The sequence below is a fragment of the Myotis yumanensis genome, unplaced genomic scaffold, assembly GCF_028538775.1.
Source record: "Myotis yumanensis isolate MYYU_CA2020_CCGP unplaced genomic scaffold, mMyoYum1.0.hap1 SCAF_7, whole genome shotgun sequence".
NCBI lineage: Eukaryota > Metazoa > Chordata > Mammalia > Chiroptera > Vespertilionidae > Myotis > Myotis yumanensis.
Window position 1 is genome coordinate 23594905 of NW_027223758.1, and position 72089 is coordinate 23666993.

General features: G+C 39.9%; 1 protein-coding gene across 2 annotated transcripts; it reads right to left on the reverse strand.

Moving 5' to 3' along the window:
- Window positions 1-18589: 18589 nt before the first annotated feature.
- On the reverse strand, window positions 18590-55820 carry BTBD3 (BTB domain containing 3). Of its 2 annotated transcripts, XM_070419903.1 has the most exons (5): window positions 55700-55820; window positions 27151-27445; window positions 26568-26658; window positions 25883-26001; window positions 18590-22587 (listed from the first exon to the last, which is right to left on the reverse strand). In XM_070419903.1, exons 2-5 carry the CDS (start codon window positions 27291-27293, stop codon window positions 21555-21557), a joined length of 1386 nt encoding a protein of 461 aa, XP_070276004.1. In that variant the 5' UTR covers window positions 27294-27445; window positions 55700-55820; the 3' UTR covers window positions 18590-21554. The 2 variants fall into 2 exon arrangements, with proteins under 2 accessions (XP_070276004.1, XP_070276003.1); XM_070419902.1 differs by lacking the exon at window positions 55700-55820 and having other exon boundaries at window positions 27151-27988.
- Between the last annotated feature and the right edge of the window lie 16269 nt (window positions 55821-72089).

Genomic DNA, 72089 nt, shown 5'->3' on the forward strand with positions numbered 1-72089 from the left:
CCCATCACAGCAGAGTGAAGATGACACCCTGTGTCTTCAGAGTTGTATCACACAACTTTACTGCTACTGTTGATATTAATGCTGTATTGTAAATGTCTTGCATCTTAAGTTCAACTCAATAAAAAGTAATTCTTCTGACTTTTTACTTAAACTTGCTGAGATCTGTAAATAAATGAAGGTGATGAGTGATTGTGAGTTAATTAACAAAGAAAACTGTCTTAGGAAGTCCTTATGTGACTCGCTTCATGCTTCACAGCCATTCAGTAGCACACCTAGGTTTAGAAGCAATATATCTGGTTCTTTTCACTGGAATTTGAAACTATTAATATATATTTGGCCAAGGGTGACTACATTAAGCTTTATATATCCATTCATTGTTTGAATGGCGAATAGAGTGGAGACTCCACATTTCGGAAAGATATGTTCTAAGGTCCTTTGTGAGTCTAAAAATTTGCAAATACTACTAAAGCTATAATTTACAATCTGGGTTAAAGGGGTATGAGTTCAATGCCCCCTATAAATTTTTGTTGGAATCATGAAGGATTGGGTATAGTTTAAGAAAAACATATTCAACATACCAGTAGTAGTTTTAATATAAGCCATAGAATACAAAGATCAACAAATCTTCACTGGTGGGAATAAAGAGAAAATAAATTGAGAGAGAATTTCAGAAGACATAATTTAAAAAAAAAAAAAGCTTAAGTAACTGTCTACTGAAACATGTAATTTTTTCCATAAGAGATTGAAATTATAACTGAAAAATTTAAATGACCCTTTCAGACTCTTGAATATTCTATAAATATAAGATCAGAGTCACAGATGTGAATTTCTGTTGAAGAAGGTATTTCACTCTTTAATTCATATGAAACTTTGACTTTCTTCTAAAAAAGTATCTTACCAATCTTTGCATTATTTTCACTTTCAGAGAATTTCTTGGGGGAGGGGCAATATAATTTAGGCATCTTTTGTTTCAAAGAGAAAATTCCAATCACAAGGCAGGGATGATATCAGAATATACTGGCATAAGTATCTGTAAGTCCGGGGGAAGTCCTGGCATGATTGCATAATTAGGATATCCACATGATCATGAGGGCTGTGGCATATTTCTTCTGTGATCTTGTGATCCTGTTTTCCCTTGTAGGTTGTCCTTGTCTTCAGGCTGGCTTCCCCCATGAAGGCTGCCAGCAGCCCCGAGGATTTCCATCTACTTCCTTGTTCATATCCAAAAGTGAGACAGACATAGAGAGTCCATCTTGATCTTGGCATTTCACTCTGACTCTAGTAGACTAATTATAAAAATGGCCCTGATTCTCCACCTGTCCCCCAAACCATGCCCTTTGCAATGTGTGCTTGTAGTTCCTCTCATTATGCAGTGGAGTCTATGTCCCTTGGATTTTGGTGGGGCTAATGACTTATATTTGCCAACTGAACCTGGTGGAAGTGACAAGGTGCTAGTTCTGAGCCAAGGCCTCAAGAGAACCACACATTTTAATTCTCACTTGATATCCTATCACCACGGTAAAGTAAGAACAAGCCTTGGCTCCCTTCATAGGCAATGAGAGACCACAGGGAGCAGGGACAAGCAACGTCAGTTGAGCCCAACCTAGACCAACTGCAGCCAACCAACTTCCATACACATGAGAGAGTCCAGCTTTTGTAGCAGAATCACTTCCTGACCTGCAGCTGACCATGGACACACAGGTAAGCCCATCTGAGATCAGAAGAACCACACAGCTGACTTGTAGAGCTATAACAAATACTTATTGTTTAAAGCAACCCAGTTTTGGCATGGTTCATTACACAGCAATAGCTAAATGATCTTCTAAGGTTGTCTTGATTGTCTTGTTCAAAGGCACTGATCATCCCTAAGCCAATCACTAAGGTTGTATCTAATCCAATTCACCTGGAACGGTAACAGCGAATTAGAAGTGGAAATCTAAAGGAGCATCAAGGATTATTAGGAAGGCAATAGGAGACAGGTAGGGAGTGGGAATGGATGCAACTCTTTGGTGCAAACAACCTATCTACTACCATGACTGCAAAAGAGGTCCCAGGTGGGCGATGATGAAATGAGATGATGAGGTGGCCCCACGGGGTGGAGTGACTCTTACCCAGAAATCAGCACCACAGCACATTCAGATTAAATGTCCTGTCTCAACAAAATTACAAGTCACTAACCACCCTGAAGTTTCTTAAAACCACAACATCAAATCCACCAATGTTGATTTTTAAGTACTAATGGTTTTTCAGACTCCACATAAAAAATGTTACGAGATCAAGCCTGAAGCCTTTGAAGCTCAGAAAGCCTTGAAAGGAGAGACCTGACTGCTCTAAGTAGGGCACGTTTTCCCATACATATCCAGTGTAAACTTGCAAGGCCTGTAACTCACAGTGTTTAATCCAGGTGCCTCTGTAACAAGGCATTCCTCCGCAATACATGTCAGTGTGATGAAACCATGTTGTAGCGGTGGTTGCAGTTAAGTTATAACACCATCACATTTTTATTAAATATGCTTTTTAACTTTTTTGTTCTAAGTTTTTTTGAAATGCAACTGGAAAGGGATTAAAATCGTCCATAAAATAAAAATTTAAAAGTGAAATCACATGTAATATAAGCATGCTAACCCAACAAGTGTCAATGCTGCAAAGGAATCATCCTGCATAAAATCAGTAATGGCATTTGGACTTCAAAGGGTAAAAGGTTACCATTAAGGGAAGGGGCATAGTGTTCTTCTTCCAATTGGGGGAAGAGATAATCTTGGGGTTTCTGCCTGCAGACACTCTGCATTCTCATTTTTGAATCTCTCTGCTGCTTTGGGGAGAAAAAGAGCTAAGGAATGTGTGTGCTTGGAGAAGTGATCTGAAGTCCTAAGAAAATAATTTAATGGCATTTTTAAAAATAGTATTTGTAAGCAGTCAGGCTTTCCTTACTAGACAGTATATCAAAGCTTAGGGGAAGCCTCTGGCAACTGATGAAAGAGGGTAACTGAGGGTGTGAGAAATGGCCAAATAGATTTCAGAGGATTTAACAAGAAAAATTCTGTGTGCATTTAAGGAATCCCTCATTAAAACTTAAGGGAAATTGGATTAGATTAAGCTGGTGGGAAACAGGGGCATGTGAATATGAGGTTTGCATCCTGAACATTTTTCTGTAACTTGACATATTTAAAGCAGCCTCAGTAGATTGTTGTGGTACATTAACTGTATTAATAACCCCAATTTGTCATAAATGCCCATATCCATGCCCCTGAGTATTCCCCTCCCAGGAGATTCTGTGCTTTGACATGTGATTCTCTTTCACCAATATGGCAGCAGCAAATTTACACAAGTCGTGGCTTGAAAGTGCTTGTGTAAGTTTTCTCTATCTCTCTTGGATTCCTGTCACCCTCATGGTTACAAGCCCTAGCTAGCCTGCTGGCATCACTTAAAGCAGAGTGAGTCCTCATTCTAGTGGAGTTGGAACCATGAGAATTCTGAATCTAGAGAATCTGTGAGAAGGCACATTTTTAAAATCTCTAAAGGATCTTTTGTCTGACCTCATTTCTGGTGCCAAAATCTGTATTATCTCTTGCTACATAAAAATTACGCTAAAATGTAGCCGCTTAAAAGCAATTATTATTATATTTATTATTCCATGCAGTTTTTGTGGGTCAGAAATCTGGGTGCTGCTTAACAGGGTGGTTCTGGTTTGGGGTCTCTAATGAGGTTGCAGTTAAGATGTGGACTGAGGCTGCAGTCAGCTGAAGGTTTGACTGGAGGATTGGCTTCCAATAGGGCTCACTCACAAGGCTGGTATCAGGACACAATTCCTCATCATGTGGCCTCTCCATAGGAAGGCTGGAGTGCCCTCACCACATGGCCGCTGGCTTCCCCTAGAGTGGGTATCCGAAAAGGTAGCTCAGAAGCTGTGATGTCTTGTATGACCTGAGCACTAAAAATCACACCTTTGTTTGTGTGATATCCTATTGGTTTCACAGATGAGCTCATGCAATGTGCATAGAATCCCACAGACATGGGGATCACTGTAGGCCATTTTGGAGGCTGACTACCACAAATGATTTTACAGATTTAGATCTCTAAGTTAGTGCTCAACGGACTGTATGTTTTATTCCAGATCAGTCTCTGTGTTACCTGAAGGTCTTCTTGGCTTCACCAGCTTGCAACTCTAAGGGAATACCACTTCAAAAGTTTGCCCTGGTTGGGCAGTTCAGTTGGTTAGAACATTATCCTAATACACTAAGGCTGTGGGTTTGATCCCTAGTCAGGGTACATTCAAGAAGCAATCAACAAATGCATAAATAAGTGGAACAACAAATCTCTTCTCTCTCTCTCTCTCTCTCTCTCTCTCTCTCTCTCTCTCTCTCTCCAATTAAAATGTTTGCCCTAAAGTCCACAAACTCATTGGCTACCACAGCCAGCCAACTAGGAGGATCTCAGTCCATCCCTTCCTTATATCTCTCTAGCTGTACCAGAGTAGGCAGAGGCTAGCCTTCTTTGTCTTATGTTTAATTTTTTCTAATCTCTGCTTCTGTCACCTGCAGTTGCCTCTCTCACCTTATTGATCCATTCAGCCTTTTCTGCGCAGACCTGTCCTGGGCACCTGCTGTTGCTGTTGCTGCCACTGCCACCTGCTCCTCCACCCCCAGATGCTTCCAGATGCCCTCGTGCTAAACAAGCTTCCAGTGGGTCATGTTCTCAGAGGCACCAGCCACACCTTGAGCTCTGGTGCTCACCTCTCTGGCTGAATGAAAGGAACTCTCTTTCTCTTCACATGTCTGCATGCTTGAGTGCTTGCATGGCCCCCTAGTGAAATATATTTCCCCTTCTAGCCTACATCTCCCTCATAAGCATGGTGCAGAGGAACCTACACTGGTTGGAGCTTTTACCCTAAACCTAACACTTCTGCTCCCCTCTTGCAGCCCAGTTGCAGAGAATGACCAGTAATTTTTTTTTTCTTATGGTAATTTTCCTTTCCCTTCTTGCCCCCAGTGACATTTTTGTAATCTGGCTTCAAATGTCCCACCCTTCAAATTTGTCTGTGGTATCCCCATATATCCAAAACTTGATTTTGATTCATAAATTCTTACTCCATTTCTAGTGAGAATAAGATAGATCTATTTGACAGGTAGGTCTTAATAATACTGAAAATCTTTGTTGGAATATATATATATATATATATATATATATATATTCTTAAGTGACCATTACGACCAGTCGACCAGTTGCTATGATGTGCACTGACCACCAGGGGGCAGACACTCAACTCAGGAGCTGCCCCCTGGTGGTCAGTGTGCTCCCACAGCTAACCTCCCATGGTCCCTCTTCCCTGAACTAGAAGTGATGGCCCCAATCACCCCAATCGCCAGCCAGGGCAAGGGACCCTCCAATGCACAAATTAGTGCACTGGGCCTCTAATATTTTTTTATAAACCTAATGGCTTAAAGCAATTGCATTGGGGTGATTTGTTACATAACAATAGCTAACTGATAGATCTTCTAAGAGTGAATTTACATTTTTATTTTTTATTTCATTATCTTTTTAGCATTAAATTATTTCATGTATATGGGATTTGTAGCTTACAGGCTTATTTTAAATGGAAGATTCTCTCCCAAAGCATACTAACTTCATTTTGTGTGTAACCCTTATTTAATATTTTTATAGTTGCCTTCACCTGGACCTCCACTCCCACAATTCAGAAATAGATCTCAGATGGTGGTACAAATTGAGTGGGGCTTGGCTCAGCTCTTGGTCTCAAGCTGTGTCTGTTCCATCCACTTCACAGGGCCTACACATTCCAGGAGCTATAATGAGAAACAGTAGTAGGATGGGTCTTTTCCACCTTCTTTATGAGTTTGGGAAACCACTCCCAGCCTATGACTTCAGTCAGAGGGCTCTGCAGAACAACTCTCTCATGGAGCACTTATATCTTTCCATGACCTACTGCTTGTTTTGAGACCCTAAGACAGCTGTCACACTCACCGTGTGTGTGTGTGTGTGTGTGTGTGTGTGTGTGTGTGTGTGTGTGGTATGTTTTGTTCCATTTCCTTTTCCTGGACATGATTATTCTGTATTTAATCCTAGGTTTGCCTTTTCAATTTTTCACTTCTAATATATAACATTTATTACTCTGTTTAGAGAATTGGAGGAGGAGATTGAAATATCAAAGTGTTCACTCACAGCACCACCCTGACCCAAAATTCTGATTTATGTTTTTGCAATATCTCCCTGGCTGTGTCTGAAAAAAAAAAAAATGGACTAGATTTGAATGCAAAGAAATGTGTTGGAGGCTACATCAGGCAAGAGGCAATGGTGGTTATGACTAGCATTCGGGTAGTAGAGTTGAGAAATGGACAGATTAGAGAATATTTTCAATGTCAAAACAGCAGGATTTGCTAATGGGTTAGATATGGGAAGCAATGGGAAGAGCAGCCAGGATGACTCTGCCTTAAACATTTATATTGGAAGTTGTGACTTTTACTGAGATTGAGAAGATGAGCAAGTTTTTTGTTTGTTTGTTTGTTCGTTGGTTTGTTTTTTGTTGGGAGGGGTGATGGTAATCAAAACTTTCATTTTGGAAGTCGACATTGTGAGATGCCCACTTAGAGATCCAAGTGGATTCGTGAAAAGTCAGCTGAATAGACAAACTTGGAACTCAGGTCTGAACGGGAGGCATAAATGTAGAAGTCAATATACATCTTGCCCAAACATAGTGAATAATAATCATTTCACCCTGTTCACAGACTCTGTAGATCACTATTAGAAAAGGCTCAGTGAGCACCAACCCTCTCTGATTCCTGATGCCTGGGGCCTCAGTTGGAGGTGATGTAAACAATGGGGGCTGGAACAGGTGAGCCTGGAGAAACCATTTCCATTCCCAAGCCTGGTGCCTGGGCTAAAGGACTGACTCAACTGGGAATGTTGACCAGAACACCAACCAATGGCCTCAGGGTAGTCTCTTTCTTACATGACCATGTAGGGCTTCAGGGGTGAGCATTTCCAGTAACCAAATTCCTGACCTTTGATGACCTAGCCTTAGGAAGTCACACAGCATCACTTCCACTGGGCTCCGTGCACCACCCAAGTCCAAAGGAGTGGACACTGACCCTACCTTGGTTTAGATGGAGTACCAAAGAATTTAGGAACATGCTTAAAACTGCCACATCTTTCTCATCATCAGTCTCCCCACTTGAAAATAAGCTTTGCGACATAGGGATTTTTATCTCCTGTTCTACCACTCCTGTATTCCTAGTACCTAGAAATGTGGATATTTGCTGAATGAATGAATGAATGAATGAGGCATATAAAACCATGGAACCAAATGAGATCACTGAGGACAAACGCACTAAAAGAAAGATAACAGGGCTCAATACTGAGCCCTGGGGCACACTCCAAGCTTTTAGAGCCTAATTGAAGAGAAGGTGACAAAGTTCTTTCCCATGGATGCCCTTAAGCCCTTGTATATCAGTTAAGGAGACATGCCCACCTAGAACCCATGCTTCAATCTCTGCATGCGGTGCTTGGGATCCTGGAATTCTCTGTCCTCATGTCCTAAAGCCCACTTCCTCATGAGGAAAGGCCATGCCACCAAGGGTGGCCAAGCCCAAAGGTAACTCTTAGGTGTTGCATTGGGATGGACAGAGTTGAATGTATGGACTGAAGAGACATACAATCATGGGTTTTAAGAGAAAGTGTATGAGCTATGGGCAGGGGCCCAGGAGCCAGGCACTACCTCTCCTCAGCCACCACATTCCCTGGTGAAGAGCTCAGAGGGGCCAAGAATTTGATATTTGAACCTGGCCTTCCAAGTTGCTACGAAGTCATATTTGTAAAAGTAGAATGTTAGAATATATTTTGTTGAGCAGTTTGTTAGCTTGACTTATCTCGTTTACTATTTACACATATAGTACACAGGTAGCGATTAGTACGATTGCTCTGGGTCCTGTAACTGTTAGGGTCAGGCATGGCTAAATGTCTGGTATGGAGTGGACAGTGGTGCTGCTTCCAGAAGCCAGAATATCTGATTCAACTCCAGTTCGCATAAACCCTCACTGCACTTGCAATTAAAATTTGCTAAAATTAGATTATGTGGCCACCAGGGGAACTGTAAGAATGCCCTAATGAAATCATGATCTGAACATCCAGGCTTCTCCCATATATAATTAACAAAGATCAAGAATTTAGAATGCTTTTCCCATTTAATTAGGAACTTTATGAAGTAGGAGTCTTCATTTAAGCAGCTAAGCAAAAATGTCAATCCCTGCATTTAGGAGGATGCATAATTTAAGCTTTAAAACCCAGAAGTCTAGCATTTGTGAAAACCTTAGTTTCTATTACATGATGCCAGAGGTGGGCTGATCCCAGAGAACTCTTTGTCCACATGTGTGTCTAAAACAGACCATTTTTATTTTCAAACATGTTTCCAGCTGTGAGTTATTGGAATGGGTCCTGCTTGCATTGCAAATTAAATTTAGGGGAAAATTGGTCTCTGCCTAGAAACTACATGACATGTATAAGCTCTTTGATCCAATTCCTACCACAATTTAAAATAATTTTTATTATGGAAATTTTCAAACATACACAATCATAGGTTATACAATGAGACTCATGTATCCATCATCCAGTTCAACAATTATCAACATTCCCTTCAGTTGTGTGTTTGGCGGTAATTCTACAATAGTCTCAAATCAAAACCACTTCCTGACTAAAGGCAATGGGTTTCTTCTTGGTTTGGGCTTGCTTTTATTTTCTTTATTGATCCTGCTACCTGAATGAAAGTCATTCTTCTTCTTTGTGTCATCCGGAAGGATGGGGACCTGCTGATAAATGAATGCCTTCATCCCAGTCAGGAGTTTTCACAGCATTCATGTTTGGCCACTCTTCTCCCCGATTATTGTGCAAATGTTTCCATTGTTACCCAGAAAGGGAAATACTTCTGGGATGAAATTGGAAAGATGACATCAATTTAACACTGCCTTTTGGGGTTAGCACTAAATGACAGGACAGCGGGAAGCAGTTAAAAAGCTTCCTCTGACAAGAGAAACTAAGTGATTCTGAGAGCTGCTCCCAGGCAGGCATGGTATTGACAAGAGACCTACTCTGATAATGACCTGGGAAAGACTGCATTCTGGCCGCACACGGCAATTTGTTTTTCTAACCAGGACGTCTTAGTGGGAGTTTGGGAAGACTGCAATGCCCCTGTGTAAATGGAAGTCACATGGCAAATCCTGACAAAGGGGTTATTTTATTTAGGCTTAAGACACCCCTTGCCTTGTCTTTTCTTGTCTCTGGGTCAGGGATCAGGAATCTGCTCACATTCACCAATTTGTTCCCACCCATCTTCATCACTGTGACAACATGGCATCCACAGACTCGTCTACATGCTTCGTCCCTCCCTATTCTCGCACCTGTTGTGAAGTGGTCTAGTTGTGAGGTGAAGGCAGTTCTGCAAGAGAAAAGCTTCCTCACTTTTAACATCTTTGCTGATGAATGTGGAGAAGGGGTGGTATAGGAAATGGATGGATCGCCCAAGTCCAAGGGCTATCACTGGAGGCCACTGAGCAGCAGTAGGATGACTCTACTGAGGCAGGAAGTGTGGAAAAGGAGCAAGTCATGCATGCAAGCCAAAAGGACCTCTGGCTCTCCATGTGAGGTTGACCTCACCTAGCCTGAGGCATGGGCAAAGCAGCAGAGTAAATGTGTTGACAGCATCCTCTGGACTCCAAGTATGTTTGAGGCCACCATGAGCAAGACTTGTTTTTTTCCTGGCAAAGGGCAGAGCTCGTTTATCTTTTCAGCTGCAACAAAGCCTAAGGGCAATACTTTCTGGAAAAGACTCTAGGTCCTAGAGCAGGGGTGGGCAACCCCTGGCACGCGTGCCAAACATGGCACTCCAGTAACTTTTCCTGGCACGCAAAACCCTCTCTTATAATCTTCCATTTACAATATTTTTCTTCATATCGACTTTTTTATTTTTCAGATAAATTCAGTGTAGGTGCATCTTAGATAAATAAATAATTTTACATAACATGTATACATTAAAAAATAAATGTATTTTTCATCATCATATACTGTGTTCTTGTCGCTCGAATGAATTTTATTATTTCTTCAAGGTTCTTCACATTCATACACCTTAAGAGATATCAAGTAGGTGTAACATGTTCTCAAAAAATTTGGGTTGGCACGCAGAAGAATTTTGAGTCAGAGATTTTGCTAGTTTTGGCACGCACTCACAAAAAGGTTGCCCACCCCTGTCCTAGAATCTAGGATGCCCTGGTTTCCTACCTTACTCCTCAAACCTGAATGGCTAGTGGGTCTGGTCTGTACTCTGGGCTCTATTCCGAGGCCCAGAACCTGAAAAGCTCCAGACCTGAGAAGGTCATTCATGAGGCTCGAGTAAAAGGCTTAGCAAACCTACAAAGGCTCTTACAGAGTACAGATGGCAGATCAGGGAGGTCTAACAGCCACTTTCCCTACCCCAGTGGCTTGTCACTATTGAACATCACTTCCTCACTCAAAGTTCCTTCTTCCAAAGACTTTGCATCTCAGAGGTAATGGTGAGGCAGCCTCTGTCTCTCTCCCCTCTCCTTTCCTTCCCTGATTTATTTTGTCTGAACTATGCTATTTCTAGTCACCTTCACACTCAGTTCTGAAGCTATCTTGAGTTGGAGTTGGAGGCCAAGGTGAGTTGCATATTTGGAAAACGGGTTTTATCAATCTAATAACTGAACATGAAAACATGGGTGTTTCTTTGCAAATACAGGAAAGAACTCAGTTCATTTCCTTCCTGACTTCTGAACTCTGCCTAAGTAAGTGTCACATTAAAGAATGGCAATGAAACCCACCAAGAACATCTAAACCCCAAATAAAGTTTTCTTACACATATAGTCAGAATGTACCCTGGAGTCTTGTTAGAGATGGATGTCGTTCCTGGGCTTGGCTATGCTCTCCTGGGGAGCTGTCTGTACAGGGAGGTGAGAGGAAAGGGAATGAGGAGCTTTCACAGCCTGTACCTGGGAAAGCTCTGGCCTGGGAGATGCTCTCGTTCAGCCCTGGGTTCTGGTTGGGGTGGATGACAGAGCCAACACCTGGGATGCCACCATGTCTCATGGCTCCCATGCACACTGAATGTTACCTCCAACCAAACTACACCTACAATCATGGAATGTTATTTTATTGTTGACAGTATTACAGCTGTCCCCAATTTTGGCCCCCTCCAAGCAGCCCCTCCCCAGGCCTTTACCGCACTGTTGTCTGAGCCCATGGGCTATGCATCTATGCACATGTCCTTTGGTTCATCTTTTCCTTTCCCCTGGAATTTTTTTAAAGGAGTAACCACACTAATTGGTAAACAAGGACATATTTACAGTATATCACAACTGTTTTATTTTCAGTATTTAAGGAAAATAAATGTTGGAAGTGTGAGCAAATGAAGTGGCTGGGGCTGCTTTTTTCTTGATTCCCGATAAACCTACTGGCAAGTAAGTGTGAACTTTGGGGAAGGAGTGGAGTGATTAAGCGTCTCTTTCAGCAGTCAGGATTCTGAAACAGTAAACAAGATTGATTCCTCAGAAAGGAATGCAGGATCAGGACACTCCCGCAGTTAAAACTTTCTATACTGTGGGCGAAAAGCAGGACCAAGAGCACCGCCATATTTCCCCAAAGACCAGGGAGTTCAGAGCTGCTGCACCAACGCATGTGTGAGGTCACAGAGCCGTGTTGGAAAGGTCACATAAGAAACCTTGTGTTTCTGCTGAGGCCTCGATGGTACGGGCACAAAATACAGTCCCTGTCAAACAGACCTTAGGAGTACTGGTCCCAGGTCAGGGATTCCTGAAGAGCTGAGGAAATGGGAGAGAAGCTCCCAGTAGACAAGCTGCATGAGGTTTTCGGCTTACCTGACACCCCATCATTTCTCCCTGCTTTGGCCAACCCTCTTTCTTCACTGTCCCCTAGTCCATGGTGTTGGCTGAGCTGTTATATCAAAGTCCATCTCCCTCTTCCCTTCATGACACTCTGAGAGCCAACACTTAGTCTCTCCCTACCTTTCTGTACCTGGAAGAAGCTCATGGGCCATCTAAGGCAGTGGTTCTCAACCTTCTGGCCCTTTAAATACAGTTCTTCATGTTGTGACTCAACCGTAAAATTATTTTCCTTGCTACTTCTTAACTGTAATGTTGCTACTGTTATGAATCGTAATGTAAATATCTGATATGCAGGATGGTCTTAGGCGACCCCTGTGAAAGGGTCATTTGACCGCCAAAGGGGTCATGACCCACAGGTTGAGAACCGCTGAGGGCTTCCTAAGGGTGTTGCCTTTAATGATGATGCAGAAACACAGAAGGGGGAGGCTGCTTCCTACCCACTTCCAGCATCTTTCCCTGCCGCACTAGGGCCTGCTTTTCGGAGTGACACTGTATAAGCATGCTCTGTGAGAATGGGAGCCATGTAAATGACAAATGTAATAGAAGTGAAGGCTCCAGGTTGAGGAGCTGGAGCCGGGGGGTGAGATGTGGTCTGATGAGGAGATACAGCTGTGCCTAGGGGGTTGGAGCCAATAAGAAACACTTGTTAGCCGAACAAACTAGTTATATAGGAAGGGGACCTGCTAGAAGGATATGTGGGCAGTTTATCCTGCATGAGAGAGATTCCTCCTCCTCTCCCCTATAAAAATCTTCAGTGAAATCTTCATGTTCACTGATGCCTTTGGGAGCAAGTAGATCCTCTGTGGGTAACTTTAAGTGGCACTGAATGCAGGGTCCAGGTTCAGAAGGAACACAGTGTCTACTGGAGGCACCTCCAACTCTCAGGTGAAATGCTGTGGCTTCCTGATGCCAAAAATAACGCCAATGCCACACCTCTCTTTGCCATGTGACTTTGCAGCGCTTCTCAGTAAATGGGCCCAGTTTCATTCCTCACCCCTTGCATCTGGGTGGCTTATGACTTGTTTTGGCCAATCGACTACAGCATAAGTGAGGGCGTGCAAGTTCTGAGCCCAAACCCCAAGAAGTCTTGCACATTTCCTCCTGTGACAGGTGATTTTCTTGTGCCTTGACCATCACCATGAAACCATGCCTAATCTAGGATGAGAGACAATCAGAGCAAAGTCACCCAACCCCCACATGTGAGTGAGCCTGGTCAGGTCCACAAGGCTGGCAAGACAAGCTCCAGCTGTTCCTAGATGTGGGAGCTTAAATGTATTGCTGGGTGCTACTGAGGTTTTATGTTTGTTACATGGTATTTGGGCAACCAAGGGCTGTCACAAATGTATTTCATTCTGGGGGTCAGGTCTGAGGTAAGAAGAAAGAACAGGGAGTGGGGACTATGAATAGGCTGGGCAGGAGGCTCCATCAAGACAGTGGCAGAAATTTCAGCCAGCGTTTGGAGGCTAAAAGAGGAGTCCCTGAAGGTCTATTGGACATGGTCAGCGCATATCTGAAGGAAGTAGAAGGGTTAGAGACAGGGCTCAGAATCAGTCCCAAACATGGGCAGGCACTGAGACCAGCTGATAGTGATTGGGACTTAAACATAGTCAAGCAGACTAAAGTTGGGAAGAGGACACTGCTGTAAGGACTGCATATATGGGCTATTGAGGTGCAGATGGAGGACCTGGGTGCAGGGAGACTGACAAGGGCGAAATCCACAAGCAGAGGTCACATCAATAAGTTAGGGAGTCAAGGCTGGGTCTTCAGACACCCCTGGTTTATTTCATCCACTAATGCGGACTGTGGTTTTGTCCAGGGCTCATGGGTTCAGGGCACAAGCCCCAGACTGATAGCTGAGAGTGTGGAGCACCAGGGCCCACAACCAGGTGCTGAAGCTAGGTGTTCCCGTGGTGTGAGTAAAGGCTCCAAGAGGTTTGCCTACATCAGCGGTTCTCAACCTTTCATGTGCATCAGAATCCCCAGGTACCCACTCTGGGCTTCATATAAAAGTGACTTCCCCTCAGTGAGGTTCTCTGGGGGGTGAGGCTCCTGAAAGCTTAGTTTGCAAAACAGAGCATCCAGAACAAGGGACCAGAAATGAACTTCCAAGAAACCAGGGCCTTTGTCAAATGAGGCCCCAACGCTGGCTCAGGACAAAGTGAGCCTGCAGATAAAGGACATTTGTGGGGAGGGCAGCAGAAGGGAGGTGAAGTGCCACCAAGAGTGGGGACACACGGACTCAGAGTCACCAGTACCTCTGGCATACCTGTCTGCTTAGATAGAAACAACTGTCCATTTAATATTCACATCACTCCTAATAAGGTGCAAACCTGCTTTTCAGCCACAGACTGATTTTAATCCCAAACTATTTTGAGAAGGGTTTATATACAAAATTGTCTAAGACTCGGGCCAAGAAAAGGGAGCCTATTCAACGCTGGCAGAACTAGAGCTCGTAAAGGGGTCATTCTTTTACCTGCAAAATAGACTCTTCTTAGAAATGTCTTCAAAAGGTTTCTCAAAAACTCGTTATGTGCTCTCACAGTCAGCTTTTACAGAGCAATTTTCTGAGAAAAATCTAGGTAATATCCTAGCACAGAAGGCATCTGATATCCAGAATCCATCTACTTCATGTCTCTTATTAACATGACAGCACTGAAATACTTCTTAGGAATTCGGTTAAAATATAGGAATTCCCCAACAACACAGCTCTTTGTAGTTTTATATACTCCCTAGCTATTGACCATAGCGATTTAAAGGGACAGCAACAAAGCTACTCTTTTTAATTTCGTGCATTGACAATTTGTTAAAAGTGTGTGCGAGCTAAGAGTAAACTGGTTTTCATAAGGGCATATATGAGGAAAGTGCATGGTGGCCTTTTATATCATTTCACTTAACACTTACATGGCACTTTCTGTTTGCCAGGTACTGTTATAAGTGCTTTAGAAATGCTGATTTATTGAATTGTCAGAATAAGCCTTTGAGAAAGACACAACTACTACTATTGTCTCTCTTGAGAGAACAGGCTCAGAGAGATTAAGTAACTTGCCCAACATCACACACAGCTAGAGCTGACCTTCAAATCCACACTTCTCACTCCAATCTGTTATTAACCAGTCTGCTATGTCAACGCTCTTGTTTTTCCTTCTTCCTAAAAGAATCTTAAAATCAAGGCTGGGTACTTAGAAACCAATTACCTACAGAAGATGGTAGAGTAAAAATGTATTTTTCCCTCATAAATGTAAGGCAAGAGGTTTCACTCCAACTTGAGGAAGCCCCTTCTTAACTGGGTGTGACAGCCATGCAGCCTGGGTATTTCCCCTAATTTCTAGAATTTTCATTCTTCTCTCTTCCCTCCATTCCCTGGCCCCTTTGGTCTTCGTCTGTGTTACTCACTGTCCTAACCTTTCCTCCTGCCTCAAGACTGATCCAGTCGATTCTTCTCAGAGTTCAAGAAAAATGTTTCTAAAACAGGAAACTGTCATCTCATCTATCTCAAATCTCTTCAATGTCACCATTTTATCCTGTGGATAAAAGCCAGATAATTTAGCCTAACAGATGAAGCACTTCATGTTCCTACCCAGTTCATTATCTTGCTCCATACCTGGCACACAGTGGGTAGCCTTGTTCTTCCTCATGTATCCTTGACTTGGGCCATATTGAGCTGAGCTGTTTGCCATTCTATCTGTCCAGCTGCTTGCCTTCTGAAATTCCCTTCATCCCTACCCCCTCCCTCCAACTGACATAGCCAGTCTTCACTAGATAATTCTAATGCATCCTTCAAAACCCAGTCATTTTTCTCCTACCCAAGAACTGATCTAGTTGCCTCTTTTCTGTGTTCATGTAATAGCAAAGGCATTTTTCTGTACTGCCCCTTAGCAGTACAGGCTCCTTCACCCACCCCCACCCCACCCCATTGAGACCCCAGGATTACGCAAAGTGTGATCTGCAAATGGCAGCATCAGCATCATGTGGAAGCTCATTGGATATGTAACTTCTCAGGTCCCACACAAATCAGAATCCTGAGTGCTAACAACAGAGCAGCACTACACTGGACCATAAGCTTCTAAAAGCACACAGCACGTCTTTCTGACTGGTCTCTGGCTCGCTAGCACCTCTCTATCTACCTGGGATAAAGCACAGGATCAATGAATAAACGTTGGGTAAATCTTTTGAGTGATTCAGTAGAGCATATGTTGTTTGTTCATTTTCCTTCCTGGGGAGGCTAAATTATCCAGTAAACACTAAATATTCTTTAGTCCATTAATACCTCCAAATATTCTCAGAACTGGATTTTTTCTTTAATTTTAAATTGGTTGATACTCAAGTATACTCTTTGTTTCAGCACTGTTATAAGGAGTACTGCAATAATTTAAAGTTTAGAGGTGGTTAAGACAAGCACAAAAATGAAAATTCCATAAGATGCACAGAATGTCTCTCAAAAGTACATTTTTATGTATTCTACTGTAGAGCAGAATGTGATGGCCTCTGCTTCAGGCTTTCAAAGATTATTTGCAGTTTCTTTAAATAGTCATTTTCTTTCGACTATATCTTGAGTATAGTAGTTTAGGGAGGAAAATGCAAATTGCACAGCCACAGTAAAGACTGCTACATATCAAACTATTATCTCATAGACTTCACAAAAGCCTGTATGCTATATGCTGCTCATAAATATCTTCTGCAGCACTTCAAGTTAGAATTAACAAGGCCATTAGTATGACTTATTTTACAAATATTCAGGTATAATTCCACTCCTCTAAAAGAAATTGATGTAAAAGAGATAGTCTATCAAATATAAACTATTCACCAAAGTCATAAAAACAAAAAGTATGCTTTAATTTTGAAATATTTTTATGTAGCCCTGTTACATGAAGTAAACAAGGACATCATCCTTGAAGTCTAACACAGCCCCTCCTCCATACCACTGTGACTGGTTACTACCAAGAGCAGCTTAAAGAGAAGTCAGTAGGAATAAACTAATGCTTAAGTACTAGTAGTTTAATAGGAAACTTATCCTGTACATAAAGTACAGATTTGACAAAGTAAAGAGTGGGTGTTGTGTTTAACTATGTATCTTGAGGTTGGAAATTTTTTTAGATGGTAGAATATAAAATGGCAGCATCTGCTATGAAACTGCTCTCCAATGGACACTTAATAGGCAAACAGAAAACAATTATAAAGATAGCTAGGGTCTGTATAAGTAAAAATTACAACTCTTCCCAGCACCCTCCCTCAAAGTTCAGAAGAGGCAAAAGAGGTGAGATGCCAAGTTGGGGAAATGCACCCAGAGATTCTTCAGAGGTGGATCTACAGCTGCTGGTGTCTTATACTGCTTGGTGTGTGTGTGTGCAAGTCAACCATTCATTATTATCATCTCTTCCTCACCGATATTTTCATCTCAATTACCTGACAATGTCTTGGTTGAGATGCCCTTTTCACTAGTGCTTATGTTGGTTATGGTTCAATAAACTAGGAAATTCTATTTTTGAAAATGTGCCCTCGTTTTAGTTTTATGGGATGATATATTCTAAAAAGTGGAGGAGAATAGGAAGTGTTGAGCACAGGGAGTAGCTGGTCAATAAATATAAATGGCTCAGAAAAAAAGGTTGAAACGTAAGAATTAGAAATCAAAAGTGTAGTCGTCTACTGAAGCATCTCAAAGGCAGGCAAAGCCCTACTCTACCATTCATGATAACCGCAGGTTTTCAGGGCCATTTGCTCTTATTTTGGCCTCTAAGTTTCATACTATTTAGTTCACCAGGGTTGTTTTCCTCCTTTCTGTCTCCCCACCCCCCTCCCCCATGTAAGCCATGACTTTTGTAGGCTTGCCATAGAGTTAACTGAGTGCCAACAATAGAGGAAGATAATTTCCAACTGTTTTGGGATTTGGAAAACAAACATCTGTGGATTAAGTTTAAATAGCAATAGAGAAGAGAGAATGGCAAGACTTTCCTGGATTAAAGATCTTTGCAATTCAGGCTGTATCTGTAATTAAGCTGATGAGAATGTGTACATCCAGTTCCCTTATTCTTGGAAATGATCCCAAAAGTCTTTTGAGCAGGTATGCTGTAGAAACTGAAGTGGTTAGCAATATACAAGGTTTCACAATACATTCTAGTATGAAAGCAACATAGAAATAATACATGTACATGTGTATATACTTATGTATAAATGTGTGCATATTAATGTACTTGGTATGGGGAAATATAAAACTAATTGAGCACATAAAATTATATTCAAAATTCTCATATGACTTTTTAAACAAATTCCTAGACTTAAACTATTATAACCCAGCAGCAACAAGCAGCACTGGTCACATCCAAAGCTATAATGCAGTATTACCCCCTTAGTACAGTCAGATTCACAGACATTTGAGCAAATATAGTATCAGAATGCCAGCCAATCCCAAATTCCATCAGGGGAATATAAATGTATCCCATTGACTCCCACTCATTAACTTAAGAGTCAGGCTTGGAACAATGCAAATGATTAACATATGCATTGTTCTCTTATGCTTTAGCTTCCAATTTTTATTTCTTTAAGGTTCAGAGATATTTTAGCAAACAAATGCTCCTGACAAACTACCTCTGTACAATGTAGTAGCACCAAGAGCGCCAGCATGAAATATTTTACTATTTCAAGGGACCTGCAAAAATGCTAAGGAAAACCAATCTATGAATCAGTTTTATTTTTATTTGCATTTAACATGATTATACACATTCATGTGTCTAACAAGATCTGCACTGTTACATTAAAAATACAGTACAATAACATTCAACATGAGGTACTTCATATTTATATATTTTCCTTCATAAATAATGCTGTAAGCTACTAAATTCAAGCACTCTGATGCCCAAATGGCTAGGGACTTGAATTAGTCGAGCTTATTTCAACACTTAAAAAACAAAAAAGACAGTTCAGTGCAATAATTATATAGAAATGAGACCGTTTACTTAAATACTATATTAAGATATGCTTAAAGAATGTTACATTAGAGCTGCTAGCCTAGTTCCCCATTATCCCCAGTATGAATAACAGCAAAGACTGCCAGATACATTGGAAAAAGCATTTACAGAATATTTTAATAAAATTGTGTTTATACACTAGAGTTGCCTGCCTTGTCAGAACAATAGTTTCTACTTTTAAAAGCTACAAAATTTAAGATTAACAAAGAAAATAAAGCAAGCACATTAGCCTTCATTCCATGTTGCTCAAAATGCAGAAGGGAGACTAGGATTTAAAATTTCTTATTCTGAATACAATTTTCAAATTTAACCCACAGCTCTCGTCACCAGCCAATCAGGTCTAAGTGTGTCTTTTCTTTAGGTAACAGTAACGATCATACAATTAGGTTCTTCTGCACTCAGTGTACAGGATCTCATGGGGCGTTCACATGGAGGGCAGCTAGCTAACAGGAGCATGGACAGTGAGTGTTATGGAATGAACAATCTTCACTCTAAGGTTGTCACACCCACCTCACAATCTGATATGATGAACTTAGTAATAAACAAAGTTTCTTCTCCTCTGGCTTAAAAATGAGTGCCTTGTTATCAGGTATATAGTCTACCAATTTGCACGGTAGCTATGAATTCCTGAAATGTTTAATCATAATTTAAAAACAAAATCATTTGTACAAGTATTTTTTAAATTGAAAATGTATGTTTATTTCATAGATACTTTGCCAACACTACTATCTGTTATTTCTCTAATAAGAAATAATTGTTAGATAGTTTTGGAAAGTTGTCCTGGGAGTACTCATTTATAATCACCAGTAACAGCTTTTGATCATCTATGCTAACAGACATAGGTAATGGCAAAGACAATTAAAACATTTCCCATAATCCAGTGTTTTCCTCCATCAGGAAAGCTGGCCAAAAGCAGCAAGCCCTTGTCTACAGGGGGAGAAGCGGCCCAGAAACACAGTGAATTTGGTAAGGGCAGTCACTGACTGGGGCCTTGCTGGGGCCAGCAGGGGGAACATTTCTGTCCCACCTCTCACTGGCCAGGCAGGGAGGAGACAATTCCTGAGTCGGCAAACAACCTGCATGCACATGGGTGCCCACGCACACACATCCACCCCAGGACTAACCCCTGGCTCCAGACAAGCCAGCTTCAGGCTTACAGAGCAGGAGAAGGAGGTGGCCAGGGACCACACTCTGGGTGGCAAGGGAAGCCATCTCAGGATCACACTGAGCAGAAAAGCTGCCCAGAAACACATAGATACTTCAACTGGAAGTGAACACACTGGACACTACCAGGGTCACGGGCACTCAACCATTATAAGCCATCACTGAAGGAGAATTTTTTGATGAGCTTTTCCCTCCTTTGTTTACATTATCCAGGGACAAATAAGAGAGCTGGATGTGATGATGATGCAGTGACTATTAGGCCTGATCAGGTGCATCGCTCCAGACCATTTTTTTAAAACCCTGCAGGAATATATTGGCACTTTAGGATGGCCAGAGGCCAGATTCTAGCAGTCCAGGAACAAGACAGAATTATAATTCACTAAGAAGACAGCATGTGGTCAAAGTAAAACAGGGAAAGTATATTTCAGATTTTAAAAAATCAATGAATAAAGGTATCATTATAGTAACATGTGGTGCTACAAAACTAATTGTTTTTCATTCATCTAAAGAATTGTTTGGTCCTCTTTTCATAAAAAAGGGAATAGGAATATATACAGTACGACTTGGAAAACAAGCAAATGGTGGGGATCAGAAGCTAAGTGGGGAGAAAAGTGTCTGACTTTTTCAAACTGTGCATTTTATTGTGCCATCAATTAATCCATTTGTAGTATGGGACTTTTTTAGGTTTCCTTTCTAAAATGTTTTAGTTTAAAATAAATAGGCCTGCAACTTTTTTCTAATGACAAAACTTTATAATTTAGTTACTTCTAAAAAAGTGTCTATACTGCAATACTTTGTCTTCTAATCTATAGAGAAAATCTGCTTGTGGCAGAAATCATGGTCTAAACAATCATCCAAATTCTTATTTTCACACCCTACACTGACACTTTGCAGTGTTTAATATGTATCAATCTTATGAGTGTAGGATTTAAGAAAAAGCCATTCCCAGAAGTAAAATATTTAAAAGGAAAATAAGAGCTAAACATGATTACTGTCTTTCTAAATGATTACTTATTATGAAACAAAACTTCTTTCAAAATTGTACACTGAGGTTTATCTGTTTCTTTTTTGGGGGGGAAGGGGCGGCGGGTGTTCTGTTTAAAAATAACTCTTGTTATTATTATTTTAGACTATTTACTTCTATTTGTCAAAATAAAGCCCTGAAGGAAATCTGAGGTGATTAAAAATTTTTCTTAATAGGGACAACACTGGGAGGTCAATGGGGCAGTTGGAAAAGAGCACACATTCTCCCCAGCTGCACAGACAAACGCAATTCTAAAAACCACAAAGCCCTAGTAAGAACTTGGCTCTTTGAAGCATAGAGTAAAAGCCGAATGCTGCATTTTTGCCTGTACATAATTAAAAGGTTGAAAGAAATTAGAAACTGCCTACAGCTTCATTCATTACAAATTACCTGCGCAGACTATATATCTGCAGATGAGCTAAGCATCAAGCAAGTAGGAACCAGATGTGCACCTCAGAGCCCACTCTGCTTCAGGAAGTGTTTTCAAGCATAGAATATAAGTTCAGGAATCTGCCCTCCCTGTACCCCAGTGCCATTGGTGCTATCTGAGGAGCACTGAAACTGGACAGTCACTTTGCCACACTGAACCTCTGTCATGCCTTCCTGTCCGAAGTAGCTGAGTTCATTGCCGTCCAGTATCACACTGGCTGTGTAGAAGGTGTCTGGCTCGATCTGCACCGGATACTCAAACCACACAGGGAAGGTATTGCTGGAGCCATCGGAGAAGTACTTGCTCAAGTTCTGCCCCAGGACAACGCCCTGCCGTTTGAGTTCGATCTTGGCACTGTACTCCGCAGAGCCACAGCTGGAGCCATACAGCCCAAAGCCCGCGATGAACACTCTCTTATCCACCGCAAACTGAATGCTGTCACAGCGGCCCCGATAGCGCCACTGGTTGCTCCGATAAGCGCAGGACTGGAAACGGTGACAGCGCTGGGGGACAAGGCCCTTGCGGGCTTTACTCACAAACTGCAGCTCGGGCTTCTTGGCCGCAGTGTACCAGAGGAAGATATCATTGGTCTCATTGAGAGTTAGAACTCCGGACTGCGCAGCACCATTTGCAAAATCATCCAGAGCCATTGTAGGTATTCGGATCAAGTAAAGTGCCTTTCCGAGGACCTTGCGTTTATTTTCAATGCTCAGAGCTAGATCTTGCCGCTGGCATTCTACTTCAGCCCAGTTGAGAGCTGCCTCAAAAACGACGATTTCTTTGGCATTCAGAGTTTCCCTGCGGAGGATACTTTCCAGTGTCTGGAAGTCGATGTCGCAGAATCCCTCAGACTTAAGAGCTAGCTCAGCCTGGGCGTCGATCACCTCCCAGCAACGCTGGGTCAGGTCTGGCTCCTCGAACAAGCAGCTCTGGGAGAGAAGCACACAGGCGTTCTTGGCACTCAGGCTGGTCTCCAGGAAATTAACACAGGCTCTGGCAAGGTGAGGGACAATGTACTTTTTGGCAGCATAAAGAGTAGCCAGCACCGTATCAGCAGCCAAGTCAATTTCATCACAATAGATATATCTGAAAGAAAAAAGGACAAGCACGTAAATGGAATTTTCACAAAATGAGTGTGTCCAGCAAGAAAAGATGCAACTACTTTCAAGCTGGTTCAAAAAAAGTCATCTTAGGTGACAAAAAATGATTAGGGATTAAAAAAACATCTGAAATATGTCCTTAATTTAATAGCTCAACTCAGGTTACATATTAAAGACATTAACTTTGTGTTATTATTCTAGCCTCTATGCATTTAATAAAAAAATAAAAGATACTAGAATGGCATATCAGAGATAGTTAATATTAAAAAACTAGCAAAATTCTATTACATGTATTTTTTTTATATTTAATGAAAAAATAATTCCCCTGTGTTTTAGAAGCATTACATGTTTTACTTTAAAATTTTTCTGAACATACAGATGGAAACAAATGCTTTTAATACTATAATATTAGCAATGTTTCCATCTTGATACTTTTAATTGTGACTTGGATTTCTCCTAAACACAAAAAAAAACCCTGAGATTAAATGAGATATTTTTCAAGTAGTTCCAAGCTCAATGGGTTATCAAATATGGACTTCAACACTCTTTTCTAGTTACCTTTACATAGAATCTAATGCAGGCTTTGTAATTGGCGTTATTTTTAAACTCTAAACTTTTTGTTTTCTCCCACACATTCTTTCCACCTTCAGAATTAAAGAATATATTTAATTAAAAGACAAAGTAAGAAAGCCTAAATATGCACTACTCCTGTGATTCTGTAATGCTTCGGGGGACACTGCAGTCTCCTACAATGGTATGTAAAGGCAGAAATCATATGCTTCTTTTAGATTGCTATGGTTCACCAAGTGAGTCAGAGAGAACTACATATGGGTGAAAAATACATGCTGATAAACTTCATTTTTAAACCTTTCTAGTTAAGGTACACATACAACGATGGCAATGGCAATAAGAAAAATGTCCACAATCACAAATGAAACCGGCATTTTTGATCCCAGAAAGCCCCTTCTCTTCTCTGATAGGCTAAGCCATCTACCACTGGCAAGACCTCCTGACAAAACCCCTGCAGCTTACAGATGTTGTAGCCGGAGAACCAGGACCTTGGGGAGGCTTCTGAAGCAGAGTCAGCACTCTAGCTCTTACCCTGAGCAGTCTTCCCTTTTCCTTGACAACCCATTGCAGGAATACTAGCTACTCCCCCAACATGCAGACATGAGGAAAACCTGGCCTCCTCTGTCCTTGAAACAATGCGGTACTGATCAACTACAGCATGACAGCAAATGGCATCTTACTACGTCTCTGATTTTTACCACTTTACATGGACAGCCTGTCTAATTTTAAAAAGCTACATCAAGATATATTCTAGGCAATCCATTTATGAGAAAAGATGCTTGTCAATTGACCAATCAAATTACTTAGGTGAAATGTAACTCTGTGATCCTCACTCATGTTTCCTAATTGTGTATATATCTGGAACGACACAACACTCTACTCCACTGTAGTGAAGTCAAAATGCCGAACCGGCAGCATTCCCCTCTGCAACAGATAATATACAAATGGCTTGACTTGCAAAAATAAAGAGAATCTTGCAAGTAAAATTGGTTCCTGTACTTATATCTCTAAAAGATTACAAAGCAGTTAGTTAAAAAGTGGTGGATTAGTTTACATTTTGGTACTTCACATGCTCACTTGCCTTTCACTTGCCTTTTTCCCCTGTAAAAGTTTAAGTCAGCAGCAATTAGATTTCAAAATTATAATGCAAATAAATAATTAAATTCTTTTTAAGTTCTAGAATTGTAACAGTAAACTGCTTGGCCTCTCTGACTATTGTGTTCAAGCCTACGTTGTTCCCATGGCCTATAGGTTAATGGCTTCTGCTTAGTCTTACATACAGACATGCTCATCATTAGAGGAATTCTGCTTGTGACTTTAGTTGTGCAAAAAAATTTCCTTGCCATATACTGCCTCTCCCAAGGAGATGAAGTATGTACAAAAACAATATTTACCACAGATTTGCAGGAACCTAATCTTATGGCAGACTCACATCAACTAGAGTCAACAAGACTTAGAACTAAGAAGTTTCACAATGTTTCTTGAACCCCTGCTGGTGCCCAGTTGCCTAAGTCATCAATCACCTCTTGCCTCTCCTATTTCCCTCTTCCGTAGAAATAAAAGAAGCCCGAATTCTGTACTTTCTTAAAATGGTTCTTTAGGATGTTAGCATCTTCTTGGCTTTCTGAATGAAGTCACTGTCTTTGCCCCAACTCCTTGTCACTTAACTCACTGGCTGTCATGCACTGAGCTTGGACTCGGCTACAAAATTAACTATACTACTTATTTTTTACTAGGTCAGCAGAGATATATAGTAACATTTTAAACATTTGTGGGATTATTGTCCAACTTGTTGACCCACTTGAATAATTTTTTTCAACAAACATTATTATTTATTCTAGTGAGCTGCAATTCCTACAGCAGCTGATATCTTTGAACTCCAATATACCTGGTGTGCTAAAGTACTTAACAAAGAATTATATAAATATGATTTAGAATAATTGAATTTTAGTAACATGGTAGGTTATCACTGCCTAGCACCAGTACATGTAAAGAAGTGGATTCTATTTACTTCATTAACATGGATTCTCAAAGACCCACCCATAAGATATAAAACTATCTTTAATTAATATATACCTTATAGCTTTATATTGCTATATTACCAATTAAAGTTATTCTGTATAAATATATAGAGAACTATAGAAAACTATTCATATCTCTCAAAAATTTCTCCTTTACTATCACATGCAAGCACTTCTTATCCTTGAGAAAGGGTATCTGATTTTATGTTAAGAGTATACGTATGTGTATGTGCAAATATCAGATAATAAGTTTTATATTTGCTGGTAGGTAATAATAAGTCCTAAAAAACGGAGGAATCTCTTAACTGGTAGAGTTAAACAAGGTATATATTTCCAAAATTGTGAAGCAAAAATGTAATTTGCCTTTAAAGAGTTCTTCACACACAATGCTTTTAGAAAGGACATCCTCTATTAGATAATGCCTATGCCAGAAAGTTATTTTTTCTTAAATCAAATCACAAGCCACTTGCCCCCAAATCTTATGCTATGGTGTGATTACAAATGACTGCATCACTCCTCGTTTTTCCAATGAAAGATGCAGTTTTCTCCAAAAACATTTACAAGGTAAGCAGCACCCTCTTTCTTCATCACTCTCCCTTTTCTGTTACACAGAACTTAAATTTAACTGTGAAACCAGCAGAGTACAAATACAGCATAAACAAACTCCCCAAACATACGAATGATGCTTACTTCAGCATAGCGAGAAAAGCAGCAGGTTCGACATCTGGTATACGGATTTCATCTTTGTCCTCAGCAAGTTCTCCGTAAAACATTGCATGGAACACAGAGCTCCCAACAGCTAAAACATACTGTGGAGAAAGGGAAATCTTATTTCATGCTCTAAATTGAAACATTTTCAGCAAATCAATCCAGAAAAACAACTCTAAGCAATCAGGTTTAGTGGACACGGAGCACCTCTACCTGCTCTTTTGTCAAAGCTGAGGTACAGTGTATCTTGCTGTGACAGTATAAGATAGATGTTCATGCAAATCAGTCTCTATGCTGCTAATTATCTCAAGGCTTTAACAGATTAATGCACAAGTTCCCTCATTACAAAATGAATACAAGAAAAGCTTATCTGACTGACTTCTAGGGGAAGAACAAACATATGACTTTCCTAACCTGTCACAACAAGTCCCTATGACTGGAGAGTTAAAAGGGCATGTTTTTGTGCTCGCTATAAAGCAGGGTAAAAGGAACAAAGAAAAAAATTAAGCGTGGCCAAAGCCCTTTGGAGAGGCTGAGCTTTCATAGTGATGGGGTGAAACATGCACTGCCTGCCATCAGCAAGCTGCCCACCCCGAATTCCAGGCTGGCAGACAGGGTCCCTCTTTGTGAATCTCAGGACTAAACTGGTAATGCAGCTGTTGCTTACTTTGTGTCCTGGCAACCGCTGAGTCCCACCTGGTGGCCCAACCACAAAATGTACATCTGCCATCAAATCATTATTGAACATCACCGCATTTCTATAAACAGAAGCAATTCATTAATTCACACAGCCAGCGTTTTTAATACCCCCTCCCCAATGTACAAAACCCACAAAAGATTCACAAGCTAAGCAACAATTTAAAAAGTTCAGGGTAAAACTACAAATAAAGGTTCCAACTAAACAACTGTGTTTGTAATCATTGCAAGCACATGGGAAGTAACTGAAGTTAAAAAAAAAAAAAGTTATCCAAACTTTTCATCAGACTAAGGATAAATAAAGGGTTTCTGTCTTCTGTGGCCCACAGACATACCCCTGTCACTTAAATGTTACAGCTTGCAAAAACGTTTTTATCTAAGAGGAAAACAGCTGTACTGTTTTGGAAAAGGCACAGGGCAGTTTTCCATTACCAATAAAGCTGCTGGGAAAAGAGGAAACAGAGATTTATGTTAAAATACAGTGTGAGTTGTGCAAAAGCAGAAACTTCAACACAGGAAAACTTTTAAAGTAAATATGCTGGCCTGGCACTTACCTTTCCCTGATGGTAGGATAAAGACCCTGCCAATTCGGGGCCGGAATAAGGTTGTTGTTACTGAGGTTCTGCTGGTGGTACTGCTGGACAGTGGTGCTGCTGGAGTTGGCTGGCTTTTTGCGGGGAAATATATCAGCAGCCATCTTCTTCTTTTTAGTCTTCAAGGTAATTATTTCATAACAAACTGGAGGCAACTTGCTGCTGCTGCCGCTGCTGCTGCTGCCGCTGCTGCCGCTGCTGCTACTGCTGGTATTTGTTTTCTTCGAGCTTTTCTTGGACCTGTTCTTTACCGTCTCTGGAAGCATCAAGAAGAAGGTGAGACATTTCATGTTCTTTTCCTTGTCATCTACCATGAGTACAGGATGTCTCTTTAGAGTTAGATATCCCAAGATGGTACAAACATCAAGGAAAAGAGGCTGGCATGAGCTAAGACGTTAACAGAAACCAACAAGCTGATATTTTGCTTCTTTTCTCAGCCAGGCAAGGTGACCTTTTCACTATGTTGAATAGTAACTGGCTTTAAGTTTTATCCAGTACTCGGTCTGTTAAATACATGCCCGTCATGATTCCTGTTTCTCTTACTTGCTCATAAAAATAACCTAGTTTTCTGGATCACCTGAAACTGCTTCAGTGAGCAGAGATGACAGGCAGAGAGCCTCAGCACTTGTTTTCTGAATTAGGTTAGCAAGACGTGCTGGAGCCGTGCGAGTCTGTTCAGCCGGCTGAAGTTGTGTGGTGAATGGATCTGAGGAGAGTAGGTATTACAGCCCTGCAGATGGAGTCAGACAGCCAGTGCTCGGAGCCAATAGCTGAAGTCACCAATCATGATTGGACCAAGCAAAACAGTGACACCTATTGTAACGTGCACAGTTCTGGTATTAAAGGAACAGCAGTCGCATTCTCTTGTCTACTGTATTATTGCATATTTAAATAAGATAAGCAAACCATGAAATACATTTGAAAACAGGAAGAGTTTGTGCTCACAGATTTCTCTTTAGTAGATGTACATTTTTATTTCCCCAGTTAAACAGGATCAATTAACAAAGGGTAGGGACTCATGTCTACTCTATATCACTAGTAAAATCTTTATCCAGCAGCATTTAGTTTCAAATACTTCAAATGAAATTCTCTACTCTACCAGCTACGAAGAATTATTAACAGCAAAACCATACTAAACATACTTATCAGAGCTTAATGGAAAAAAATGTTATTTTTCTTTTTCCAGTCTCTGAATGTAAGTTATAGTGCGAGAGAGAGAGAGAGAGAGAGAGAGCGAGATATGAGGTCATGTATTCATTTTACCTCCCAGTGTTTTCTAGCTCCTATAATGATTTTTGACAGGAGTCCCAGATCACAACATACTGTTAATTATACTAAGATTATACCAGTAAGCTTAACAGCACTGAAGCACAGACAAATTCTAGATGCAAAAATAAGATTCAAGTGAGACAAATCTAAATCTAGTAATCAGTGTTTCAAGGTTGTAATTCACTACAGTGTGGTGATTGCAGAGGGGGAGGGAGGTGGGGGAGGTGGAAGAGAATATAGGGGGGATAGATGGTGATGAAAAAAAAAAGAAAATGACAATAAATGGAGGAAAGGGGTTATAATTCACTAAAAATATGTCAGATGGTGCCCTGTTTAGAATTTCAAAATGCAACTGAAATACTATGGCTACATTTAGCCTTGTCATAATTTTAAAGAATATAACCCACAACTTCTAACACAAAGCAAGTAATATGGCTATTCAACATGATAAATGTTCTGATGCCACCTGGTTAAAAATGTAAACAGGTTCTCTCTACTTTGAATCAGAAGCCTATAAACTACTATCTTTTTTTTATAGACAAGAATCCTCCAACAATGTCTAGCTTTAGTGGGGTAAGGAAAAACAAAAACACCTGCTATAGGTTCCACACATGCTTATTATTTCCCAAAGGGGGACTAATGAGGAGATTTAATCTCCCTCCTATCTATTTGTCCCCAATGCCCAGCAGCCATTTCTACCCCCCAAGTGAATGCACCCTTTATGGCCACATCCCTGCTGGCTGCCCAACATTCATCTGAATAAGGAGTTCAGGACAGAGTGATGGTTCAACAAATGGGGGCCTTGACTGTCATTATTACTGATAATCTACCAAGGATAACATACCAGAAATCAGACTTCAGATCCTTAGGACCCTAACTCATTAATGAATCCAAGGAATATCATCTTTACTGTCATTGTTATTCTTAAAACTGTTAGCGAAGCCACTGCTACATAAAAGAACCACAGTCTTTATTTAGTAGGTTATTCATACCCATTTTACACGGACCCTAAAAAGCTGCTTATTTATTACGATTGTCATGTTTCCAATTACAGGGCTACCTACACTCATATACACAATTTCAAGTCACCTTCAAACACATTTTAACACACAATGTGTGTGTGTGTGTGTGTGTGTATGTGTGTGTGAGAGAGAGAGAGAGAGAGAGAGAGAGAGAGATATCTAGAAATTAGCTTTTCAAATGAGTTTCTATTTGAGCTAAGTGTTCAGGATATGATTTTTAAAAATCAAAGGATTTCTCTCTTGCTTAACTGCTACTAACTTTTTGACACCACCCTCCTAGGAAGCCACCATGACAGGGAGCTGGTCCTTCTGACAGGTCAGACAGCAATCATTAGAATGGAAAGAGAAACAAGCTGCTTTGAGATTGACATAGTATTAACTGGCAGCTGGACAGTCAAAATAGAAAAAGTATAAAAAGCAGACACAAGAACTTAGAAGACTCTGTGGCTTTTACTCATTTTGCAGATAGTTCAACACTCTTTACTAAGAAAGCCTCCAACAAACACTGCTCTTACACCAATCAAATAAAGAAAAAATGTGCACACAGCCCAGTTATGAAAGAAAATAATGTCTTTTAGAAAATGTTCTCCCTGAAAACTGGAAAATTAAGTTTTGTGGAAAATCCCAAATCTGCTAGTTAGATGAAGTAGTGCTAATTCTGAAGCACCTAGAACCGTGCTATGAAGAGGGGTTTATTATTTATAGATGTGGGGACTGATGAGCAAGGTTGTTTACAAAGATAGGGTCCTGGCTACAAAAAGTAATCCAATTAAAAAATAAGAATGGCATTTAAATTCTTGCAGCCACTTTGAAAGCATGGAAATGTTAATAAAATCGAGACCATGGAAAACTTATGGAGAGCTACCTTTCCTCACCAAGGTCCTTGCTACGGAAAGTTGGGCCCAAGGAGCAGCAGCAGGAGCACGGTCTGCAGGCCCGTTAGAACCCAGATCTCAGCCAGATTCTACATCAGAATCTGCATTTTACAAGACCCTTCAGGTGAGCTGTATGACATTGAAGTTTGAGGAAACCTTTTTAGAAAACTAAGAAATGTTTCGGGTCCACCCAATTATCCAGTATCAACCTCTGGCATCGCATTTTGCATTCAATTATCAAGTGAATGAAGAAATAATTCAAAATAATTTAATTTGGTTTGGACATGAAATTTAATAACCTTCATGTCTTGTTATGAAATTCTTCTGATTAAGCTCTAAGTGTAAACATTCAGGGGTGTAAAGAGCCAACTGAGAGCCCCCCCAAAATTTTTCAATTCTCTGGAAAAGAAACTCAAGCCCAGATTATTTTCAAGGACAAAAAACAGAGATGATTTTAGTGGGAAATAAAAGGGTTAAAAAATACCAATTGTGAAACAGATGCTACTTGATATTTTTAAATAACCTACTTCACAATTTTATTTTAAAAAATTAGTGCTGTGGCACATCAAAATTAGCAACCAAGTAATTTGGTTCAGCTCTAGCTCAGCCACTAAAAATTAAGGTTAAGTGTGTGTTGGGGACTGGAGGGTCCTGAACAAATCATTTAGCCTTTAAGCGCCTCAGTTTCCTCGGCTACAAAACAAAGAAGTTCATCAAGAATAGATGAATATTTCTCAAACTCTACACTCAATCCACAGCAAGACATGCATTTTATATTTGGACTTAGGGACACACACACACAAATGGAAGGGCAGTTCACAAAATGAACTCTTAACCTGTTATGATATACTCGGAAATTTTCTGTTTTGCTCTTTTTTCTTTTCCTTTGTTGGTCTTGGTTCATTCCATTGGTTTCATGGTCACAGTAGAGTCTAAGTAACAATGGTCCAGATTATTTCTAAAGGTTTTTACAGTGTAACATCCCAGGGTATTTTTCTTTGAAGAATTTGGACTAAGGCCAACCAGTTGAGGAATAAGGCAAGACTGAATCAACTTCATGGAGCCCATGAAACCCCTCAGGTTGCATGCAAAATTGGGAGTGTTGCATTTATTTTTCTGGGGGGGGGGGGGGAGGCCATAGCTCTCATCTGTCCTTCAGAGTAATCCATGACCCAGAACACACACACAAAAAAATGTTATAAAAAACATCTAGGATTGATTTGAATACACAAAATATTCATGTCACTTTATTCTCTGCTTTAATTTCTATAGTTTATCTCATTAAACACAAATTATGGCTTCTTTCTCCCTCTCCTTGAAATTAAATATTAATAGTTAAAGCCTCATTTATTAAATTTGTAACCCAGAAATACCACACACTGGATTGAAGGGTAATACAGGATACCAGCCATATTATCTATTGTCAAATCTCACCTCTAAAATTTCTTTCCAAATAACATTGTATCATTTGTCCCTACACCTCCTAAATTTTAAGACTATTATGAGAGAGACATGGTTAATCTGCTCTAATGAAGTAAATAGGTCAAGAAGCCCATCAATCTTTTATGAGAGTATTCTCAAAATACAACATGCTGATCATGCAGTGTATTACATGTTAGGTACACAATGGTGAGCAAATTAGGAACTAAGCTTAAAAGGTTATTAGCTAATAATAGTGTTTCAGATGATGTTTATAATTGCCAGAGAATTCAATCACCTTTATCTCTTTTCAGTCAATTCCCAATAATAACAAAATTATCAATTTAAGCTCATTAAAACATCCTCTTCATCACTGGGAGGTTTGCCCAACATCCTACCTTTATTTAGTAGAATCTCGTATGCTCAGTTTGGGGACTTAAGTGAGGTTTGGAACTAAAAGGGACTCCAGAAATCATTTCATGCAAGCCTGCCCCACAAATAAGGTAACTGGATGTCCAAAGATTAAGAGATTTGTGAAAAGTCCACAGTGAAGTAGTGGGACCATGTCAAGACTAGAATGCAGATTTCTTGACTGCTTGCCCAATTTTGTCTGTTCCACTCACTCTAACGTTCACCCATAATCATTACCCTACATCTTTACATAATGCTTTATCTTTTTATTTCTAGTCTTCTTTAAAATAAAAATATATGTGCAAAATTTATAGACATGAAAGTCATGAACATACTGCACCCTGCAGGAGGCACACTGTAGGAAGAAGGTTAGAAAGATATTTTCTGGAAAGAAATGGAGAGGAAGTGCAACAAGAAGGACCATAAAAGCCCTGGTCCATGAGCAAGCTTCTCAAAAACGGAGGAGGCTCTCTACGTAAAATGAAAGTTTGAAAACCAACTATTCCCAGTTAACACCAACAAATCCTATGTTGACAATGCTGGCTGCTCTTGTTTAACCTGTTCTAACTCTGGACTCTTTGTCTGGACTTGTATTTGGTTTATTACAAGACACCTCCGCAGCTACAGCAGTGAGGTTAACGAGGTTTAAACAAGGTAGTGTGGACTGAAGAAATAAGTTATCACTCTCACAAATTATTAATAGAACATAACAGAGGAGAGAAATTTAACCTGATAAGTCATGATGGAATAGTGTTTTGTTTTTTGCTTCTTTTGTGCTTTAATAGTGCATAATAGTTATGCTTGTGATATGATAGGTAAAAAGATAAGTGACAAAATGTTGGCAGTCCCTAAAGATAGCAGCAGCTACTGGAAAAGACTGCATGTTTTCTAAATTTGAAAATAAATATGGAGTCGAGCACTGGCAGCATGGTATAGTGAAAAGAGCAAGACCCAATAACAAGTTACCTTACAGTTAGTTACTCAGTATCTGTGAGCCTCATTTTCTCATCTGCCAAATGGGGTAATTATACCCAGTTCATCCCTCTCGGGTTTGTTTTGAAGGCAAGATTACATGTCTGTGAAAGTGCTTTAATAAAGTTTGAAACATTCTGCAAAGGTAAGCTTTCACTATTATCAACAATCGTACCCAAAGCAGGAAACATTTGTGATACAATCTTACAAAACAAAAAACCCAGTGATTAATCTGGCTTCTTGCCCTCGTAATCTTCCAGGCTTCACAGCTACTGACATTTCATCCCATTCCCAGGCTTGCTCCAGCCCCACCCAATGGCCAAACAGGTCCCAAGTTGCTTGGATTTGCAGGTGAGGTTCAATAATCAAGATTCGTATTGTACATGGTGATCAGGTCCCCACCCAATGCCTGAATCTGTACCTAGAACTCACGCTCCAGCCTGTGTGTCTACTGGACTCCATTCGAACCTCCATGAGATCACCTGTTGACAGATGTCCCGCTGTCCCCACCTCCACAGAGAGCCTGAAGTTGCAAGTAGTTCATTTAGCCACTCAGCAGTGTCTACACTAGCAACTCAATTAGGCCTCTCTCAACAATGACCCAGTTTGAATTCTAGCACCAAGGGCAATAACTAAGACAAGCATTTGACCGAGGCACACCTCAGTGCTGGCCTCAAGGATGGGCTCATGGGCAGGTTCACTCAGTCATTTCCTTTTTACCACACAGATCTCCAGTGAACCTTGAATTGTACCTTAAATTTGGGGGGAGGGGGGGGAGAGTGCCCAAAGGTAGAATGTGATCTTCTTTAAAAGCAGGAATGATTCTTTTTAAAATTCCATATGGCATTTAACACGATATTTGATTATTATAGCTGTGTCTGTGTGTACCTCTTTTGGAATACTCATCTAAATCCATCATTCTCTATCACATGTTAAATGGGGTGATCTTGAAAGGGAATACATAACATTTATGAGATATTTTAAACATACCTATTTAAAGGAATTCTTTTGCAAAGTTTAAGACACTCTGGTAAACAAGATAATCAAAAAAATTGATATTCTCTAGAGCAGTGGTACTCAACCTTCCTAATGCTGTGACCCTTTGATACAGTTTCTCATGTTGTGGTGACCCCCAATTTCATTGTTACAAATTGAACATAACTAAAGCATAGTGATTAATCAAAAAAACAATATGTAATTATGTATGTGTTTTCCAATGGTCTTAGGCGACCCCTGTGAAAGGGTCGTTCGACCCCCAAAGGGGTCGCGACCCACAGGTTGAGAACCGCTGCTCTAGAGGCTCAGGATCTTATAGTAAGTTTCCTGCTGTGTAAGTGTTGACTACATAATCTCTTTTCCAATTCTAGATTTCTAGGATTAAAGAATCTATATAATGTTCAGCAGAAATAACTTATTTAAAATAGTTTTCTTTACATTTTAATACTATGATCATGTGCAAATATGTGCCATATTTATTGATTTAACACCCCCCCCCCATTTTTTAACATAGGTGAAATTGGGCTGCCTCTAAAATTAATGGCATCTCATGACTATAACTATTAGGCTTTTTTCCTTTTTTGTTGGCACATAAAATAATGGCATGTCTTACAACTGATGGCACCTCACAGACAGTGAAATATATAATTCAAGAGATAGAAAGGACTGTCTTTGTTAGGTTGGTTAATTACTCCTCTAACCAGGCAAGAGGATGGCTGAGAATTCCAACTGAACTGCATTAGAATGACTGAGCCTTCATCAAGTAGTCATTTAATAAATACATAATCACAATTCTCAATTGAGACTGCTATTATGACAACCAATGATATGGTAGAAAATCCAGAAGAAAATTCCAAAATGAGAATTACCATTGCCAGGATTGGTAGGAGTTCCAACAATAATACAATGCATTTCGAGTATTTTCTCATGGCAAACAAGTATGCCTGTACAAAATCTGACTAATGAAAGCCTATTAACTCTCTGGGTAATATTGCTAAAGATATTTTATCAATCAATCAAAGGTTTATTGACTTGTAAAAACATTATACATAGGTTAAACCTGGAGCTAAATGATTCCCTAGAAATTATTGTTTTCAAACAAATAGAATGTACATTAAAATGTTAGCTTAAGAGGAGATATGTTGTAACAATTATTTTTTATACATATGACTTTCCCTGAAAACAATTTGCCCAAAGAAAAGTAAAATCAGGCCTCAGGAGGTCTCTTCTGAGAAAACCTGAAGGGAGACTGATCTGATCCAACAGGGGAGATTATTCTATTAGAAATGCCTGAACAAAACAACTTTGCCCAACAATTGCTGTGGCTTTCTCCTGGTTGTTTGTTGGCATTAGTTCATGGGGAAATAATGTGTTTCAGTCAAAGAAAATTGTTTTCATAAGTATTTTTTACTTTGGCTGGAGATATGTATTTTTTCTGATATTAGGAGGTAATAACTAAAAACATCTCTACAATCAGATAATTAATATCCAAAGCTCCTCTTCACTTACATACTTAACTAAAGAACGTATTGCTTTATTTGAGAAAGGCACCCTTTTCCAATGAGCACACAGAATGGGAAGAAAAAATCCAGACAACTCTCAAACCACCAGATATTCTATATTAATCCTGATTATTAATGGGGTGTCACAGACCTATTTCCCCAACACCCACAACTCTTAGTGAAAAAGCTCCACAAGATAAAAAATATATATCCCTAAATACAAGTTGTCTAAATGTGTTGTTTTCTTAGTCACTCCTTAGAAATAAATACTGTTCTCCTATCATTTAATTTAGTCCCACCCCCTAAAACACCTGAAGTTATGACATAAATTATTTTATTACTAGTAGCCCGGTGCACAAAAATTTGTGCACTCAGGGGGGGGGGGGTGTCCCTCAGTTATTAAACATTTATCGGCACAACAATGACCACATTGGTGGTGGTGGTGGTCTTGTCAGAATGTGTTATATTATGCAGATGAAAATCTATTTAAACAGATTTGATGTAGATATTTTCAAAGATGGAAGAATTGTCCCTGTCAACTATTTTAGTTGATTCATATCTTCACTAATTGTCATCACTGCAAAGTTTTCAGTCCCCATACGGATTGCTGGATATAATATGTCATGCGCTGTCCCTGTCCTTTGTAGCCTTTGTTACCTTAAGGACTCTAGTTTTCCATTTATATGTTTAAGTAGCAACCTTACCGGCTTAAAAATGTAAGCTTTTAACACTACTCTCTCTGTTCCATATCCTTCCGATGAAAAGTGGAGTTGGGTTGTAGCACAGGAGAGAAATTCAGAAGGGGAATATTGAAGTAATGACTGCAGTAGGAGAAGAGGGAACCTATTTCCCTGGCCACAGGCACTGGCGCCCTGGACCACAGGGCTGGCAGCTTCTCCGGGTGGCTGAAGCCTGGGACCTCGGGCGGGTGGCTTGTCCGTCTCCTGGTCTGCAGCCAGCCACAGGCGCTGGCACCTGGACCAAAGGTGGGTGGCTTCTTCTTCTGGCGGCTTCTTCTTCTTCTGTGCTTCCAGGGAGGACAGTCAGTTATGTGTATATGTGTGTACATGCAAACATAGGTGTGTACACGTGTGTATGTGGAAATCTGCTGGGCAAGTCAAAACCATAGAAGAGTTGCCCCCATCTCTTGAATCTTTCAGAGATATCCCCCACTTTTTTATTCTATCACTACTGGAGAGTCAGTATTTGCAGCCCGCCAACCAGTGACTCTCTCAGTGTCTATTTCTGACTTCTTCTTTCCCTGTCTGTCTTCCAACCCCTAATCATATTTCCACCTGGATGCATCATTTTTACTCCCAATATGATGTATAGAGGAGTCAGGATGCTGTCTTCCCATGAATAGTACTCAGTAACAAACCAATTGCATTTTAGTTGGGCAATGCCCCTACCCACCCTTCAAATCCCTTCCACCATGCATTTCTGTTTCCCTTTTTGTTTGTTGGATTGTTCTGCTGCTCCTTCTCCTCACCCACCAGCCTTGGATCGTAATATAAAATTCTTTTACCATGTCAAGAAATTATTAAAAATAGAGGTACTTTGAAAAAAAAAATACAGGTACTTCTCCAAACACCGGCCGGGGGGGGCAGGGAAGAGGCAGCTGCCGGCGGCTGCCTCTTCCCTGCCCCACCTGGCTTCTCCGATCACTGGCCAGGGGGAGGGCAAAGGCGGCCCCGGTTCTCCAATTACCTTTGCCCTGCAACCCGGCTCTTGCCTGCTGCCTGGGTTTCCGATCACTGGCAGGCGGCTTCTTCCATCCTTCCCCTTTCACCTCCCAGCATTGCACCAATGTATGCAAATTAACCGCCATCTTTATTGGCAGTTAATTTGCATATCGCCCTGATTAGCCAATGGGAAGCGTAGCAATGGAACGGTCAATTACCATGTTTGTCTATTATTAGATAGGATTATTTTTAATGTAGTCTTTTTTCCTTCCTCCCTTCCTTCCTTCCTTCCTTCTCTTTCTTCTTTTTTTTAAAAAATATATTTTATTGATTTTTTACAGAGAGGAAGGGAGAGGGATAGAGAGTTAGAAACATCGATGAGAGAGAAACACCGATCAGCTGCCTCCTGCACACTCCCCACTGGGGATGTGCCCACAACCAATGTACATGCCCTTGACCGGAATTGAACCTGGGACCCTTGAGTCCGCAGGCCGACGCTCTATCCGCTGAGCCAAACCAGTCAGGGCAATTTCTTTCTTCTTTTGTTTGTTTCTTTCTTTCTTCATTTTTTCTATCTGGAAAAGTCTTTTTATTTTTATTGATTTTAGAGAGAAGAAGGTGGAAGGAGAGAGAAGCATGATGTAACAAAAAAGCACTGATCCGCTGCCTCCTACACGCATCCCAACCAGGGGTTGAACCCACAACCTCTTGGTATAGGGAACAACACTCCAACCAACTGAGCCCCACCAGCCAGGTCATGACATAAATTACTTTAGATTTAAAAATTTTATCACTATAGAATGAACAAAATAGGTTTGAAAAAATCAAGGTCAAAGGAAAAAAAACAACTTTATTTCTTATTTTAGCAAAACTACATAGAAAAGTTACCAATTTTGTGATTTGACTACTATTATACACATGTGTATTAAAAAGCCTCAATTAATTACTATTTAATGAAACTCCTTCCCTTATTTTTATCATGTCTGGGACTAGAATATGGTTAGTTTAAGCAAACAATACAAGATCTAAAAAACGAGATCTGCTACAGCAAGAAAAAATGTGCTGTTAGGAAACACAAGCAAATGAAGTTACAGGCACCTTTGTATCCAATTTCTAACATCTTTTTCTGAAGTCGAAAGCCATCAAATGAAAATGAAAAAGGCACATGCATTTATTTCTAAAAGTCATAAAAATATTGCCTAACAAAAAAATTCAACTAGAACTCAAAGCCAGTGACAGAGGGTTATTATAGAAACCAGCTTCTGGCAAAAATTCAAAGTAAAATCTGTTCTAAGTCTAAATTAAAAAGTATGTTTTATGCTACTTTTAATTACCTTTAAAGTGTATAATTCCCCATGACTGTTGTGAAAGACACAATATAAAGATGCATTGTCCTGTAAATGTTGGTCTAACCCTAACAATATCAACACCAAGTAACATGCAGAGACTGCCTCCATTTGCTGCAGAAAATAATTTGGCACTGATTAGTACTCCCTTGTTGCTTCCAACTCTCATGCTGGTGTAACTGGGATAAAAGTTGAGGGGCTTCTATACTTAGCTTCTCTGAATGTGTCAGAACTAAGAAAATAAGGTATTTCAAATAAAAATTCAATTCTAACAATATATTCAGCAAGTCTTCTTTTTAATTAAAAGCTACTATATAAGTAGGTCAGCACTTGAACTGCCCAGAGGTACAGAATAAAAGACTTTAATTGCTCATAAAATAATGTTAAAATAAGTCTCACTTAGAAAGTCAAGACGATTCATGGAAATAAGTTCTTAAATTTGGGTTTCCCCAATCTGCATCATATAACAAACAATAGGTATACAGTATTTACATGTGTATGTACTTTAACTATAATGAGCAGAATAAAAACATTCAAGTCAAAATATATCTTCAGCCCAGCCAGTGTGGCTCAGTGACCAGAAAGTCATAGTTTGATTCCTGGTCAGGGCACATGCCCAGGTGTGGACTTGATCCCCAGTAGGGGGTGCAGGAAGCAGCCAGCCAATCAATGAGTCTCTGTTATCATTGATGTTTCTCTCTCCCTCTCCCTTCCTCTCTCTGAAATCAATTTGTGTGTGTGTGTGTGTGTGTGTGACGTCAAAAAGTGGCAACTTGACTGTTAGTATTTTTTTTTTAATAACACACAGAGAAGCAACCATTTCATCATAGTTATGACCTACATGCACTCATACAAGATCCATTGTAATGATGATGGGTGGAACAAGGCCAAGGAAGAATAGATAGTCTCTGAAAATGGTGATCAATATATAAGAATTTTTTGCTAGCCAGCAGTAAGGATGCCATCATCCACTAAAAAAGTTCATATGGGAGACCTGGTTGAGGTCAGTTTTCTTAAGGTAATACTCTTTCATAAAATTTAAAATACCACAAGAAGAAGAAAATGAAAAGGGATATTTATTAAGGGGTATGTGGTCAAGTCTTAACCAGCTCCTTACTCTATGCTGCTCTTCCCAGAGGTTACCATGTTAGGTGAGGATGGGTTTATCAGAATCTTGCCAGGACTGCAGACCAAGCATCTATCCAGGAGGAGAAGAAATTCTGCTTCCCTTTCTCAGTGAGAGGAAGACACATGGTTTGTGATGCATTGTGGATCTCCATGATCTGGCTCTAAGCTCTTTGCCTAGTCCTCTTCATTCACTCACAATGCAAACAAGGCTACAGTTGATCCTTGTACCACACAGGTTTAAAAAATGTGGGCCCCCTTATATGTGGATTGTTTTCAATAACTACTGTAAATTACTTTTTCTTTCTTGTGATTTTCTTAACACATTTTATTTTCTCTAGCTTACTTTATTGTAAGAATACAGTTTATAACACATTTAACATACATTTATTAATTGACTGTTATTGGAAAGGCTTCCAGTCAACAGTAGTTAAGGTTTTGGGAATTCAAAGGTGATATCCAGATTTTCACTGCACAGGGGACAGGTGCCCAACCCCCATGTTGTTCAAAGGTCAATTATATTCCAATACCGTGAATGAGCTCACTGCCCCTTTTCCCCTACAACCCTTACCTATCAGAAGCCTATGCATCCTTCACAGTGCATTCCAAAGACACCTCAAGGAAGGTTTTCCTGCACTTCTAGACTTCTTGCAGCACTTTCCCACATTCATCTTGCCTCGTGTTGTCTGATTAGACTGATTTCTCTGAGGGCTGAATCTCCCAACAAGAGCTAACAGCACCACACCCACACCTAGCTTTCAATCAGTAAGTAACAGGAAGGATAAAGTCCAACACTGCCAAGTCTATCTAGAACCCTAGATTGCATTTGTGGAATACAACTTGTCCTGGGCTAAAATGGTCTGCAACTGAGGTCTATGATGTTTTCAGCTGTCTGAGATATAGGCCTATACCAGGTACAGTAGTAAAGAATCTAGACATTAAATGTGTCCCGAGGCTCTTCTGAACATGTCTAAACACAAATGTGGTTTTAAAATATTGCACTCAACTTGCAGCTAGACCAACTGAAAGTACTAAAGCAGGACTTAAAGCAAGTCTCCACATGTACTGAAAGCAAGGCTTTGCTTCATTAGAAGTCTAAAATTTAATGTAATATATTCACATATTCAAAGAGAAGTGTGGGTCAACCAGGAGCAAAAGACTCCATTACTAGGACAAAGCTGCCTTTATCAACTAGTCTCAATGCATGGTCTGGCATATTTATTTATAGCACCAGTAGAGAATTTTAGTGACTTAATGAACTGGAAAGGATAATAAATGCTCAGCAATTCATGTAAAAGGAGGAAAGCAGTCATATGAATAATCTAAAAAATGGATAATTAAAGAGACTTTAATATGTGGCTTTGAAATATGTTTTGTCTGTACTTAACATTGAATGGATGAATTCCCACTACATTAGACACCCCTCCTCTTCAAACAAAGTAATAAAACAGGCTTTGTGTACAGGGCTGAGTATATGAACAGTCTAGAAACTCACACCTACACCGCAAACAAGCCTCACTGCTAGGGATGGGCAATGTCGCGTTTCCAATTACTGCAGAGCACAGCGCAAGTAGCCAAGCACACTCACACGTGTGTGTCTCCAGTGCTTTACTAAGAACCAGTGTTAAGTTTTTCCCCCTAAAAATTATATATTCTCTTACAATATTAGAGTGTAAGAATAAAAGGAGATGGTAATACCAATAGTGGGGTAGCTGAATGTCCTAGCCATGGCTGGAAAGTCTCTTGCCTGGCTGGTGTGTTTATGAAAGGAAACTTTTACCACCAGCAATAATTTTTAAAAATGTTAGTAAGGTTGATAATGTAAACAAACTATTGTAAAGTAATGGCTTGAAGTGTGTGTTGGCAAAAAATAAAAGACAGCTTGAATTTCCACGTAAGCTCAACTGGTTTTTTATAAAAGTGTATGTTTTGGAAGGTGCAATGAGGTAAATACATCTGTTTTGCGCCTGTTGTTTAAACTGTGAATGATTTTAATTAGGTTTTGATCACAATAGGTAAGAAGGTACCTGAAGCTGGTACAAGTGGCTGAAGCCCTCTGAAACCTCCCAGGGCCATCTGGTAGTGGTGAAGCACAACCAAAAGCCCTCCCAGGAAGAGCTCTCTCTCTGCTCCAACAGAAAAGGGAGGGTTTTCTCCAAGAGCTCCACAGTCTGGCTCTGTGCTTTTTTCTTTTTTACTATTGATGCCACTGGTTCTTCGGCCACTTGAAAGTCACTCCAGTGGACTCTGAGCAGCCAAAGGGAACAGGCACTGAAGGACCAGTCAAGTAGCCTTTCCTTCCCCATTCACACCTGGGGGATTAGGAACAGTGGTGAAACAGCTTATGTGAGAACAGATTAGGTATTGTGCATTCCTGTCATTATCAATGTACTGTTTCATGGGAGATAAGCAGTGCAAATTACTAACCATCAAATCTCGATCCTCCAGTACACAGATTTTTTTTAATGTTCTCTGTGATGAAATGGAAGTATATTTAAAGCGTTTCTGGTGAAACTGAAATACAATTATTGCCTTGAGAAAAAATACTTGTGCAACTGTTTGTGTTAGAGCTGAACAAGCCACCTTTTTATTTTTTTCCCTGAAACACTACTGTACTTGAGAAAACACGCAAAGTGTGTCATTCACACTTAGGTATTTAGCAGCCATTTTCTCAAAAGTGAATAAAGTGAGCCTGTCATTTTAAGGAAAACTATTGCCAATGATAACATTCAAACCTTTAAGCAAAAATTAGAATTTTGAAAATACTTATTAAGCCACCATGAGCTTCCCAATGGTTAAAGACTGTTTCTGATGAGACTGGTGATGATATTAAATAAATGTAATTTTTTATATTGTACTGGAGCAGCGGTTCTCAACCTGTGGGTCGCGACCCTTTTGGCGGTCGAATGACCCTTTCACAGGGGTCTCCTAAGACCATCCTGCATGTCAGATATTTACATTACGATTCATAACAGTAGCAACATTACAGTTATGAAGTAGCAACGAAAATAATTTTATGGTTGGGTCACAACATAAGGAACTGTATTTAAAGGGCCAGAAGGTTGAGAACCACTGTACTAGAAGCTCAGTGCACAAAATTCATGCACGGGTAGGGTCCCTAGCAGCTGCCAGCTACTGGCCGGGGCCTCCCTTCCCCAGATGCTGGCTGCCGGCCAGGGCCTTCCTTCGTTCTGTGCCGCCGCTGGTGGTCAGCACAAGTCACAGCAAGCGACTGACCTCCCGGTCGGTCGAACTCCCAAAGGGACACTTTGCATATTAGGCATATATATATCTCGAAACATGTCAACATTTGAGAGTTCCATAACTCAGTGAACCAATGTGTTCCAATAACAATGCAATTACATTATAGAATCATGCACACATGGGTAAAAGGTCCATTCAGAGTACAAGACAAACCAATGGATTCTAGTAAACAGAAGCAAAGTTCACCAATGGTTTTAGATTCCACATGGCAAGTAACCTTTAAGAAACTACTATTCAAGTTTTGATGAAGTATCAAATAATAACCACAATTATCTGAAAAAGCTATTAAAATACCCCTTCCTTTTCCAGCTACTCACTTGGGTAAAGCCGAATTTTCTTCAAAACAATGTTTGTTTATTTTTAAACAAATAAGTAAATATTTAAAGTTTTTTTGTTTTCATGTCTATTCCAGTAAATAGCAATAGATATAATAAAAGCTCTCTGGGCTTCTCAAAATAATTAAAAGAGTATGAGTCCTGAGACCAAAAAATATGAGAACCACTGATATTATAGGAGGTTTTGAATTTTATTGTGTGATTGGTGGTAAGCCACTAGATTTTTAAAAAATATAAAAAGTCGCCCTAACCGGTTTGGCTCAATGGATAGAGCGTCGGCCTGCGGACTCAAGGGTTCCAGGTTCGATTCCGGTCAAGGGCATGTACCTTGGTTGCGGGCACATACCCAGTCGGGAGTGTGCAGGAGGCAGCTGATCGATGTTTCTCTCTCATCGATGTTTCTAACTGTCTATCCCTCTCCCTTCCTCTCTGTAAAAAATCAGTAAAATACATATATATACATAAAGAAAATTTTAAAAAAATATAAAAAGTGTAAGTGATCAAAATATCTGCTTTTTGGTTTTACTCTTCTAGTAAACAATAACTAATTCTCAAAGCATAATTCTCAACCATTCATTACAAAGAGTTTTGTGTAAATCAGACAGACAGAATGGAGAAATGTGACAATCTCTACCACAAAAATTAAATTCTATTTGTTCTATGACACTGTTTAATATCTTAGCTTTGCCCCAATCTCAGAAAATTCACAGAACACAGGTGTTAAGATATAGCAATGGATGACACCTTCTTTTGAAGATCTTGAGAAAAATTTAAATGGACATCGATAAGACAAATGTCCCTAGAAACGTCACATAAACCAGCAAAAAAGCAAATATTTCTCTCTGATAATTTACTTCCTCCTGTATCACATTTCCACAGCAATGTCTGCTGTTCCCCAAGCAGAGCTGCCAACATTTAAAGAATTTGTTGTTCACTTTTTCCTTCACTTAAGAGAGGCATATTAGGTAGAACCTGCCCTCTTCCATATCATTTTAACACCTTCCTATATACTAGTTCTATATAGTACAGTGTTTGATATTATATACCATCAAAATCTTTCTACTAAGTAGTAGAAAAGAGTTTGTTGGAAATAAAGTTTAGGTTAGGATTTTGCAGAAGTCCAAACAAAAGAAATATTTAATCTATCAACAGGAACTTTTCATTTTAATAAAAGAGCTGGTGTTGAAACACATTCTCAGCTTCATTCTTAAAAAGATTTTAGGGGGTGTGCATGTCAACAGGATTGTTATCCTCATAATTACTTTACACTCAATAATTATGTATTATTTTAGAAAGACTGTAAAATAAAATACAGGCTGTCCCCATTTTGAGCATCTGATTTTCCTAGAACCGAACCCAAACACCGCTGTATGTTGACATCCCTATCCAACACCCACCTGATAAGAGTATATCATTGCCTGGTGATGATTTTAAGTACATGACAGGAGGTGTATGCTAACCAAAATTTCAGGATCAATTTTGGCACTTTGAGGAATCTTTCTTGGCACTGACAAGATTAAGCAGATAATAAAGTAACCCAGACTTTCAGGTAAGCATGGGCTAATACCATAGGTCCCACAGAAATACTTATTGAATAGCATTAAATTAGGTACAAAATCTAATTCACATAAAGAATTTCTACAGTGTTTATGAAAATGTGCTGAAACCACCTGGAGGAGGGGTAGATGTAGGCATCAGAAATGACTGTACTTGTGTACTCTTCCTCCACAGCTGCTGCCCAGTCTCCAGCAGATGGGTGCCAGCTCCTAGCACTCACTCTGTCTCCGGAGGCCACAGGAGAAGGTAGAGGGAGGGAGCACTCTGGAGTGGGTGGAAGGGCTGTGCAAGAGAAAGGGGTGTGTGTAGCTAACAACAGCTGTTTGGAGCCTAAACCTGCATCTGGAGCAGGAGGTGCTACTGAGTAGCTTCTCACCTTTTTAATGTTGACAATAAGGTTATTTGGGAAGAGAGGCCTGCTGTAACCTTAGTTAAGAATTAGGACTGTAGATCATTTCTGAATAAGCCCTTCCAATAACATATCTAAACGTAGTCTGACTATTACAGCCAACTTTTCACTACATTTTCCATGAACAAAAGGTATGAAAATAGGTGCTAGTCTATATCTATCTATCTATCTATCTATCTATCTATCTATCCATCCCTGGTCTATCCAGACACCTGAAGTATAATAATAGCTGAAGGCCAAAATTAGTCCCTCAGGATAAAGCAGGCATATTTGCTGGTGCAGGGTAGGCAAGATAACTACATAACTACTTCCAAAAAACTGGATGAATATAAGAAAGATGTTAATTTAAAAAAATCTACATACAAACAAATACTTACACAGGTCCCCAAACCAGGTATAGAACTATAAAAACAAGGTGTGTATTCTAACTGGGCTATCCATTAATAGCCTAAACAGCAGCAGAAATGCAGGTCAGTGCTTTCCATTCAGCTTTGACCAATAGGCCTGACTGTAAAGTGTTCAAATAAAATAGGTTGTAACAGTGATATTTGCAAAAGAGTCTGCACCATAACAAAACCCAGATACAATGCTAATCTTTTCAAAGGCAAGGCAAACTCTAGTGTAATGCATTCAGAAGAGTGGTGCTGTATGGTAACCATGACTAAAATGTTTACACCCTATAAATGAATGTAGGAACACTCTTGCTGATACACAGGGTGGGTCAAAAGTAGGTTTACAGTTGTGAATATGCTAAATAGAGTTTATTCTTATATTAGTTTTCCATATGAACTATAAACCTACTTTTCCCCCATCCGTGCTATTACTGACAAATTAAGTAGATTAAAAAAAAAAGGAAACTAGATATGACTTGAGAGGAAAAAAGTGGAAATTTTCATATTTTTGTGCTTTTACATAGCAGCTATTATTGGGTTTATGCATTTATAGAGGTACATCTTTGGTTTACCCTCTATGCTTACATGATCTCTAATAATCATCTTTTTCTTGCACACTGATACCACTTACTTGCGCAGTGACTGTAACAGTACAAACATTTCTTGCTCTATTAAAAGAGAAGGAAAGGAAGTCTGATGTTTTTGAGATATTCTGGGACCTGGACACAAAAGGAAACTCTAGAAACACTGTAAGCAAAACTTTAAAATGATTGCTATAGGGATGACTACAATGTACTCTTGTCTGGGAAATTGAAGGTAAAGAACTGAGAGTCTTAGATTTTGTGGATTTAGTTCCATGTACAGTTATATGATTCTGTGTGGCTCTAAAATGTTTCAAAATCATCTTAAAAGAACTTACTTCAGCTAGAACCTCAGGAGAAAAAAAGGATTAAAGGGGCCATGAGAGATGAAGAGATGTCCTGAACAACAAGTAAGTACAAAAGGAGAAAACAAATGGTTACTACATTCCACTTTAACAGACTGGTTAAAGAATAAATATTGTAACAGTACATCACTGATATTTACCAGGGGGCTCAGCCTTAAATTTGAAAAGTTTCCAATATGAGGCCACTGCCCACCCTTGATTAAAAACTGAAATCCAAAGAGAGCATGTTCTACAATACGATTCATGTCATTCAGACGTGAATCAAGATAACTGGCTAGGCTTTTCTGACAGTTAAGTGACTTTCTCCTATACACTGGCACAGTTTAGCACTTTATAGACAGCATCTTATTCAATCCTCACAGCCACTCTATGTATTATTTCCATTATAAATGTTACATGTTCTGGAACTTCTCCCTTGCTGGTGGGATGCTAAATAATCTATGTTCGATTCACAGATGCCAAAGCATTAGACTGCTTTATGAGAAATTCATGGGTCAGAGATGGGGAGAAGAAGGCAGCCTACATTTATTCATTCAAAAATATTTATTGAGCAACTTCTATGTACCAGACACTTGGAACACATTAATGAGCAGACATGGAACTTATAGCCCAGAAGAGGGAGAAAGAGACAACTCACCAGAAACAAACAAATAAGTCATACAGTAATTTAGAAAGTAAGAGATGCCGTGGAAAAAGTGGAGTATTCCAAGGACACAAGGCGAAGCTTGCAAGTTTAATCAGGACAGACCTCACTGACATGGTGATATTTTAGTGAAGACTCAAAGGAGGTGAGAGAATTGGCCAAAAAATGTATCAGAGGAGAAGATATGTTTTTGAAAATATGCAAATCGGAAAACCAAGCACAAAGATAAAACAATGGGAACATGACTGACCTGTTCCAAGATGAGCAAGGAGGTAAGTAAGGATGCCTGGAATGGAGAACATCTGAGAGGGAGGGAAAGAGGTCAGAATTACTGGTAACTGGACTGTATCTGCTCTGTGAACTTTTATGAAAAAATCTGACTTTTATTCTTAGTGACATGGAAAGCCATTAAGGATTTTAAGTGTAATCTGATTTATGTTCTCTTTAAAAAAAAAAAAAGTCACTCTGGTTGTTACACTGATAACAGATTAAAGGGAAGCCAGAGGAGGAGAAAGAAGAGGCCATGGCAGTAATCCAGGCAAGAGGTCCTGGAGACTAGGACAAAGGTACTAGCTAACAGCAGAGGTGGGAAAAAGGTTGAACTCCTGAATTTATTTGAAGACAAGATTTTGGAAATATTTTGAAGATAAAACAGCAGGATTTGCTGACAGCCTGCATGTAGAGCGAGAGAGAAAAAGAATAATGGAGAGAAAAAGAAAAATCAGGAGGATTTCAAGGTTTTTGACTGAATAAGCTGAAAAAATGGAGGCAAATTAGAGCAGGTCACAGGGAGAACAGGTTTACAGAGAAAGATCAGAACTTTTCAGGTTCAGTCTTATTAAAACTGAGGCATATTTTACATTCTCAAGTGAAGAAGCCAAAAAAGTAGTTAGGTATGTGCGCCTGGAGTAGGGAATACACATCTGGGAGTCTTAAGCAGCAACATGCATTTTATGAAAGTCTTACAACTGGGACAACTGTTATGCAAGAACTGAGCCTTGAAGTATTCCCAAATAATAGGTTGGTGAGAAAAAAAAACAACACAAATTTTAAGAAACTCAGAACTGAAAAGAAACCAGTGGGGCAGTGGTATAGGAGGAGAAGCAGGAGAGTTGTGGTATCCTCAAAATTGAATGAAGAAAGCATGTCATAAAGAAAAGGGAATGACCCATTATATCCAATGCTGCTAACAGGTACAGATAGAGAACTGACTGTTGAATTTAGCAACTTGGAGTATTTTCTTTTGAAAAAGCCCTGTGACTGTATCCCACCCTACCTTCACCTCAGAGAACACGATTATGCACTTAATGTGTTATCTTTCAATTTTCTCATGCATTGAATTTGTTTTTCTAAAGACTTATCCAAAAGGAAGGATTTACTCCAGTTTACTATTTGGGACTCAAATCAGCAGGAAATACAGGGATAAACTTCAGATGCTAAGAGCAATTTGCCAATATTCAATTCCTGTCCATTAAAAAATAAAAATACCTCTATGTAAACTGGAAATAAAAGGACAAATTTATTTGGTCCTCATGAGGTGTCATGATAAAACCAAGAGCCAATATTATACCACTGTTTTTCCTATTAAAATAAAGAACAACACAATTTGGTACATTATTGCCATTATTATTTGATTATGTTCCAAAATGCTAACACTAGTGCAGCCAGCCATGAAAACCAAAATAAAAGTTATAATTATTAGGAAGTAGACACAAGTGTCATTATCTGCAATTGATTATATAACTAGAAACCCAAAAGAATAAACCACAAAGCTCTTAGAATAAGAGCCAGCTATAAAATAGATATACAAAAATCGACAACCATTACACCAGCAAATAGCCAATATGAAGAATGCATTATAACAACAGAGTCATAAATACCTAAGAACCCTAACAGGGAATACTAGAACTTCGATGGAAAAAAAAAAAAAAGAGGTATACATACCTCTGCTGGGAGAAAAGTTGAATAAGCTTTTACGTCCCTTAACAGAAACATTGGCTACACTACATGTAGGCGACAGTCCTTGCCAAAAAGTAAAAATACAACATAATTGGGCATTTCTTAATTCTAAGCATTTATCGGCAGAGTCTTCCTGATGAAGATGGTAGGTATAACAACACATCCTCTCTCTAAACTCCACTGAAATGGCAGTAAAGAGATCTTTCTAAAAGACAGAGACCCAAGGACTTAAAGAAACACAATCATGGAAGTGGAAAGCAAAGGACAAGTAGCAACTTAGCAGACCTGAAAGAGTGAAACACTACACTGTCTGAGGAAAGCTGAGAAGCACTCCAGATTGCTCAAAAACTGGCAGTGAAAGGGTGGCGAGCTCATAAAAGGTTAGTAAAGGCTGTCTGAGAAGACCTACATCCCTGGATGCCCTGCCCAACTCATCACTGGTGAGCTCTGGCTGACAGTCCCAGGGCCCAGCCAGACTGAACATTGATTCTGGGGAGAGTAGATAAAACAGGTAAATCTTTGAACTGTGAGAGCATGGGAACTTTCCCCAAAGTGACTATACAAAGGGACTGCTAACATTCCAGACTGATGCCTCTCTTTCAGTATTCTTAGATTTAAACTTCATGAATATATTCATGATAGCAAGACAATAATCTTTATCTAAGGGCAGATGCATGTCATTATGATTTTTTAAAAAGAATAGTGTGATTTGCTCTACCAGGTATTTCTATATATTCTAAATCTACATTAAAAAGATCTGGCATTGAGCATGTTTTCATGTCTCTTGGCCTTCTGTATGTCTTCTTTCAAAAAGTGTCTATTTAGGTCCTTTGCCCATTTTTTGATTGGATTGTTTATCTTCCTTTTGTTAAGTTGTATGAGTTCCCTATAAATTTTGGAGATGAAACCCTTATCGAAGATAACATTGGAAAATATGTTCTCCCATGCAGTGGGCTTTCTTGTTGTTTTGTTGATGGTTTCTTTCGCTGTGCAGAAGCTTTTTATTCTGATGTAGTCCCATTTGTTTATTTTCTCCTTAGTTTCCATTGCCCTAGACAGTGATGGTGAACCTATGACAGGCATGTCAGAGGTGATGTGCGAACTCATTTTTTTGGTTGATTTTTCTTTGTGAAATGGCATTTAAATATATAAAATAAATATCAAAAATATAAATCTTTGTTTTACTATGGTTGCAAATATCAAAAAATTTCTATATGTGACACCGCACCAAAGTTAGGGTTTTTCAAAATGCTGACACGCCGAGCTCAAAAGGTTCGCCATCACTGCCCTAGGAACTGTATCGGTAAAGATATTGCTACAACAAATGCCTGCTATTTTGTTGCCTATGGCTTCATCTAAGATTTTTATGGTTTCCCCTCTTACGTTTATGTCCTTTATCCATTTTGAGTTTATTTTTGTGTATGGTGTAAGCTGGTGGTCTAGTTTCATTTTTTTTTGCATGTATTTGTCCAATTTTCCCAACACCATTTATTGAAGAGATTATCTTGACTCCACATCAATGTCACTAATCATCCAAAAGAGGCAAATCAAAACAACGAGGTACCATCTCACACCTATCAGAATGGCCATCATCAGCAAATCAACAAACGACACAACACGTGTTGGCAACGATGCTGAGAAAAAGGAACCCTCTTGCACTGCTGGGAATGCAGACTGGTGCAGCCACTGTGGAGAACAGTATGGCGTTTTCTCAAAAAATTAAAAATGGAACTGCCATTTGGCCCAGTGATCCCACTTCTAGGAATATATATCAAGAAATCAGAAACACCAATCAGAAAGGATCTATGCACCCCTATGTTCATAGCAGCACAATTTACAATAGCTAAGATTTGGAAACAGCCTAAGTGCCCATCAGCAGATGAGTGAATTAAAAAACCGTGGTACAGCTACAAAATGGACTACTACACTGCTATAAAAAAGAAGGAACCTTTACCATTTGCAACAGGATGGATGAACCTGGAGAGCATTATGCTAAGCGAAATAAGCCAGTTGGAGAAAGATAAATATCACATGATCTCACTCATATGTGGATATAATGATCAACATAAGCTGATGAACAAAAATAAATCCAGAGACAAGGTAGCACTGAACAGTCTAACCTCAGAGAGCAGGCAGAGGAGGGGGAGGGAGGCGGAGAGATCAACCAAAGGACTTGTATGCATGCGTATTAGCATAACCAATGGACACAGACACGGGGCAGTGGGGGCTTGCCCTTGGGGGTGGGCATTGTGCTGGGGGGGGACATGTGCTGGGGTGGGGGGCGGCCGGGGAGAAGTCAATGGGAGAAAAAGGCGACTTATGTAATACTTTAAACAATAAAGAATTTATATTAAAAACAAACACACAAACAAAAATTGATCTGGCATTGATTAAGATTATGCATAAGGCATAAAACAGAATAGACCCCAAAGGTAGTTAATATCTTAAAATATAATTAAGGAAAGACTACTAACCAGTGAAGAAAGGATGGACTGTATGTATTTAACAAAGGGTGCTGATAGAATTGGCTAGCTGGGGAAGGGAAGGGGGGAGGTGGAGGGGGGGATAGAAGGTGGTATAAGACAAATCATATCTATATACTAATATAGAATTAAATGTAAAAACTAATATATTTCCAAAATTTTGTTTCACTCACTTCACCTCTGGATTTTCCAAACACAAATGTTCACAAGGAAAATCATAAACGACAAGATATAGAGAGCTGACTGTATAAAAATGAAAATATAACATTGTTTGGAAAACACCATAAAGTAAAAGACAAATTATGACTGGGGGCGGGGGGGGGGGGGGGGGGGGGGAGATAATCACTTCAAATATGATAAAGGCACAATACTCTTTATATAAAAGAAGTATTTAAAATCATTTATAAAAGTAATCAGGTAAGAGTAAAATGGGCAAAGTACCTGAATAAACTCTCAAAAGGTAAAACAAAAAACTAATTTCACTATCTACCAAAAAAAAAAAAAAAAGACGACATATTTTATAGAAAATTAGGAAAGATTTAACATTGAGATGTTGGCATCATGGGAAGATCATTCTATGCTAAAGGGAATCAGTGTATCTAGGCATAAGCAATTTGGCAACATGCCTCAAGCCATAAAAGACTTCACCTCTGCCTGAGGAATTCTTCTCTTTAAATCTAACCCAAACAAGTCAGACACACTGAGACTTCCAGACAAGGGCATTTAGCCCAGCTCTGCCTGCATGTCTAGTACTTTCTGAGCCTACCTCCTGCGTCAGACTGTTGAGGACCTTCCTTCATTCCATTGTGGCCACCTTTATCACCTTCATTCTAAGCAATCATAAGGAAATGCAATGACATAATTACGGTCACTGAGATTGGAAGTAGTCAACTAGGATTTGCAACCAGTGTTTAATACCATATTCTCAACTACTAAAAATGGATATATGTCAAACAACAGAAAGCAAGTTAAACTTGGGCATATCCATCATTAAAAATTGTATTTTCAAGTAAGAGTTAAAGGCATAGGAAATCTGTAATATATTAAGTGAAGGGGCAATATTTAAAAATATGTCTGTGCAGACAAATAAAAAGGGACAAATGGAAGAACTTCATCTAATGAGCAGTAGGTTTATTTCTGGGTAATGTGACTGGTTTTTACTTTCTTAATCTTGTGTGTGTGTGTGTGTGTGTGTGTGTTTTGGGGGGGGGGTGTTTCTGGAAAATGTCTACAACAAGGATAATTGCTTTTTATTTTAAAATGTTTAAAAGCATAGAAACAACAGAAATTCATAACTGTGCCTGCTTAGAAGGCCTCAATTTTTAAACAAGCAATGAAAACAGGAAAGATCAGGTGAGAGGTTACTATCTTAGCAACTTGGCAATACTGTTGAACTACAGGGTCCAGCAAATAAGAATATTTTCCATCATTATTCTTTTCTCAGAGTGAAATTGGAAAAATGAGCCTTAAGTAACTTGCTTGATAGCCGAGTTAACTGAAATTTAACTAGCACATAAAACAGGAGATATTAGCAAGAAAAAAACTCTTCAACATCCCATACATGCTCCAAATCACTGGACTACCAAAAGCATTTGGGAATTCAGTGATTGAATTGCAATTATTTACACAGTAAAGTTAAAAGGGTTTCAAAAAAACAAAAAAGCCTGACATGAGTGACATATTTTTATGCTATTTTGTTCAGAACAGTTTCTTGCAAGGCAAACGACAATTAGATGACTACCAAATATCTGTTTTGAGCATAAAAGAATTAATATTTTTAAAATGCATCTTTCTTTGGATGTGTGTGCCTTGGGGAAGAAAAGGAGTGGGCGATTTTGTAAACTGTGCCTTTCCTTTGTTACTTTAAAGTGTAACATTACAAGTGGTTTAACTTTTTGTAAAGAATCATGGCAAAGTACTTTCTAGGAACAAAACAAATTAAAGGCTGATATTGACATTTGACTTTTTTTTTTTTTTTGGCCACAAATTATCAAAGGATTTTTTGCATGGCTGTAGGATTATATTTCACTTTTAAAAATTTCTTGACTGTAAGGTTTTAGGACTTTCGACAAATGATACAATTCTTAGGTTTGTGTGCGTCGTTTTTTTGTTTTGTTTTGTTTTTTTTTAATTGTTTCCACTTTATTTTGGAACTTTGTTAAACAAGTTTTCAGAGCAAAGACGGGGGAAGGGGAGGGGGCATGAATATTCAGAGGACAACACAGCCGCCAGCAGCATCACCTCATATGAGAGCATTATTAAATAATTCTGTAATTACTTAGGAGAAAAAAACAAACAAACAAACCTGGAACTGTATCACTCACCCTTACCTGCGCTGAGATCAAGAACTGAAAATGGGGATTCAAAATCTTCAGAAAAGGTAGCCCTAACTCAGGCACCCAAAGGCACGGACCCGCCCACTTCCCCTGGAGACCCCGTTGCTAGGAGAACCCCAAATAACCCTTTAAAGCCAGGACAGCCTGGGAGAGGATCCTCCCAGAGGCTGGGAAAGGTTAAAAGAGGGGAGTGGGGGGAGGGAGAGGAGAAGCGGGTACAGAGGTGGTTAAAAGAAGAGGAAACCCTTTGGCTTTTGCAGGGACCAGAGAGCGTGGGCTTGGTAACCCCACAGAAATTCAAAACACCAGTCAGAACAAAGTTCTGGATGCCGCCGGAGTCAGGTTGTAGTTCAGCTAAACTAAAGTTTAAAACAGTGGAGACGCTCCCCTCCATCCCTAGTGGGAAACAAACCGCCCTTTGTGAGTTCCTGTCCATGGAAAACCAAGCTATCGAGTTTCATCTCACCAACTACGAACTGAACACTTAGTGAAACTAACATCTTGATTTACTTCTATGAAACCGGCGGTTCCCACACTGTGGCATCCAGGAGTTATCCGGGGATCTTTAAAATACACATCGAGTTTAATTAACGTGGGGCGAGATCTGAGCACGGAGTTTTAAAACTCCCAAGAGATTCCCCTGTGGAGCCAGTTTTGGGGACTACTGGATTCCAGGATTTGGCGAGACGGCCGAGACTATTTTTAACAAGAAAAGAAAAAGAAAGCACAATTATCTCCCGTTGTCTTTTTCAGGCTAATAATAGAATTCGCTGGCTTTTTCCAAGCACATAGGACAATAGGCTGCTTCATAAACAGGAGTCCCCAGCATGTCCTAACAATACTTCCTTTGAGATACAAAGACCGGACAGTTTCAGTCTTTTCTTCCCAAGAGAGCAAATATCCAAACTCGTTTTTTTCTATTTTAACAGCGAAATGGACCATGAATGCCGCTAAGCGCCTGGTGGGCCAGCTCCAGGACCAGAAAGACACCGAACCCCCAGGATCCCACCAGCAGGAGCCGGGGCGCTGCGACGACCCGGACTGGGCGTCGGTCCCTGGAACTCGCTCCATAAAGTTACTGGAGGGAAGTTTGCTCACTTTCCCTCCCGGGCGAGGGTCGCGGCCCCCGCCACCTGCTCGGCGCCCAGGCTACCCGGCCGCGCCCCCTCGCTGGACCGCCGCCACCTCGGGGACGGCGCGCTCCGCGGGAGCCCGGCCGGCCGGAGCCGGGGGCTCGCCTCTCCCCTCCCCGGGGCGCCCGGGGCGCCCGGGCTGCAGCTGGCCCAGCGCCTGGAGCTGGGCGCCGGGACCCCCGCGCGGGCCCCTCACTGTCCCGCCGGAAAGCCTTAGGGAAGCAGGCGCGCACGCGCGCGGCCGGAGCCTCGAAAGCCCGGGCAGGGCTTCCAGGCGCCCCCCGGAACCCCGAGCCCATCGCCGGCCGCAGCCGCGTCCCGACCCAACCGCGCTCGGCCCCTCCGGCCGAGGCCGGGAGCGCGCCCCGAGCCGGGCGGTCCGGCGCCGCGCACGCGCGGAGGTACCCGCCCGCTCGCCGGCGGCGCCGACTCACCATTCGCGTTTCTCTTCGCCTCCGGCGCCGCCGCCTGCACTGCTCGCTGCGGGCCGCTCCGGCCCGGTGCCCACTCCTGAGGCCCTGGCCCGGGCACTCGGGAATCTAGCGCCCGGCGGGCTCAGCGGGCACCCGCACGCAGGGCACGCTCCGCGGGGCCGCGCGCGCGCGCTCGAGCGCTGGGTGGGGGCGGAGCCAAGCGGGCGGTGTTCCCAAAGGCGGCTATGGATACAGGGCATGCGCACTGCCTGTCCCTTGGGGGAACAGGGGGGTGCAAAATGGGCTTGGACCCTCGACCAATAAAAAGGAGGAAAGTAGAAAGGGCCAGGAGTCCCTCCTCACTGAGAGGCGAGTTTGCCCTTGTCCCACCAACTGAAGTTTCTTAATCTGGTTCATTCATTAATGTGTTGAACATTTATTGAGCATCTACTTTGGCAAAGTCTCTGTGCAGGATACAGGGCATCCTCTGATATTGGGGAACCCATTACATTTGGGTTAGGGATTACGTTTACGGAACTGACTCCAGCCCTCCCTTTGCACAGATAAGGAGAGTGCATAGATAGTAATCACCCCATACCCCAAACTGCAAACCTTAACTATACTCCTGAGCAATTGAGGGACAGGGTGTTGCTGCTGGCTGGGGTGAAGAGAAAAACTTATTTGAGAAGCTTGGAAATATAAGAGCTAGAGACAGAAGATAAGATCACCTGGCAAGGAAGGGGAATACAAAGACATAAGTAGCAAACAAATAAAAATTTAAAAAATATATCAAATAATATGTGAGCTCATGAACCCTGTTGTGAACAAGTTTAACCTTGAGTGTGTTGTTCATAGTGAATAGTGCAAATGACAGTTGGGAGAGTAGTTGAAGTTCAACATCATTTTTAATGTTTAACTTCAAAATTTTAGCATTTCTTTAATGGATAATTGAGAAATACTAAAATTTGGTGGAGAGTGACCTGTGGTCATCAGAATTTAGGCATATAAAGACTACAGACAGGAAATACTCTACCTAGTATATATTCTAGGTAAGAAGTAGTAGGGTTCTAAATTTAAGCGATGGCAGCAGGAATGGGAAGCATGGAAAGATTTTAGTGATTTTGAAGAACAGGAGGATTTCCTAGCGCTATGACAGACTCTATTTCTCGGTCATCATCCTTGGTAAATATTTATTAGTGGATAAATTAGACCTCTAAAATGTACTGCTACAGTCACTAAATAATTCTTTTAAAATGAATTTGGCCCTGGAAGAACTTATTTCTACTTTATCAATAAACTTAATTGGAGAAGTAGTATACATAGTGAAAGACACATGGACTTTGAAAGACAGAAACCCTTTTCATAAAGTCCATATGCTCCAAAATAAACTGATATTGTGCAATTTACTTAATATCTCTGGGCCTTACTGTGCTCATCTATTACATAGAATTATAATGTTTACCTTGTTGGTGGTTAATTTTATGTGTCAATTTAGCTGGCCAAAGTACTCAGATATTTGGTCAAACATATTCTAGACGTTACTAGGAATGTAGTTTTTTTTTTTTAAGGTGAGGTTAACATTTAAATCAGTGGACTTTGGGTCAATGAAGGCCCTGATAGAAAAAAAACTTACCTAACATGAATAAAAAGGAATTGTGCTGCCCTCGCTGGTTTGGCTCAGTGGATAGAGCGTCAGCCTGCTGACCTAAGGGTCCCAGGTTGATTCTGATCCAGGGCACAGACCTTGGTTGCAGGCTCCTCCCCTGCCTAGGCCCTGGTCAGGGGGCATGCAGGAGACAATCAATCGATGTGTTTCTCTCACATCGATATTTCTCTCTGCTTTTCCCTCTTGCTTCCACTCTCTCTAAAAATCAATGGAAAAATATCCTCGGGTGAAGATTTAAAAAAGGAATTGTGCTAACGGATTGCTTTTGGACTTGAACTGCAACTCTTCCCTGAGTCTCCAGCCTACCAGCCCACCCTTCGGATTTTGGACTTGCCAGCCTCCATAATCATGTGAGTCAATTCCTTGAAATAATTGTCTTTTCTCTATGTATAGATGGATGGATGATGATAGATAGATAGATAGATAGATAGATAGATGTTAGTTCTGTTTCTCTAGAGAACCCTGACAAATATATATTGCAAGATCATGAAGATTATAAATTAATTATCATCCGAACCTGAAAAATTGGGATTATAGTCTTTAACTTGTAAGGTTATGAAAAACTAAATAAAACTAGGTAAAGCATCCAACACATAGTAGGGTCTTAATAAATGGCAGCTACTATTATGTATGAGGCAATACCAATGGCAAAAACAAGAGGGTGGATATTAGCACTATGAAAGCATTTTCTCAGTTTACTAGGTAATAACATTAAATTTAAAAAATAGTTTTAAGAGATAACAGAAAATTTTTGTCTCAGCTCTGATGTGCTAAAAATGTAATAACATGAATATTTTAATTATTTGGAAATAAATGCCAAATGAGCCATTAAGTAAATACAGACTCTAGCTGTACTCTTAAAACACATCTTTTTATTCACATCTGAACATTTTATTCCAATATAGATGCCAATTCAATTCACTTTACTTGCTACTAGGAAAGAGAAACCTAAGAAAACTTACCTTTGAAATAATTCCGCGTCTCAGAGTAAGTGCATAATATAGCACTCAATCAGTGTGTTTATTTAATTCCTTCTGGGGCATGCCTATGGCTTTTGGGAGCATGTAAAAATGGGGGAAATATTCCATTTAATCTACAAATACTGCCATTTATTATGTCCTAGGCAGCATCCCTGCCCTCAGGGAATTTGTCAAATAGCCTAGAATAAAAGGAATAACCATAACTATAACTTAAGGCAGAATGTGGCAAGTGCGGGAGGAGGAACATAAATGATTGGGCCAATTGTATCTTGTTCAGGAAGTTGGTGATGGGGCCTCACTCTCCCAGTCCTGCCTCTATTATTGCCCCCAGCTTTGCACAGTTTAGTACAGTGCAAAATAGTGGAACAGAGTAGCATTAAAGACATTTTGAGCAAAGTTGGTAAATATCAACAAAAATAACGCTTTCACTTCTTGGACTCACTTGCTTTTCTGTTTATAAGATACAGTACGAGAGGGACAGGAGAGGCATTTACAGCCCACTCAGATGGAAAAGCTCCTTTGTTCTTTGTTTTCTCTTTATTGTCCTGGCTGGGTTTTTTTGTTTTGTTTTGTTTAAAGGAAAATTTAACTTTAGCATTAGAAAAAAGAAAATGAGATAAATTTCCCTGACCTAATTGAGATTTATGTGGAAAGTACATAAAAAGTAACATCAAAATAACAAAAGGTGGGGGTTTGGGTTTATAAAAGGACAAGGAGTTGGAAACCATTAACCAGGTGGAGAAAAATGACCATCATGTTTGTCCTGTGCCCGTGTTGCCACGTTGTGACCTTTTTCCTTTTGGCTGAGAATGAAATATTCCACTATGGGTGAGAGTAAACCAACTCCAGGATTGACAAAAGCAAGTGATTTGGGAAAATACATGGCATTTTAGCAATCTTTAAATAATCAGGATATTATTTTATCATGAGAATTTGTGAAGATATTAATTTCAGAAGCTTTGGCACAGTGACTGGGAAATAAATTAATTTCAGAAGCTTTGGCACAGTGACTGGGAGATGAAAGCGAACTCAATACCAGAAAAGGAAAAATTTTTATAAAATCAAAAGTAATGGCCTCCAGTTATGGATGTTAATTATCATCTGATAAATAATAATGATGATAATAGAAGATGTGAAATAAGTTAAAATACATCCTAGGCCAGATTTTTTTTTTTTTAATTACAAACCCTGGAATAATGCCTTGTAAATTTAACCAATGTACTTGCATGGAATGGGTTAAAATCAAACTTACAACGTAATTAGCTCTACACTATTCATATGCAGCATTCTTTTCTCCATGATTTTTTAATTAATACTATTCAAGAGAATTCAACCTGAACAGTATCAGATAGAATATTGTCCACTCAGTAAAGAGAATGGCAATGTAAGTGTTTCTTATTATAAGAATATTTTATCATAAAAATGAAAATTTAATAAGATGGTTAGCAGGCACAATATCAGTTATTCTTTACAGGTTTTTACCTCCCTCTCCTCTTCAATTTTTTTATCCCACTGACAAAATGTGATTGATTGACATTTTCAATAAACTGACTTTTGCACAATCTAGCTGGGGTGACACCTGGGTACTGGAATTAAAAACACACAAAAAACAAAAACTCTTCAGGAGATTCAAGTAAGCAAAGATTGAAAATCATTAGTCTCACTTATTTTTTTTAAAGTATTATCAAATCTTTAATATTATGAAACCAGAGGCAATGATTTCTTATTTGAAACCAACAGCATTTAAAAATCATGCTGAAACATACTAACGATTTAGCTTATGTAACATACATGGCATATGCACATCCCTAGTATTTTTAATATAATTAATAATCGTTAATAAAGTTCCAAAGTTTTGATTAATTTGGCCCTGAGTTTATATGTAACATGGACCATTCCAGGTGAGGATTTAATTTAGTGCGTTGTGAACACTGTTGAATAGTGGTACTTCTGTGTATGTTCTCTGGAATTTTTTATTTTTTATTTGTTTGATAACTCTCCTAATAGAGAAATCACTTTAACACTGGGGTCATAAACCTTTCTATGATGCCTACATTTATTTGATATGTTTAACTCTTGGTGTCCAGTATCCTATTGCAAGTATAAGTGCTAACTTAACTCATGACAGATATTTCCCATCTTGTTTTCTACTCCTGTGATTACTGGTTATCTGTAACTAATATATTAGGTAGATCTAATATTTCGCAGTAACAAATGACTCAAAAGACTTTAGTGGCTTTAAAGTAACAACCTTTGTTCCATCAAGTCTATGGGTCTACTGTACAGCTTTGCTTCTGGGCCAGAGTTGGCTAATCTTGTTGAAGCTCTCTCAAGCATCCACCTGAGGCTGGTGGGGTGCCTGGAGGCGTGTTGGTCTGCAGTGGTCGGCAAACTGCGGCTCGCGAACCACATGCGGCTCTTTGGCCCCTTGAGTGTGGCTCTTCCACAAAATACCATGTGCGGGCGTGCATGTACAGTGCGATTGAAACTGTATGGCCCATGTGCAGAAGTTGGTATTTTGTGGAAGAGCCACACTCAAGGGGCCAAAGAGCCGCATGTGGCTCGCGAGCCGCAGTTTGCCAACCACGGGTCTAGGGTGGTGTATGGAGCAAGAGCAGAGCAGATTTTCTGGACACCTTTGGAAAATCCAATATTGAGTCACTGTCAGCCATGGCACTTATGTCAAGTGTGGTATGCCCAAGACTGAGGTAATGGAGGAACCCTGAATGCCCAAAACCACAAGGCTGGACACTCAGATAAGGACTTCATCCATAGCCACCCACTGTGGGCTATGAGAAATCAGAGCTCCAACCATTGGATGCTCAAGTTTAGCTGTACCACAGGTCACTCTCATAGCCCAACAGGACATCAGTTCCACAGGACGTGTCCCACCACTGTAGCCACCCGGCTTGAGACTGACGGCTACCTCTCCACTTGTAACCCAGGAGTTGGCGCCCATTGCTGGCTCTACTTGCTCTATCACATAAGCTGTCCCTCTCTGTGTGTAACTTGCATTTAACTCTATTGGCTTATTAGAGGTCAACCCTAATAAACCTGGCATTTTGGAAAGACACAAACATATGTGAGTGACTTCTTTCAGGGATGTTCCCTTGCTCTCGACAGATGGTCTCACCTGGAACAACTCAGCTCTGTTCCTTGTGATCTCTTAACCTCTAGCAAGATAGCCTAGATTTGTTCTCAAGAGCAGTAGTGGCCTTTCAGAGGTGATATAAAAATATGAAAGCACATATTCAAGATTCTGAGTGCATGAAGTTGACACAGTTTCATTGGCCAAAGCAAGCCACATGAGCAAGCGTGGAGTCAGTGCAGGAAGCATTACCGAAGGGCATGGATACAGGCATGAGTGCGTTCAATCTGCCATACGCCTTGTTTTATTTGACTCGTCCTCTCATATTCTATTGTTTGTTTTCCGGTTGTTCCTACTCTGCCACCTTTTTTAAAAATCTCTCTTGGCTACTGCAGTACTCCCCACGGGCCTAACCCTGCAGTCAGACATCCCCTGAGGGGTCCTTAGCTCTGCCTCAGAGGCGGAGGAGCCTCCTACCACTGCCGCCACTGCGCTAGCCAGCCATGGGCCCCGCTTCTGGCTGAGCAGTGCTCTCCCTGACCACCAGGGAGCAGCTCCTGCATTTAGTGTCTGCCCCCTAGTGGTCAGTGTGCATCATAGTGACAGATTGTTCTGCAGTTTGGTCAATTTGCATATTAGGATTTTATTATATAGGATTGAATATCCCTCCCTATTGTAAGGGGGATCTCTAAATTTTATTAGAATACTGTTTTTTAGAATTTTTCTTTGTGGTTTAGTCATTTTATGTTTTTAAACTTGATTATATGGATAATAATAAAAATGAATATAATTTGTGATTGTAAACAGATACAATGAGTTTAAAAGACTATGCTTTGTCTTGAGTACCAAAAGGTTTTAAATGCTATATATTCTGTCAAAATTCTAAATTTGATTTTTTTTAAAAAATCAAGTAAATAAGTGTTTATATGCATGCAATATTGATAAACACTTCCTGCTTGTTCATTGTCCATTGAACATTTGTAGTTCACACGTGTGTTTTTCACTACATTCGTTCACAATTGATGGCTCACTTCATCATGTCAAACCATTCCCTGTTGAATTTTGAGGAAAACATACAAAAATGTCATATATGGAGAGATTCTTGAACCCAGACATTAAAGTAAAAGGCATTGTAGTTTATCAATTGAGTATATGACTAATCTATGTGTTCAGAAATAAAACAAGTACAATTTATTCTCTGAGGTTACTTATTTGCCATCTGTGGAGGTTCAGAGTCCTATAGAAACATTTTTTTTCCCCTTTTTCCCTTTAAACAAGCATTGTAAATTGTTTGTTACTAGATTATAACCTTACAAGAGTAAATTACAGTTCATAGAGCTTTGAATTACCATGCGACACTTTGTGCCTCCATGAGTAAATGACAAAAAGTAGACTGAGAAACACAACCTACTTATATTATGCTGTTTGCCTTTTTTAAAGGGGTTGTTACTGTGTAACTCCCCAGAAAGCTGGAGAAGGTATTCTTTCTGAGTAAATAACTCAGACCAGCAGAAGGCTTGTGGGTGCTGATTCTCCCAAGGTTAGTTTTGTGGATTTGCAATGTTCTGGAACTTAAAGTGACAGCATAGAGCCTTATCCCACCAGACCCACTTGCTTTTCTTCAGAAGCAAATGTGCAAACAGAATCCAAGTAGTTAAGCTGGGAGTGACCCGAGGAAACACTGGTGGGGAAGCAGGGAAGTGAAACCATGAAAGGGAGGCAGCCGAGTTACCAGAGGGTGCTCAGTCCTGAAGGGGAGCTCTGGGAGCCAGTGCAGAAGGCACAGCTCAGGGATATCCCAATGGAAGTGGGAGCTGGGATCATTATCCACTCACGCCCATTCATCAAGAGACTAGAGCACTAGGGTCATTACCACCAATTCCTCTCTAGTCTATCAGAGACTGAGGGCTGCTCCCAGGGAAACTAATTTCCCGAGTCTTACATTCAGTCCTTGCTTGTGAGCTGAATATGGTTCTGAGACCACTAAGAAAGTCAAAGAATCTCAACCGCTGGCAATAGGAAGGCAGGCATCTGGCACCAGTAAATATAAGGGAATATGAGCTGGGCAGCACAAGTCTGTACCAGGTACACAGGAGCACGAAGTAACGTCAGAAAGTCCCTTCTCAGGCAGACCTGAATATTATACTCATTCCCCTTAATGATGGCCACTTTTTACATGTTACAGTCAGATAAGTGATTCCACTAGAGCCATGGAAAATTCAGTGGAAATCTATGTACCCTTACATGGTGCGTTAACTCACAGCATTTATCTGTTTGGGCAGGTAGTCAGAACTTCACAGGACATTAAAGAAAAAAATAATTTTCCGAAATAAAATGTCTCAAGAGAGTGATAAACTTATTTTTTGTCTCTTTCAAGTATAATTGATATGCTAATCACAGTGCATAATAACTTTTCATTTCTTTTCCCTAGTAATATAAATTAAAAAGGAAACTCAAGATTGGTTTATTTTCTTGAACAAAACGCAGTCAGGCAATATAGGTGAATAAAGAAGGTGAGGTAGAGACTATGAAGTTTGCCCCTTTATAAGGAAGCAGCTACTTTCCAGTCCCTGTCTATAGTTGCCATGTAGAAATGAAAGGTCGGTGTTATCACTAGAGAACACAAGACCTTACCCTGGCTGAGTAGACCAGTTGGTTGGAGTGTTGTCTGGATATGCCAAGGTTACAGACAAGAAATCTCCCTCTCCCTCTCCCTCTCCCTCTCCCTCTCCCTCTCCCTCTCCCTCTCCCTCTCCCTCTCCCTCTCCCTCTTCCTCTCCCTCTCCCTCTCCCCTTCTCTCTCTGAAATCAATAAATTAAAAAGCAAACAAACAAACAAATAAAAAAAAAACTCACCCGTTAATCAGTATCTATTAATCTTAGAAGCATCCTTAGCACACAGGGATGTTCATGTGGACCACTATATGAACATCTAAGTATCTGTGGTGAACAAGCCAGTGAAAAGAACAATAAACAGAATCCCAAACTTGTATTCTGTTTCTGTGTAACCTACATTTTCTAGTCTGTGAAGATGGAGGTAACATTGATTACTCAGAAACAACAGTTAAAGGTTTTGGAAAACTACAAAAAGTCTCTTTTGAATATGACTATCTCTAAACTTTCTGACCTAAAGTTTTATTCTTTTTAATGTGAAATAGAAATTTTCCAGGGTCTCTTATTTTGTCCCAATACAAACTCAATTCAGTTATACTATTTAACAAAAACATACAAATGAGTATTTTATTTATTGGATTAGCAAAGTTTAAAAAGATTAAAAATACCCACTTTTAATGTGGATCTGAGTATTGGGTTCTCTTTCACTCGCTGAGGAAGTGTAAATTGGTGTAACTTTCAGAAACTCAGTTCAGTAATGTGTTATCCAATTAAAATATACACACAAGTACTCTTTTATTTAGCAATTCTACATTTAGTAAGTGCATTGTAGCATTGTTCATGCCATAAATAAAAAGCAACAACTTAAATTTGTTTTTTAAAATATGAATCATTGTATAAATGTTGACACAGCCAGTCAGTGGAATATTTTGCATTCACTAAAGGCAAAGTGGTATGTATTTATGTTTGCTGACATGGAAATAATATATCATATGTGAAAGTAGGACTCAAAACAACATTTCTATTATGGTACCACTAGTAGCCCTGCACACGAATCCGTGCATCAGTAGCTCACTGCTGCCCTCCTGTAGCTCCCCCGCCCCCTCATAGCTTGCTGCCCTGCCCCCTCATGTAGCTCTCTGCCATCTGCTTGTAGCTAGCTGCTCCACCCTTCTGCTGATCTGGTCGTGATGCAGTGGTCATTACACGGTGAAGTGTAACAACCATTTGCATATTACATCTTTATTATGTAGGATTTTTATTCAAGTGCAAGTGATGATAAGAGATAGAGAAGAGAGAGAGAATGAACGGGAGAGAAATCCAGTCAGCCCTTCCTTTCCATGCTAGTGTGGAATTATGAAACTGACTGTGCAAGTTGTTTCTTCCTATCTGTGACAGGTGATGCAGAAATGAAAAAAAAATAGTAAAATTAATGTAAAACATTAGAAGCATTGGAAATTAAAGTGTTTCATTTCTCAGTACAAAAGTATCAAGAGTAGTTTGAATAGTGCTTGCCTTCTTCTTGCCATATAATATATGATATGGAGGAAGCGTCTTTTCTATGCCTTGGCAAATTATCATCTTCCTTGTTAAGTTTGGGTCATCTTCTAACAGTTTATTCTTTGCACTGTCATACTAATGAAATATCTCAGAGTTTCTTTCATGGGAAGATTTTTGCTGGGATGTCATCCTTTCATCACAAGTGCATTTCTCATGTATGTGTGTGTTTGCCTTCACCAAGTTCCTCTCCAATGGCAGCACTGTCAACATTGCAACGGCCAGCTCTTTCTTCTATAACCCCACTTACATTCTGTTTCAATTTCACTTCTAACATTCTCACTTCTTTTTATGCTGAACTTTCATTTGGTGGGCCAATTTCATCTTTCAATTATTCATTTTGCTAAATTGTCACATGGGTTTATCACTGGGAAACACAGCCACAAGCTTTGCTGTCTGTGAACAGAATAAATGCACAGTGTCCAATCCCTGACAGACTCGGAAAGAGGTAATTCCTTTGGTCACTGGTCATGTACTGCTGTTATTTGCAAAGTGATTGGTGGACCAAAGATCTAGAAGCAAAGTTGGTACTTTATGCAGTTACTTACAGTTAATATAACATAGAAACCAAAATTTGAACCATCGTAACTGAGTTTTTGCATATCAGCACCGTGCAGATCAAGAATTGCAAACAGAAAAAGCCTTGAAGCGCATGCAAAAAAATATGAACTGAGTGGCTGTCCCGGGTCTTGCATTTGCAGATAGTTTTACTTTATTAAGTTAAAAAAGTCTTTATGTGTGTTCTATGTATTCTTGCTATTAACATATAGTTGACCTTTGGACAACATGGGTTTGAACTGTGCAGATCCACTTATACATGGATTTCTGCGCCCCCCCCCCCCCCCCGCCCCCGAGCAAAAATTCATGTACAGTTTTTGATCCACAGTTGGGATTGCAGCATATGCATTGCTCTGTGCCACTTTATGTAGGCGACTTGAGCATCTCTGGACTTTTGGTCTCTGCTGGGTGTCCTGGAAACAATCCCCCATGGATACCAGGACAACTTAAATTTTGGGGGAATCAAAAGTCATGCATAGATTTTTCGACTGCATGGGGGTCAATACTCCTAGCCCCATGTTGTGCAAGGGTTAGCTGTATATTGTTTGTATAATACAAAAATAAACAAGACAAAAATGTCGTACTTAATTTTTACTCCTATAAATCCTATTAGGTTTTGACGTGAATCAAATCAATTTGTTTCAGATAATTTAAGGATATTTCAGTTAATAAAAAAGTTTTTAATCCTTTAAATGCCTTCTTTCTGAAATTGGTTTTGATTTGAATGAATAAATTTGATTGAATTAATTTGAGGAGAAAATACTCTATTGCAATATTTAGTCTTTCTTCCCAAGAACATTGATTGGTATGTCTCTCCATGAATTCTTCTCTGTTTTTATGCCTTTCTATAACATTTTATAGTGTTTTTCATAAAAGTCCTTCATATATTGTGTCTATCTCTATCTTGATGTATTTTTTCTATTGGTACTGAGAAAGGTGGTTTTCCTTATAATTTTTTAAAAATAGGACAGCATATGATTTTGTATATTTAATTATGTAAGTTGTTATAATGCTGAACTCTCTTGTTAATCAAATATATAACAAAGATAGGCATATTTATTATGTCAATCAGCAATCATACTCACTCATATGATGGGTACACTTCCCACATTCCCATGTTCAATTCTGTGCTGAATCTCATTCTTCTTTCCCACTTAAATATCCCTTTCTCTTCTGCATCATCAAATTTTCTGTCCTTAATGATTATTCTCTTTAGCATTGAAGCATCCTGTAATCTCACATATGAAAAATAAAATAAAAACCTTTGTTATTCTATATTCCCTTCAGCTGCCAGCTGCTGGATCTTCTCTTTTCAGCAAATTCATGAAAGGAATAACATCTACTTGCTGAGTCTCTCTCCTCGTGAAGAAGAGTGTTAAAGTAGCAGGCCTGCCTTTAAGAGGCCTGTTTACAAGGGAGCTTGGTTCTTGGAGGGTTACTACCACCATTAATTATAAGAGTGGCTCACTGTTTGCATAAACTATATGTTTTACACCAAATACCTGCAGAAGTCTGGAATTTTGGTGCATTCCAGGCAGAGACTGCTACATGATCAGCCTCTAATAAAAGCTGTGGTTGTGTTTCTAATGAGCTTCTCTGATTGGCACAGTTTCACACATGTTGTCACAACCCCCTTGATGGGGGAACTACACATGGTTCTATGTGACTCTACTTGGAGAGGACTCTTGGAAGCTTGTGCCTAGTTTCACCCAGACTTCACCACTTTTCCCTTTGTTGATTTTTGTATCCTTTCACAGCCATGAATCATAGATGAGAGTACAGCTGTGCTGAATTCTATGAATATTTTCAGCAAATGGTTGAAACAGTGGGTGGTCTTGGAGACTCTTTGTCATTCTCCTCACTTGCCATTCTCATTTGAACCACCTCCATAAAGTTTGTCATTCCATTGTCTCCATGGAAGCCACTCTTGTCAGAGTCCTCCATGACTTCCAGACTGCACCATCCAAAGGTCATTCCTGCCTCTCAGCAGCTTTTGAATCAAGTCATCATATTCCTCCTTTTGAAATCCTTTCTTTTCTTGGTCTCTAGGATAGTGCATGGTCCCACCTCTTCTCCTACTTTACTGGCATGTCCTTTTCATTCTCCTTTGCTGGATGTTGTTGCTTCCTACACTTTACATTAGAGGTGACTTTTGTAATACCAGTATTGTTGGTCCTTGAGTGAGTGTGTAATTCTGATGGTTCAAGAGATAAAGGATAAATTGGAGGCAATATAAAGGAAGAGTAGAGAGTTCTTTTCATATAGTTTTGCTATAAAGGGGGACAAAACTGAGGTGCTATATGGAGAGAGAAATGGGACCAAGAAAAGTTTTTAAGGTGGTAAAAATTGCATGTTTGAATGCTGAAGAGAGTGATTCAATAAAGAGGAGGGAAAAGACAGGATACAGGTGAGAGAGAGTGAAAATTATGGGCACCCAGTGAACAAGCAGAACGTCTACCATAAATAAAAGTAAGAGAAATGTCATCTATAGTTAACAGAAAGGAAAGCAGAATACATGGACCCCTTTGCTTCTAGATTTGTTGATATGGTGGGAACTTGAAGAGTGGTTCAGGGTGCTTTGATTTTGTCACTGAAAGAATTGAATTATGGGCTGTAGATTTGAGGAGATGATGAAAATAGAATTAGCTATAGAAGTTGGTGACAGATGAAACATGGGGAGTAAGGTTTTTACTGACCTTTACATGTTCCCAAACTTGATGTCAGTGGTATCTTCTTTGTTACCAAGAAGTCTGTTAACACTAGTTTATCAGTCCCACTTATATTAGTTCAATTTTCCCTAATTGCTGGTGTATAATCTGCAATATGCAGTATGCAATATTTTGCAGGCAAATTTCAATATACTCTGAGAAGGGTTAAGCTATTCCACTTTTACTATATATTATCTCATTTAGAACTGATGTGGCTAAGACAAAATTCTCAAAGGTTTTAGAGTTTGAGGAGATTTGGAGATATCCAGGTGGGCAAGGAAGGAGTAAGTTACTGTCATATTCAGGTCTGGGAGTCAGAGAGATGACCTGAGCTGATACTAAAACTCTCTGTGAGTCACTTACTTATAGGTAGTTATTGAAACTGTGACTGTAAGGCTTGAGTAAGAATACAGTGGACTGGTTAGAGCATTGTGATCACTAGTCACATGCACTGACTGAGGAGAAAGGAATGAACCTGTAATTAAGTCAAAAAAGGAGAATCTGAAGCGGTAAGTGGAAACTCAGAAAAGTGCAGGGAGGATGGTATTTTAAGAAGGAGGAAATAGTCAGGAGTTTGTGGAATAGGTGAGGGTTATGTTTGATGAGGTGTTAAAAAAGTTATTGGATTTGTGCTCAAGTAGGCCATTTCTTTTTCAAAAAAAATTTTTTTTATTGGTTTCAGAGCAGTAGGAAGAGGGAGAGAGAGATAGAAACATCAATAATGAGAGAGAATCATTGATCAGCTGCCTTCTGCACACCCCCTACTGGGGATCGAGCCCTCAACCCAAGCATGTGCCCTTGACTGGACTTGAACCTGGGACCCTTCAGTCCATAGGCTGATGCTCTATCCACTGAGCCAAACCAGCTAGGGCAAGTAGGCCATTCCTGACATAAGAACAATATGAGCAAAGTCATGGTGAAGAAAGCCAAACTGCAGTGGGCGACAGCTGTGATCTTCAAAATGAGATGCTAGCTAGTACCACTTTGGTTGATGGAGATTCTTCTGAGCATCTGGAGGCAGATGTAAGCAATTCTGCAAGGATTTTTTGAAGCAGACAAGAGGGAGAAAGATGGAAGCTGGAGAGGAAATATTGGTTTAAGGAGAGTTATGTTTTGAATGGGATAGATGAGAACTATTCAGAGCTATTTGGGAGAACATGGTTTGTAGTATGAATAAGAAAGAGAAAAAGAGTAAATGGGTAATGTAAAAAAAAAGGGTAAATGAAAAACTAGCTGGGGATAGGAATTCAAGCATTGGTTGAAAGCTTGGTCTTGGTTGGGAAAAGGGACACTGCTGGCAATGAATCAGAAGAGAGGGAGAGAGAACGAGTGCAGATGGGTGTAGAAGTGTATAGTAGCACCTCTTATCTGCAGGGGACATGTTCTAAGACCCACAGTGGATGCCTTAAACAGAGGGTAATACTGATCCTACATATACTGGTTTGTTTGTTTTTTCCTGTACATACATACCTATGATGAAGTGTAATTTATAAATTAGGTACAGTAAGAGATTAACAACAACTAATAAAATGGAAGAATTGTGACAATATAATGTAATAAAAGGTATTTTTAAGTATAATAAGGTCACTTGAACACAAGAATTGCAATACTGAAAAAGTCCACCTGATAACTGAGTTGACTACTGAATAACTAAGGGGCATGTCATGCACAATTTTATTTTATTTTATTTTTAAAATATATTTTATTGATTTTTTACAGAGAGGAAGGGAGAGGGATAGAGAGTTAGAAACATCGATGAGAGAGAGAGACATCAATCAGCTGCCTCCTGCACACTTCCTCCTGGGGATGTGCCCGCAACCAAAGTACATGCCCTTGACCGGAATCGAACCTGGGACCCTTGAGTCCGCAGGCTGACACTCTATCCACTGAGCCAAGCTGGTTAGGGCTCATGCACAATTTTAAAGTGGGAAGGAATGAGATTTCATCACAGAACTCAGAATGGGAGACAATTCAAAACTTATGAATTGTTTATTTCTGGGATTTCCTATTTAATATTTTCAGACTGTGGTTGACTGCTGGTAACAGAAACTTGGAAGACAGGGATAAAGGGAGACTACTGTATATCTTCGCACATTTGCTCCTCAAATGTATTTCGAGCAATGGTTTTGATCAGAGAGTCTTTCCTCAGCCATGTTCAGTCATGAGCACATCAAAGGCATTCATTCTTCATTTCTGTTAGAGTATTTTGATTTATATCATTGCTTTCTTATTCTTTCTTATAATTTTCATTTCTCTACAATATTACCCATCTTTCTTCTCATACTGTCCACTTTTTTCCATGAGAGGCCTTAGCATATTAATCAGAGTTATTTTAAATTGCTATTCTGGTAATTCCAATACTCCTGGCATATCTGACTCTGGTTCTGATGCTTGTTCTGTCTCTTCAAACTTGAGGGAGCTTTTTGTATTGTTGTTGTTTTTTTTCATTTAACATGCCTTGTCATTTTTGTTCAAAGTTGGACATAATGCACTGGGTAAAAGGAACAGCAGTAAATAGACCTTTGTAATGTGGCGATGAGGAGGGAAAATGTTCTATGGACCTATGATAGGTCTCAGTCTTTTAGTGAGCCTGTGCCCCTGGACAGTGACCTTCCCAAGTGCTTCTCATTTGTTCCCTCATGTAGATGGGACAGGATGACTAGAGGGGCCAGGAGATGGGTATTTCTTTCCTCTAGTTCAGTAAGGTGCAGATGAAACCCTAATGGGTTAGATAACTTCTCCTTAGGGTAGGCTTATTAAGCACAGACTGCTCTGGTGTATTTCAAAATGGCTACTTTTTCTCTCCCTCTGCTGCAAGTAAAAGGAAATTTTTTCTCCCATCTTCACTGTGAGAATGCGTAGAGTTCCAGGAGGTGAAACTCACAGAAGTGTGGCGTCCCTCTCACCCTCACCCCCGCCAAGACTGTGTGTCTCTGAAGTTTTAATTCTTAGTTTTCTCTACACTTAGCCTCCTACAATTCATCAATTTCAGTTGAGGTTTCCTACCACTGAACTTGTTCCCATGAAAGTTTCTGCTCCTGTAAGTTGTGACTCTCTCTACTTGCCAGTCTCTCTAATAGTTAGGGCAGCAGTTTCTCCTATGGCCACAATTCTCTGATGAATTATAAACAATTATTGATTTTCAGTTTATTCAATTTTTACTTATTGGTAGAACAGAGTAATGTTTTCAAGCTCCTTACATGCTATACCGGAAACCAGATTCTTTTAATCTGTCAATATA

Coding starts and splice junctions, on each gene's coding strand:
- BTBD3 (XM_070419902.1), bottom strand. CDS start 27,503: ATGGTAGATGACAAGGAAAAGAACATGAAATGTCTCACCTTCTTCTTG. Junction 26,659..27,150: donor TATCCTACCATCAGGGAAAG/GTAAGTGCCAGG, acceptor TTCTGTTTATAG/AAATGCGGTGATGTTCAATA. Junction 22,588..25,882: donor GCTTTTCTCGCTATGCTGAA/GTAAGCATCATT, acceptor TTTTTCTTTCAG/ATATATCTATTGTGATGAAA.